Genomic DNA, 72,089 nt, shown 5'->3' with positions numbered 1-72,089 from the left:
ATTTGCAAATCATTATCATAATTTCTAAAATCCTTTCCTGAGCCTAATCAAACACATGCAAGGTATTTTACCCACAAGAATACCTAAGGATTGGGGTGACTACCTACCCATTCAAGTAGCACCCCTCTACTTTGATACTTTAGGCAACCAATGGTCACAACTGAAGCATATCAGAGCACTTACCTTACTCAGTAAGCCCTCAGGTGAAAAAGTAATCTCGTACTCACACAGTTCAAATAATGGTTTACCAGCAAAGGCTCCTGAGAATAAGGAAATTTACCTGCCCATACAAGTAATTTCCCTCTCCCCTAATACGTTATGCAGCCTACTACTACATCTAATACCTATTAGGGCACTCGTCTTTCTCAGCAAGCCCTCGGGCGAAGAGTTTGCCCCGCCCATATAAATACATATCATACTAGCGTGAATACTGATACTACGATAATACATTACTTTGTTTGTCATTTATTCTGTATTTCTCATCTATTCATGTTCTCAGCTTTGACATTTCATAGTATTTCACTTTATGTGGCTCTTTCCCATTTTACATTGTTCACATTTCACATTTCATTTCCATTTCATTTCCTGCATTCATATTACAGCTCCTTTCAGCTGTACATCAGTTAGTCCACATAGATATGAGCTATTCTGCTACTATAGCTCCTTTCAACTGTTCATCAGTTTGTCTCCAGCTCCTTTCAGTTGTTCATCTGTTTCCATGGTTACATTAACAATCATATGTAGCATAATCCATATAACATTTTCATTCTCAATGCATTTCCCATATAACCTGTATTTCATACATATAACATAGTTCAATATAGAATTTCCATTTTTCTCATGCCACACAATTTAGCAATATATTTCAAATATTTTCTATAAAATAAACCAACCCTCATTTAGCATTCCTATGCTGAAAATATACCTTTAATTTCTTACACAATTATCTTGAAAAATCTTTCACTTTCATCAGTCCATTTTCATATTTACATATCTAATAAAGTAGCCCTATGCTCAGAAATCATATTTTAAACGATTGGCATTTTAAACCCATACTAAAGCATATACATATATACATAACATAATCCATTTATCCATTTAATTCATAAAACCTGGTTTAATATATATTTCCCCTTACCTGTGTTCTTGAACTACGCCAACAGGAACCCCAAATGATGCCTGTAATGCTCACCCAAACCCTGAATCAAAAACCCCAGTTTAATAAGATAAACCCCAAATAACCTACTATTTCTGCATTTCCTCAACCTATAAACCTCAAATAAATATTTAAACCCCAAAACTAAGAATCTTAACCCTTACCTCAACTTTGGAGCGTTTCCTAATAAGCCCAGTTTAGAAATTTGCTCCGCTAGATGTGTAGAGAATCTTCCCTGGAACACTGTAGCGGTTTACGTTTATCAATTCAGGCTGAATCCAGGTCATATTTGAAGAGAGAAGGCAGAGAAAATCATTCTAGAGAGATAAAAACAAAGAAAAAGAGTTTTCTTCACAAAAAAGCTTCCTTAAATCCTTTTATACATGGTGTTGTCACGTGGCTTCATCGACGAGAAGACAGGATTCGTCGACGAGTCACAGAAAGAACTTTGACGACGAGAGGGTGCGTTCATCGAATAAACTTAAAATCTGAAATTCACTCACTCGGGATCTTTTCGTCGACGAGGAACTAAACTTCGTCGACGATCTCTAGAAGAACACTCGTTGACGAAGACAAGAAATTCGTCGAAGAGGTCTGCTGTTCTCCTTTCAAAATTTCCCCCTTTTCCCTTATTTTTATTTATCTATTCCATCTATTATCTTCCTAATTTACATTTATCTATTCCATTTATTTCAAACTTCCTAATTTGGGTCTTTATAGTAAAAGTTTTATGCAAAAATTTTTAAATTTACATTTATTTTAAAAGCAGTTTTGAAGTTATAGTATTAAATATTATTTTACGAAATTATAAAAGCCCATTTTGTCCACACACTAATAATAATCTTATTTACTTACTGAACGTCATCTCACCCCAATCATATTTTACATTTTAGATAACTCTGAAGGGCATATCAGAAATCAGGCATAGCAAGCATGCGGGTGGGAATAGGAAAAGAAAGTTTGATTTGAAATATTAGTATGATGCCAGATAATTATGTTTGTGTAATTTAAATTCTTTTGGAACAAATGATTGTAATACAGTTAATTAGCGCTCTGGTTTAATAATAATAGAGTTTATTTACTTCCACTGTAAATCATTGGTAAAAAGTAAACATCCCAGATCCTTCGGGGTTTGGGGTATTACAGGTAGTGAAATTACCCTTATGGGATCGGACAAATAGTGAATAATCTGTGTAGTAACCCAGAAAATAATAGAAATTAAATTATAAATAAGGGAAAGAGAAGAATTTTTCAAGAAGGCTTTGCAGGGGCCCATCGATGAACACAGAGAGTTCGTCGACAAACAGTCTTCTTGGGCTTGTCAACGTGGACACGTGACTCGTCAACGAAAATTTACTAAGGGACTGATTCTAGGGCTTGAAACTCGTTGATGATAGTTAGATGTTCATCGACGAACCGTATTCTTGGTCTCGTCGACGAGGTGACGTGGCTCGTCGATGAATCCACATGCCAAGACGTTTATAAATATGCAAAAATCGGGTTAGAAGCGAGAGAATTCAATTTATATGTTTTCTTTCTCTATCTAACTCGGTTTCTCTCACTTCTCTCTACAAATTTGACCTTGTTTCTCCTTGGTTCGACGATCAGAAGCTACCACGGTGATCCTGGGGAGATTTTTTACAACTTAGCCGAAGTAGAATGTTGATTTAAGAAGTTTGGGAACAATCCCAAAACTAGGGTAAGAAGATTATTTGGGTATTTCTAGTATTACCAGGTTTACTTAAGCTTAGATTTGGTGTTGTACAAGAATATACTGGTGTTTTGTGAAATAAAATTAGGATGTTATATTTTCAAGGTTAGCGTGTTTTTGGGACCCTGCAGGCATGGGTTGAGGACCCTAACAGATATTTTTTCACAAGGCCAGGTATATTAAAGTTTAAGAAATTGGAAATAGGCAAGTTCAGGAAATAAGTGTGTAGTGATTTTCTGCGGAATATATATATCTGTGTGTGTGTGTGTGTGTGTGTGTGTGTGTGTGCAATTATTGGATTTTGAGGTTGGTACGCCGAGGGTGTGAGAGTTGAATTGGAGGAATTTTAGAATATTTACTAATAAATTATATGTTTTTCCAAATTATTATTTAGTTCATAAATTATTTGTATATCAAGAAATACAGTTATCAGTATATGAGATATTTATTTATGTAGTTGTGTGGCATGAGATAGACTCACGCCACCCTTCCCCTGAGAAATTCTCTTGCAAGTCCAGCCTTCGTCTCCGTCCCACTCTTCTCAATTTCTCAGTGGATACTCGACCGATCGGGAAACAGAAGGTGTCATTGGATTCCTAACTGCGCCACTGACATTTCTAAAAGAGCAGATTTGTCGTCGGAACGGCTTAGGCACTACTCCTAGGGAAAGGTAACTTTTCCCCATTTTTCCAATTTCATTTTAAATATGCTGCTAAATGGACGATTGGGTACCACCATGTGGTCCTAGTCGCGATTGTCATTTTTTGACATAGGTAAATTTTCAATTAGGGTTTTCTAGGCCTCGCTCCAAAGCGAGAGTGGGATTTGAGAAATTTGGGAAATTGGTTATATTTGCGGGTATAACTATTAATTTGGAAATTATGGCCCTAGGAAATATTTAAATAGTATTTTATTTAAAAATAATTTAATGAAACTAGGGTTTTTGAATCAGGGTCCGGGTGAGCGCTGCAAGCATCTGTGTGGGAATCCTGTCGGTGTAGTTCGAGAATTCAGGTAAGGGGAAATTATATACTAAAGCAAATTTTATGAAATTAAAGGTATTAAATTATGTTATAATATATGTATGTTTTGGTGTGAATTATTAAAATGCCAACCATGTAAAACTATGATTTCTGAGCCTAGGACCACTTATTTAGTTAGCTATATGTGGAAATGAACTGATGAAAGTGAAAAGTAATTTCTAAAGAATTATGTAAGAGAAGAAATGTATTTTCAGCATATAAATGTTAATGTGGGTTGGCCTATTTTACAGGAATATGTATGAATTTTTACTGTTAAATTGTGTGGCATGAGATTCTGTGCAAATATATGTTAAATGTATGAGATGTAGGCTAAGTAAGTAAGATATTATGAATGAAATGCGATATGAACAATGTTGCCTGCGTATGTTAAATGCAACCATGTAAATGTAAGACAGCTGAAAGACAGTCATGTTAGCAAATCTAGCTCATTTCGATGTGGACTAACTAATGACAACTAAAAGGAGCTGTGTTAGCAAATTCTAGCACATTTTTATGTGGAATAATCGATAATGGCTAAAGACCAGTTGTAGCACGAAGGAATGAAATGAAAATGTTATGCAATGAAATAACAATGGAATGACAATGCAATGAAATGAAATGTGAAACGTGAATGATACAAATGGGAAAGAGTCATTTAAAGTGAAATGCAATGCAATGTTAAGCTATGAATATGAATAGACGTGTATGATTGAATAATGATAGAAAGAATGATGTATTATGATATTAGAAGTATGTATGTACGTAGAACATATTACGATTGGGCGAGGTGTACCTTTCGCCTGAGAGCTTGCTGAGTAAGGCGAGTGCACTAGTAGCTACAGAAGTGGCAGTAGCCGCATAGCATACTAGGGCAGAGGGAACCTACTTGTATGGGCAGGTAGTTTTCCCTATCCTTAGGGCCTTTTCTAGTAAACTATTATTGAATGCGTGAGTACGAGATCAAGTTAATACTTGAGGGCTTACTGAGTAAGGTGAGTGCCCTAGTATGCTTTAGTTGTGACCTTAGGGTTACCTAAGTATCAAAGCAAAGGGGTACTACTTGTATGGGCGGGTAATCACCCTTATCCTTAGGTAATCTCATGGGTTAAACCTTTGCATGTGGTTGTTTAAGTTCAGAAAATGATTTCAGTGTTACGTAAATGATTTGCAAATTTAATTAAAATGTTATGTAGTTACCTTATATTAGCCACACGTTGTTTTAGTATATATGTTTCTTCCCTTATTGAGATGTGTCTCACCCGAATATGAACTAATCTTTTTCAGGACCTCCACGAGATCGAGCTTAGAGAGCTCAAGTTGTGATAGCAATTTTGAGGATAAGGGTATAATTTTAATAATTTTTTGGGATGTAGATATTTTATGTTTTATGTCTTTATGTTTTAAGTCTGCTGAGAAAGGAATGATTGTGAATACTGAAATGTTTTGGAGATATGTGTATATGGGGAAATGCAGGTGATGGATGATTTATTATGGATTATAGTTAGAATTAGTAAACTCTGGTATTATGTCATATGGAGATTATGGTTATGTTTTCCATTGCGTATATCATGGATTATGGATTATCAGGGATTTTATCAGGTATAACGCACCGGACCCGGGTTTAAGGGTTTGGGGCGTTACATTATGGTATCAGAGCAATGAGTTTTGGATTTTGAGGATTTAGGGATGATTTATACCAAAGTGTAGAAATGAGTTAGGATGAAAAATAGGAGATGGGTAGGTTAGGCGTTGAGAAGTAGGTATGGTGTAAGGAAGTATAGGATTTTGTCTTATAGCTTGGAGGCAAAAATTCATTGGCGGACTTCTATGATTTTCTGATTCAGCCAACGATTTCAGAAAATCAAAATAGATCCATCGATGGTGATGTTTCTTAGCCGTGGAACTGGTCCTTATATGGAGAACTTGAATGTGTATTGGATTTAAAGTATATAATTGTGTTTTTTGGAATTATGGTGTGGGATATGGTAAATCGTAGAATTATGGAAATGAAATATCGGGTAACAAATTTCGAGGTCGAAATTTCTTGAGGGGAGAATGTAAAGACCCGGAAAATTAAAATGAGTGAAATAATAAAAAATAAAAAAGATAAAATAACAAATAAATAAATAATAGGAATGGCGTGGGAAAAAGAAAAAAAAGAAAAAAAATTAAATTAAATTAAGTTAAATTAAATAATTAAATAATTAGTTATTAAATTAAACAATATTACATTGGATTTTAAAAAAAAAACCTAATTGAAATAAGATATATATATATATATATATATATATGTATGTTTATACATGTAGGTTATTATATAATATAAATATATATATATGTTTTTTTTTAAAAAGGGATATAATATTATATACAATATCAATCTAGATGCTTATCATCCAGATTGAAATTAGGATTGCAGAATAGAACGGACTCACGCCACCCTTCCCTTGTGAAACCATCCCACGAGTACTTGCAAAATAGAACAAACTCACGCCACCCTTCCCCTGTGAAATTATCCTACGAGTCCATCCTCCGTCTCCGTCCCTCTCTTCTCAATTTCTCGACAGATACTTGACCGATCGGGAAATGGAAGGTGCCATTAGATTCCTAACTTCGCCACAAACATTTCTATTGGAACAGATTTGTCGTGGGAACGGCTTAGACACTAATCATGGGAAAAAGTTACTTTTCTCCATTTTTCCAATTTCTCTTTAAATATGCTATCAAATCGACGATCGGGTACCACCACGTGGTCCTAGTCGCGATTGTCGTCTTTTTGACATGGGAAAATTTTCAATTGAGGTTTTCTAGACCCCACTCCAAAGCGAGAGTGGGATTCGAGAAAATTGAAAATTTGGTTATATTTGCGGGTATAACTATTAATTTGGAAATTATGGCTCTTGGAAATATTTAAATAGTATTTTATTTAAGAATAATTTAATGGAACTAAGGTTTTTGAATCAGTGTCCAGGCGAGCGTCGTAGGCAACTGTGTGGGATTCCTGTCGGTGTAGTTTGAGAATTCAAGTAAGGGGAAATTATATATTAAAGTAGATTTTATGAAACTAAAGGTATTAAATTATGTTATAATATATGTATGTTTTGGTGTGAATTATTAAAATGCCAACCATGTAAAACTATGATTTCTGAGCCTAGGACCACTTATTTAGTTAGGTTTACATGGAAATGAACTGATGAAAGTGAAAAGTAATTTTTGAGGAAATATGTAAGAGAAGAAATGTATTTTCAGCATATAAATGTTAATTTGGGTTGGCCTATTTTATAGGAATATGTATAAATTTTTACTGTTAAATTGTGTGGCATGAGATTCTGTGCAAATATATGTTAAATGTATGAGATGCAGGCTAAGTAAGTAAGATATTATAAATAAAATGTGATATGGAAAATGTTGCCTGCGTATGTTAAATGCAACCAAGTAAATGTAAGACACCTGAAAGACAGACATGTTAGCAGATCTAGCTCATTTCTATGTGGACTAATTGATGATAGTTAAAAGGAGCTGTGTTAGCAGATTCTAGCGCATTTTTATGTGAACTAACTGATGATGGCTAAAGACCAGCTGTAGTACGAAGGAATGAAATGAAAACATTATGCAATGAAATAACAATGGAATGACAATGCAATGAAATGAAATGTGAAACGTGAATGATACAAATGGGAAAGAGTCATTTAAAGTGAAATGCAATGCAATGCTAAGCTGTGAATATGAATAGATGTGTATGATTGAATAATGATAGAAAGAATGATGTATTATGATATTAAAAGTATGTATGTACGTAGAACATATTACGATTGGGCGAGGCATACCTTTCTCCTGAGGGCTTGTTGAGTAAGGCGACTGCACTAGTAGCTACAGATGTGGCAATAGCCGCATAACGTACTAGGCAGAGGGAACCTACTTGTATGGGCGGGTAGATTTCCCTATCCTTAGGGCCTTTACTGGTAAACTATTATTGAATGCGTGAGTACGAGATCAAGTTAACACTTGAGGGCTTACTGAATAAGGTGAGTGCCCTGGTATGCTTTAGTTGTGACCTTAGGGTTACCTAAGTATCATAGCAGAGGGGTGCTACTTGTATAGGCTGGTAATCACCCCTATCCTTAGGTAATCTCGTGGGTTAAACCTTTGCATGTGATTGTTTAGGTTCAGAAAATGATTTCAGTGTTACGTAAATGATTTTCAAATGTAATTAAAATGATATCTATTTACCTCATGTTAGCCACACGCTGTTTTAGTATATATGTTTCTTCCCTTACTGAGATGTATCTCACCCGAATATGTACTAATCTTTTTCAGGACCTCCACGAGATCGAGCTTAGAGAGCTCGAGCCGTGATAGCAATTTTGAGGATAAGGGTATAATTTTGATAATATTTTGGGATGTAGATATTTTATGTTTTATGTCTTTATGTTTTAAGTCTGCTGAGAAAGGAATGATTGTGAATACTGAAATATTTTGGCGATATGTGTATGTATGGAAATGTAGGTGATTGATGATTTATTATGGATTATAGTTAGAATTAGTAAACTCTTGTATTATGTCATATGGAGATTATGGTTATGTTTTCCGCTGCGTATATCATGGATTATGAATTATTAGGGATTTATCAGGTATAATGCACCGGACCTGGGTTTAAGGGTTCAGGGCATTACAATACAATTTTTAGACTACTATGATTTATAGTACGCATGTAGAAATATGTTTTATCAAATTTTACATAATTATGAATTATAATGTATGCACGGACATATATTTTATAGCATGTACAGATTACCATGATTTCCAAAATGTTAAAGCCATAACACTATGATATACAATTTATGTAGTTCAGATATTACAGATCAATTATTACAGTTTAGAAAGTTTAGATATTATAGAACAATTAATATAGTATTTTCAAAATAGTTTTTGGTGTTATGGTTATCTTGGAATCATGATGAAACAATAAGATATATATAGAAACAGTATCAGACCCTAATGAATCAATTTATGTTCAGTCAGCAGAGTACATTACCATTGCTATTACAGATCAAAGTGCAACTACACATCTTAGATAGTGTGTGGAAGGTTCTTGTCCACCGTGCTTGGAGGGATTGCAGGCTCCCTACAAGTTTGGGTTGAGGTGGTCGGTTTGACAAGGTAGATACCAGTATCGTGCCTAGGAGAGGTTGCAGGTTGGCTGGGTTGAGGATTGGTAGAGTTACAGTTGACTTACCTTGTAGGCCAACCAGAGTTACGTCCTGCCTACGGGCCGCACGACCCTGTTATGAGAGGTTAAATCATGACGTACAGTTTTTCAGGGTACTTTCACAGTTATGTATATGTATACAAATTTACAAATTATCAGCAGACATATTACAATACTAGAAGTATGAATAAGTAGAAACTTAGATATTACTGATGTATTTTAAACCATAATAAATATGAAATGTACTGTATATTGTCTTATCAGCTTTCATTGTTTCAGTTACTTATCAGTATAGTATTCAGTTACACACTAGTAATAGCATATTTCCTTTTCCCGAGCATTGTCTCACTCCAGTAATTTAATATTTTTCAGGTGATCCAGTTAGGTGAGCGGATCAGCCTCGCAGATAGAGAGGGTGATTACACTACCCTGTTTGTAGGGTACGTGTATATAGGAGATTATATTTTTGAATAGATGATACTGGGGGGATGTGTGTGTGTGTGTCTATATATATATATATATATATATATGTATGTATGTATGTATGTATGGTTTGGGAAGAGTTACTGAATTCTGGTATTGTAAATGTGGATGTACAGTTTATGTGTTCCACTGCGTAGGTGTGTACATGATCAGAGATTCCTCAGTGCTCACTTGGGGCTTGAGATGTTATAGTAGATAATACAAGGGTATCAGAGTAAATTTAATTTTAATTATTATATATAAAAAAGGGTAATGAATTTTGATTCGTTACAGTTTGATATTAGAGCCTAGGTTGCTAGGTTCTGTTGATTCTCGAGTGCAGCAGAAAACAATACCAGAATATAGGAATGGATCTCAAGGGAGATAAAAATTTGTATAGAACAAAATTTTAGTGAGATAATGTTGGGGAACTAGGATGAGAATTTAGGGTTCTGTTCTACAGTATGGAAGTAGGAAATTCGGGGTGGTTTCTGTGATTTTCCTGGGGTAACGATTTCAGGAAAACCATAGTAAACTATTGGCAATTTCTATTTCCATATGGTAGGACTAGACCCTAAATTAGTGATAATAGGTATGGGGTATTTAGTTAAAGTAGCATTGTAAGGTGTGGAATCTCATAATAATGTGGTATTATTGCAGGATGGACCCAGGAGGTAGTAGCATCCACGCTAGCGGTGACGATGGAGTAGGGCCTTTTGGTGCAGGAGGCGGAAGCTCAGATGTTGTATTATGCAGCGTAGCTCAATAGGTCATGGCTGAGATTTCCCGGAACTCTAGGGAGCAGGGAGGTCCATCTATAGCTCAGGGATGCACAATAAAAAAATTTACAAAGATGAATCCTCCAGCATTTTCAGGAGGAGCTCATCCTGTAGCTACTGAGAATTGGATGCAGGAGATCGAGAAAATACTAATGGTGCTCTAGTGAACCAATGAGCAGCGAGTCCTTTATGCCTCATATAAGCTGACAGGTGAGTCTGAGAGAAGGTGGGTAGCTACGAAGTTGTTGGAGAAACAGAGGCCTACGCCCATGGATATGACTTGGAGCAGATTTAAGGAGATATTTTTAGATAAATATTTTCCCGCCACAGTCAGAGAGGCTAAAGTACAGGAATTTCTGAGCCTGTCCTAGGGATCGATGACAGTCTAGCAGTACGTAGTGGAATTTATCAGTTGTCATGTTTCTGCCCTTATATTGTTCTAGATGAAGCTAAAAAGGCTAGGATGTTCAAAAGAAATTTGAGACGAGATATATACAGGAAGGTGGTAGTATTAAAGATGTTGGATTTTTCTGAGCTAGTTGATAGAGCCATGATAGCAGAGGAGAGTGCACAGGCAGATGTAGGAGGATTGAGCCAGAGGAAGAGGCCCACACCTCCAAGTTTTCAGACAGGTTTTAGTCGGGGTCCATAGGGAGGAGGAAAATCTGGTAGGGGTTAGAGGCGGACGATTGGACACAGTGGATATCAAGGAGGGCAGACTTATCCCACCTCCCCGAGGTGTGATCGGAGACATCCAGGCAAGTGCTGGTTGGGTGAGAATGTCTGTTACCGATGTGGGAGACTTGGTCGTATGGCTCAATCATGTTGAGGACCACCAATCCATGCACCAGCTCCCATATCGTATTGGGGTGGATGATAGCAGGCACCTTGTGGAGGCTAGTAGAGGAACATTGCACCGACAAGAGTCTATGCATTGACGTCGGGACATACTGAGACTGCTGGAGACGTTGTCACAAGTATACTTACTATTTTACAATATAAAGTTGTTGTTTTGTTAGATGTTGAGTTTTTGGTATCCACATCAACTGGATCTATTGTAAGGTGTAGGAAGGTACTTAGAAATTTTCTAGTGACCATTTAAGGGAAAGTACTACCAATGGATCTTGTGATATTAGATATGCAGGGATTTGATGTAATATTAGGTATGAATTGGATGACATCCAATCACGCCAGCATAGATTGCCATCAGAGAGAAGTGATTTTCAGACCCCCATGTGAGCAAGAATACAGATTTATGGGTTCACGTGTGCATGCCTCTCCACAGCTAGTGTTAGCTATTCAGGCGAGGAGATTGATTCAGGATGGATTCCAGAGATATGTAGCTTACATAAAAAAGCCTCCAAAGGGAGAATTGAAATAGGCTGATATTCTAGTGGTTAGAGAATTTCCAGATATTTTTCCAGAGGAATTACCTAGTTTACCACCAGATCGAGAGATAAAATTCACTGTGGATCTGTTACTAGGGTCGGCACCAATATCTAAAGTGTCGTATAGAATGGCTCCAGCCAAACTGAAGGAATTAAAAGATATGTTGCAAGAATTACTAGATAAAGGGTTTATCAGACCTAGTGTGTCACCTTGGGGAGCTCCAGTTCTGTTTGTGAAAAATAAAGATGGGACCATGAGGATGTGCATAAATTATAGAGAGTTAAATAAACCGACAATCAAGAATAAATATCCACTTCCTAAAATTGATGATTTATTTGACCAACTCTAGGGGATCCAAGTCTACTCCAAAATTGACCTTCGGTCAGGCTATCACCAAGTGAAAGTCAAGGCAGATGACATATCTAAGATAACATTCCGAACTAGGTACGGGCACTACAAGTTTCTGGTAATGCTGTTCGGATTGACAAATGCACCAGCAGTGTTCATAGATTTAATGAATCGGGCATTCCATCAGTACTTAGGCCAGTTTGTTGTGGTGTTCATTGATGATATACTGGTATACTCGAAGAGTCCTGAAGAGCACGAGGGTCATTTGAGATTGGTTTTGCAGGTGCTAAGGGAAAAGAAATTGTATGCTAAATACAAGAAATGTGAATTCTGGTTTAGGCAGGTTGCTTTCCTTAGGCATGTGATCTCTGGGGACGGTATATCAGTTGATCCGAGTAAAATAGAGGCAGTAGTGAGTTGGGTAAGACCAGTGAACGTTCAAGAGGTCAGAAGTTTCCTAGGTCTAGTAGGGTACTGCCGGCTTTTCGTGGATGGCTTCTCCAGATTATTAGGTCCACTGACATGCCTCATAAGAAAAAATGTGAAATTTTATTAGACCGATGAAAGCAAGCAGAGCTTCCAGGAGTTGAAGCGGCGGCTAGTCACTGCACAGATATTGTCTATCCCATTAGGGGAAGATGGTTTTTTAATATACATTGAGGCGTCCCAGAAGGGACTCAGGTGCGTGTTGATGCAGCGTGAGAGAGTTATCGCCTACACATCTAGATAGCTTAAAGAGTATGAAAAGAACTAACCTGTGCATGATCTAGAGTTAGATGTAGTGGTGTATACTCTGAAAATCTGGAAGCATTATCTTTATGGTGGGAAATGTGAGATTTTCACTGATCAAAAAATCTTAAAGTATTTCTTCACCCTGAAAGATTTGAATATGTGGCAGAGAAGATGGTTGGAGCTCATTAAGGATCATGATTTCACCATTGGCTACCACCCAGGAAAAGCAAACGTGGTGACAGATGCACAGAGTATGAAAATAGCAGGAGTAGCGGTGTCAGCGGTGGAGATTTAGCACCCTATCCAGATGAATTTGGAGAGGTTAGGCATGGAGCTAATAAAGGGTGATCATCAAGCATTCATTGCCAACTCGGTGGTACAGCCTACCTTGCAAAAGAAAATTAAAGCTGCACAGAAGAATGACGTAGAGTTAGTAGAATTGATAAAAAAAAGTGTGGGATGGACAAGAAGAGGAGTTCAATATTTTTAAGGATGGAGCCCTGAGGTTCCGTGGCAGACTATGCGTTCCTACAGATGCTGAAATCAGGAGGACTATATTGAAGGAGGCTCACAGATCCTATACACAGTTCATCCTGGTAGCACTAAAATGTATCGTGATCTTCAAGAGACTTTCTGGTGGAGCAAAATGAAGAGGGAGATAGATGAATTTTTGCACTGTGTTTAACGTGCTAGCAGATAAAGGCTCAGCACTAGAGGCCAACAGGATAGTTGCAGCCACTCCACATCCTTGAGTGGAATTGGGATCACATATCCATGGATTTCGTCATTGGGTTACCGTCGGCATTGCATGGTCAGAATGTTATCTAGGTGATTTTAGACCGATTGAAAAAAATAGCCCACTTTCTACCTATTAAAGTTAGCTACCCTATGTACAGGCTGGCAGAGATCTACATTCAAAAGATAGTTCGACCCTATGGAGTGCTAGTATCCATTGTTCCATACCATGAGCCGAATTTTACATCATGTGTTTGGAGGAGCTTGCAAGAGGCTTTGGGGTCTCAGTTTTCATTTAGCACGGCATATCATCCTCAGACCGATGGGCAAACAGAGAGAACAATCTAGATACTTGAGGATATGCTGCGAACATGCGTGTTGGATTTTGGGGGTAGTTGGACCCATTATATGTTGTTGGTTGAGTTTGCATATAATAACGGCTATTAGGCCAGCATCGGCATGGCACCTTACGAGGTGTTGTATGGCAGGAAGTGTCATTCTCCATTGTACTAGGATGAAGTGGGGGAGAGGCGAGTTTTGCTACCAGAATTTGTGCAGCAGGCGTACGATAAAGTCCAACTAATTAAAGATAGAATTAGTGCAACTCAAAGTCGGCAGAAAAGTTACGCAGATACTCACCGCCAGGAATTAAAGTTTGATGTGGGAGATCGAGTATTTTTTAAGGTAGCTCCACTAAGAGGAGTTATGAGGTTTGGGAAGAAGGGTAAGCTAAGCCCTAGGTACATTGGCCCATTCGAGATACTTGAGAGAGTGGGGTCAGTTGCCTACAAGCTAGCTCTACCACTGGCTCTATCTAGAATACTGAACGTATTTCATGTTTCCATGCCAAGGAAATACATCCCAGACCCATCCCACGTGATCAGTTATGCAGGAATAGAGCTTAGGGATTCACTGGCATACGAGGAAGCACTAGTGCAGATCTTAGACAGGAAGGAACAGGAGTTATGCACCAAGAAAATTTAGTTAGTGAAAGTTTTATGGAGAAATCATGCTATAGAAGAAGCTTTGTGGGAGCTTGAGGAGGAGATCAGATAGAAATACCCACACCTATTTAATGGGGTATAGTATTAGTCAGTGTTATTTAGATAAAGGTAATTTTGTTTATTTAATATAGAGTGATAAATGTATAATTGTATTTTAGATTATAGGATAGGTGGTATTTTGGTTTTGGGAGAATTTTATTTTATGAGTATATTTGTAATCTCCTAGAACCTTGAATGTAACCACGGTATTCCTCTTCCATAAGTGAGGGTAAGTAATAGAATAAGTAGTCATTTTTCTTAAAAGATAGTGTTCAATACAGATAGCGAATTTAGAGAATGAAATTTTAAAGGGAGGGGAGAATGTAGTAACCCGAACAATAATAGAAATTAAATTATAAAGAAGGGAGAGAGAAAAGAATTTTTCAAGAAGGCTTTATAGGGCTCGTCGATGAACACAGAGAGTTCGTCAATGAACAATCTTCTTGGGCTTGTCGACGTGGACACGTGACTCATCAACGAGAATTTACCGAGGGGCTAATTCTAGGGCCTAAAACTCATCGACGAGAGTTAGATGTTCTTCGACAAACAGTATTCTTGGTCTCGTCGACGAGGTGTCGTGGCTTGTCGACAAATCCGTGTGTCAAGACATTTATAAATATGCAAAAATCGGGTTAGCAACGAGAGTTTTCTTTCTCTCTCTAACTCGGTTTCTCTCACTTCTCTCTACAAATCCAACCCTATTTCTCCCTGATTCTATGATCAGAAGTTACCACGGTGATCCTGGGGAGATTCTTTACAACCTAACTGGAGCAGAATGTTGATTTGAGAAGTTTAGGCACCATCCTAAAATCCGGGTAAGAAGATTATTTAGGTATTTTTAGTATTACCAAGTTTATTTAAGCTTAGATTTGGTGTTGTATGAGAATATACTGGTTTTTTGTGAAATAAAATTAGGGTATTATATTTTCAAGGTTATGGTGTTTTTGGGACCCTGCAAGCATGGGTTGAGGACCCTAGCTGATACTTTTCCAAGAGTTTAGGTATATTAAAGTTTAAGAAATTGTGAATAGATAGGTTCGGGAAATATGTGTGTGGTGATTTTCTAGGGAATTTATACATATATATATATATATATATATATATATATATATATATATATATATATACATGTGTGTGTGTGTGTGTGTGTGTGTAATTATAAGATTTTGAGGTTGTTACGCCAAGGGCGTGAGAGTTGAATTGGAGGCAAGCCTCCTAGTCAAATAGGTTAGGGAAATATGCAATGCTAGGAATTTTAGAGTATTTATTAATAAATTATATGTTTTTCCAAATTATTATTCAGTTTAGAAATTATTTGTATATCAGGAAATACAGTTATCAGTATATGAGATATTTATTTATGTAGTTGTGTGGCTTGAGACAATATTAGATCAGTATATGAATTATATAGTTTTCAAGCTACTATGATTTATAGTATGTGATTACACGTCAAAGATGCGTAATTAGGTGTTTAAATTCATGCATTAATGATTATAATTTAAATTAAATGCCTAATTATGTTTTATATTTTAATATGAGCTCAATTTGTAATAATTGGAATTTTATTTGATAATTTACGAATATATGTACTCTATTATTGCAAGATGAATTGCGGAATTTAAAGTCGAAAAATAATTTTCTCTGAGGTTGCATGATCGAACTTGGGTCCGAGTGGCCGTGTGCGTGTGTGAAGGAACCAAAAGTTTCATGCAAAGTTGACAAGACCACGTGCATGAAGGGCTATATGCACAAGAAGTCGCGTGCATGCATGCAATTACAAGAGAATATTGGGCTTCAAAATGTTAATCATATGAGTTTAGTGGGCTGGCCATGTGCATGAGGTTAAATTGAAACTGTATAAGTGGGCTAGCAGCGGTGCGTATGGGCTTCAACATGCATGTGGGTTGTGTTCTAAAATTAGAGGAGCAACCGGTTCAAGAGAAAGCAAAGAAAAGAAGGCATGGAAATGAAATTAAAGAGAGAAAAGGGTATGGGTCGAGTCCTTGATGTTTCCTTGATGTGACCCGACCATGCAAACAAAAGGGAAGACGTGTTGTGTGTGAGAAAGTGAAGTGCTGGGAGAGCCTTGGAGAGTGGCACGCTGGGGCTACTGGGAGAGTATGCAAGGAGAGGCAGTAAAGCGAGCCCAAATGAAAGCCAAACAAAAAAAAAAAAAAGGGAAGTGGGTCGGGTCCTTGATGTGACCTGACCATGCAAACTAAAAACAATAGGGCTTGTGTGTGTGTGTTGGTGTGAGGCTTATAGGCACTAGCAGTTGGGGGCAAAAGATGATGAAAAAAGGGAGAAAAGTGAGACTTATGCGTTGGCACATGAAAGGAGAAAAGGGGGAGTTTTGCTTTTTGAAAAAAAAAAAAAAAAGTAGGGTTTAGTAGAGTAGGGTTTGGCGTATGGGAAAACCAGCAAGATTTTTGGGGAAGTTTGAGGGTCCTCTCCTTGGTCTCTACATCGAAACAAAGAGGAGAACACAGTAGCGATAGCTATTGTGTGGAGCTCAACCCGGTACCCCTCTATTGCTCTCTCTCTCTCTCTCTCTCTTCCCCTCTCTCTCTTCTTCTCTTTAGTTAAATGTTTTTTTAAATTGTTATTTATTGTTCTTTGATTTTTCAATAGATATTTTTTTGTGTTGGTTGAGTTATTTACTATATTGAACACTTTATTTAAAGTTGAAAGGGTAAATAAGGGGGTGCTCTTCGATGAGCGGGATTTTCTCATCAACGAGAGATCTTGTGAGCCTTGTCACCAAGCATGCATGTCTCGTCAAGGATTAACCAAGAGGGTTTGAGATGTTCTAGAACTCATTAATGAGCTCATGGCCTTGTCGATGAGTGTTCTTTAGTGGTTCGTCTACGAGTTCTGTCTTCTCGTCGACAAGTCCACGTGGCAACAACGAGTATATAAGGATCTAAGGTAGCTTCTCTGCGAAGGAAATTATTTTTCCTTTGCTTTTCTCTCTCTAAACTCATCTCTCTCCCTTCTCTCTAAGAATCCGACTCGAATTCAGCCCGAATCAACGATCGGAGTTCGCTACGGTGTTCTAGGGAAGATTCTCTACACATCTAGTGGATTAGTTTTCTAAACTGGGCCTTTTGGGAAACGCTCCTAAGTTGAGGTAAGGGTTAGGATTTTTAGTTTTGGGTTTTGTAAAGTTTATTTAAGGTTTATAAGTTGAGAAAATGCAGAAATAGTGGTTTATTTGGGGTTTATTTAATTAAACTAGGGTTTTTGAACCAGGGTCTTGACGAGCATCACAGGCATTTTTTGGGGATCCCTGTTGACGTAGTTCAAGGATTTAGGTAAAGGAAAATTATATATTAAATCAAGTTTTTATGAATTAAATGAAAATGGACTATGTTATATATATGTATATATCTTTTCATATGAGTATAAAATGTCATCCATGTAAATTATGTTTTCTAAGCTTGAAGCTGCTTATTTAGCTATGTATATGTGAAAATGAACTGATGAAAGTGGGAAATATTTTCAGAATAATTATGTAAGAAATGAAGCTATATTTTCAGTATATAAACGATAAATGTCGATTGGCTTATTTTACAAGCAACGTATGAGTTTTACTACTAAATTGTGTGGCATGAGTAGATGGTAAAGCAGTGTAAACATATGTTATATGTATGAGACACATGCTAAGTAAGAAATGCATTCATAATGAAATGTTATAAGGACTATGTTGCTTGTGTTTGTTAATACAACCATGTATACAATGACAGCTAAAAGGAGCTGTAAACTAATTGATGATAGCTAAAAGGAGTTGTGGTAGCAGATTCTAGCGCATATCTATGGGGACTACCTGATTTACAGCTAAAAGTAGTTGTAGTATGAATGAATGAAATGAAATGGAAATGTGAATGAAATGGATATGAAATGTGAAATGTGAACGATGTAAAATATGAAAGGTTACGTAAAGGGAAATGTTATAAAATGCTAAAGTTATGAAGATGAATAGTTATGGATGGTTGAATAACGACAGAAAGAATAATGTATTATGGTATTATCAGTATTATGGTAGTAGAACATGTTACATTGAGGCGGGGCAAACTCTTTGCTTGAGGGCTTGCCGAGAAAGGTGAGTGCACTAGTAGTATCAGATGTAGCAATAGGCTGCATAATGCACTAGGGCTGAGGGAAACTATTTGTATGGGTGGGTAGATTTCCCTATTCTCGGGGGCCTTCACTGGTAAACCCTTGTATGAACTATGTGAGTACAAGATTAATCTATCACTTGAGGGCTTACTGAGTAAGGTGAGTGCCCTGGTATACTTCAGTTGTGACCTTTGGGTTGCCTAATGTATCCGAGCAGAGAGGTGCGACTTGTATGGGCAGGTAATCATCTCTATACTTGGGTAGTCTCGTGGGTAAATACTTTGCATGTGTATGATTAGGTTTAGAAAATGATTTCAGAATTTATGTTAATGGTTTGCAATGATATTTAAATTTATGTTAATGGTTTGACCACACGCTATTTTAATATATATTGTTTCTTCCCTTATTGAGATGTGTCTCATCTAAATATGAATTTATCTTTTCAGGACCTCCATGAGATCGTGCTTTAAGAGCTCGAGTTGGATATAGGATTTTTGGGGTTAGAGAAAGAGAGAAGGTATAAACATTTTGATGATATTTTGGGATGTATATAAGTTATGTTTTATGTTTTTATGTTTTAAATCTTCTGTGACATGGATGGTTGTGGAACATACTGGTGGTTGTGAATACTGAATGTTTTTGGAGATATGTATATATGAAAATACAAGTAATGAATGGTTATTATGGATTATGGATAGAAATAGTAAACTCTGGTATTTATTTTTTTAATTGAGGATCATAGTTATGTTTTTCACTGCATACATGGTATTTATTTATTAGGATTTTCAGGAATAACGCACCGGACCAGATTTAAGGGTTCGGGCATTACAATTTGGTATCAAAGCAAAGTTAGATTTTGGGTTCTAGAAACTTAGGGATGATTTATACCAGAGTATAGGAAACAGTTAGGATAAGGGTACTGGATAAATAGGTTAGGTGCTGCGAAGTAAGTTTGGTGTGGGGAAGTATAGGATTTTGTTTTGTAGTTTAGAGGTGAAAGTAAGTCGACGATTTCCTATGATTTTTCTGAAGCAGTCGACGGCCTCAGAAAAGCCATAGTAAACCTTAGATGATTTCATTTCTGAGCTTTAAGACTGGTCCTTATATACTTGGATGTATATTGGATTTAAATTATATAATTGTGTGTTGAAGTTATGATATGGAATTCTTATCTCTTTTCTATCCTATTTTCAGGATGGACTCTAGAGATGAGAATATAGAGGCTAAAGGAAGGGAAGGCTCAGATACTTCTAGTGAAAAGGACATTGATACCTCTAAGGTACTACAAGGTATAGCCTGCCAAGTTAAGGCATAGATGAAGAAGGAACCTAAAAAACAAAATTGTCCACCTGCGGGTCAGGGCTGCAGCATTAAGGAGTTTATGAGGATGAACCCTCTGGCCTTTGTAGGAGGACCTGATCCAGTGGCTGTAGAGAATTGGGTACAAGAAATAGAGAAGATCATGATTGTACTCGATTGGACGGATGAGCAGAAGGTCCGTTATGCTACATTCAAGATGACTAGAGGGGTGAAACGCTAGTGGCTTTCTGTGAAGTTTCTAGAGGACCAGAGGCTGGAAAAGATAGCTTTTACTTGTGAGAGATTCAAGGAGCTCTTCTTTGACAAGTATTTTCCTTCATCTGTCAGAGAGGAAAAGATTAAAGAGTTCACTAATCTGACCCAAGGGGATATGACTGTGTCGGAGTATGCAACAAAATTTGTGGAGCTTTCTCGCTTCACACCACTTATGATCCCAAATGAGGCAAGGAAGACCAAGAAATTTGAAAAAGGCCTAAGACACAGAATATACGAGCTAGTGGTGGGGTTTCAGGTGCATACTTTCTTAGATTTAGTTGATAAGGTGTCGGTATTGGAGAAGAGTATTCAGAGCAGCATAGAGCCTTCAGAGGAGAAGAAGAGGCCTGCACCATCTAGCTTTTAGTATGAGGTCAGTCAGCGATCAAGGAAGAAAGGAAAAGAGGTAGTGAACTTTGTATGCCAGAAATGTAATAAAAACCATTGGGGCGAATGCTGGTTTGGCACTCCTAATTGTGTCAGGTGCGGTAAGCTGGGGCATATCAAGAAAAATTGTCGAGAACCATTACCTATGGTATTTGTTCAGAGCCAGGATCGGGGAAAACAGTAGGTACCACTTGGAAAAGGTGCTCCAGTCCAAGTGTATACACTTCAGGGTGAGGGGGATGCCATTAGAGAAGCAAATATGGATTTGTGATTTAAAAGTAATGATTTAGTTAAATTATGGATAGCTGGCAAAGTTATATGATGATGTTATGTTATGAATAGTATGAATATACGAAATAGAATGAGTTTATGGATGTTTGAAATAGGGAAAAATGAATTAGTAGGAAAAATTTCAAGGAAGAAATTTCTTTAAGGAGGGGAGAATGTAACAACCCGAAGAATTTTAACTATTTAAAATAACAAGAAATATATTAAAAGGAAACAAGGGAAATAGAAGAAAGGAAAAAGAAATTGTGAAAGGGTAAATAAGCGGGTGCTCGTCGACGAGCGGGATGTTCTCGTTGACGAGAGATCATGTGAGCCTTGTCACCAAGCCTGCATGTCTCGTCGATGAGGATTAACCGAGAGGGTTTGAGATGTTCTGAAACTCATCAACGAGCTCACGGCCTTGTCGACGAGTGTGGCATGAGTAGATGGAAAAGCAGTGTAAACATATGTTATATATATGAGACACAGGTTAGGTAAGAAATGCATTAATAATGAAATGTTATAAGGACTATGTTGCTTGTGTTTGATAATGCAACCATGTATACAATGACAGCTAAAAGGAGTTGTAAACTAATTGATGATAGCTAAAAGGACCTGTGTTAGCAGATTCTAGTGCATATATGTGTGGACTAACTAATTTACAGCTAAAAGGAGTTGTAGTACGAATGAATGAAATGAAATGGAAATGTGAATGAAATAGATATGAAATGTGAAATGTGAACGATGTAAAATGTGAAAGGTTACGTAAAGTGAAATGTTGTGAAATGCTAAAGTTATGAACATGAACAGTTATGGATGGTTGAAAAACGACAGACGGAATAATGTATTATGGTATTGTCAGTATTATGCTAGTAGAACATGTTACGTTGAGACAAGGCAAACTCTTTGCTCTAGGGCTTGCTGAGAAAGGTGAGTGAACTTGTAGTATCAGATGTAGCAGTAGGCTGCAAAATGCATTACGGCAGAGAGAAACTATTTGTATAGGTGAGTAGATTTTCCTATTCCCGGGGGCCTTCGCTGGTAAACCTTTGTATGAACTGTGTGAGTACGAGATTAATCTATCACTTGAGAGCTTACTGAGTAAGGTGAGTGCCCTAGTATGCTTCAGTTGTGACCTTTGGGTTGCCTAATGTATCAGAGCAGAGAGGTGCTACTTGTATGGGCGGGTAATCACCTCTATCCTTGGGTAGTCTCATGGGTAAATACTTTGCATGTGTATAATTAGGTTCTAAAAATGATTTTAGAATTTATGTTAATGGATTGCAATTGATATTAAAATGTTGATTATAATATCATGTTGACCACCCGCTATTTAAATATATATTGTTTATTCCCTTACTGAGATGTGTCTCACCCGAATATGAATTTATCTTTTTAGGACCTCCACGAGATCATGCTTTGAGAGCTCGAGTTGGTTATAGCATTTTTGGGGTTATAGAAAGAGAAAGGGTATAAACATTTTGATGATATTTTGGGATGTATATAAGTTATGTTTTATGTTTTTATGTTTTAAATCTTTTGTGATATGGATGGTAGTGGAACATACTGGTGGTTGTGAATACTGAATGTTTTGGGCGATATGTATATATGAAAATACAGGTGATGAATGGTAATTATGGATTATGGAAATAAATAGTAAACTCTGGTATTTATTTTTATGATTGAGGATCTTAGTTATCTTTTTCGCTGCGTACATGGTATTTATTTATCAGAATTTTCAGGAATAACGCACTAGACCAGATTTAAGGGTTCAGGATGGGGGTCGGCACTCTGTGGGTATTCTACTACACTGATCTGATTAGCTTGCTACAGTACCGTGCTCTTAATATACGTAACCATCTGGGTTCTGTTACTAGATAATACATTTCACATAATATATCCCTGTTCGTAAATAACATTTTCATATTTCTGCAATAAGATCTGGTTTTTACATATTTTATGAATAAAAACTATCATTTCATAATTTCTGAATAGATCATCATAATAGAACTAATCATGGCATGTACGCCAACTATCATATCTCGGCATCTGTGCCGGCTATCATATCTCAACATCTGTGCCAACTATCATATCATTATATACTAGAAATATCGTTAACATCTATAATGTTCATGATCTTCTAAAAATTACTAAAAACTATACGAATTCTTTGAAATAATAACATTTCTAATATATTGATATTACAATAAATTTAAACTCATGCCACATGAGTAAGTTCTACTCATTATAATACTATAACATGCTATAAAATCCATTTACTCTGTTCAACATCAATATTCCCAAAAAATACATTGAACATCAGTATTCCGAAAAATACATTAATTCATAAATAAATTTTTGAAAATACCTGACTTAATTTATTCCCTTACCTGATTCCTACGAAACCTATTAAAAGCCCTTAATCATGCCTATGGCGTTCCAAACTCCAAACCCTTAAATCACATTCACCCCAGTTCACTCAACTCAAACCCCAATATATTAACATCTAACACATTTGCTAGGTTCTGAAATTCCAAATAAGCAAATAAACCCTAAAATTACTTACTTACCCTAATTTTATGATTGTGTCTGAACTTCTTAAACCAAAATTCTTCTTTGGTTAAGTTGTAGAGAATCTCCCTGGGATCATCATGGTAACTTCTGATCATCGAAATGGGGAAAATCGGGGCCAAAATTGTAGAGAGAAGGTGGAGAAACCGAAATGTAGAAAGAGAAAGTGAAAAGGAATGAAATTTCTCACTAAAAGCGTTACTTTTGCGTATTTTATAGACGGATGACCACGTGGCTTTTTCGACGAGACACATGGACTCATCAACAAACCAAAGAAGGGAGTTCGTCGACAAACCCATGAACCTCATCTTTGAACCTGAAAGTTCTAAAACCCTACTTTATGTATCTCTTCGTCGATGAGACACGTGTCCTCGTCGATGGGTCAAAGAAGGCAGTTCGTCGACGAGCTTAGGGCACTTGTCGACGAAGCCCTGTAATATCCCCTTTAAAGTATCTTTTTCCTTATTTTCTCCTTTCTTTTCTTTCCTTTACTCTTTTCCTTCATTAATTTCATAATTTAAATTTTCCGAGTCTCTACATTCTCCCCTTCTTATAAAAATTTCGTCCTCAAAATTTTCTATGAGGAAAAATTTGCTATTTATTTTATTAATCACCCTCACTTATGGTGGAGGAATACCATTGTTACATGTACAATTTTGAGGGATTACAATAACCAACCAAAATTCTACAAAAACCCACTATATCCAATAAACCAAAACACAATTTATACATTTATTACCCTACACTACATAAAATAAAATCAACACATTGCTTACTTTACCTGAGCCATTTCCCTTCCTTTCTCTGACAAACGCTGATCCCCACCAAAGAGATGTGGGTACCACTATCATATTTCCTTATCTAACTCCCATGAGGCCTCCTCCACAATACTTTTACTAGGAGAATTTTCTTGGTGCGCAACTCTTATTCCTTTCTATCTAGTATATGCACTGGTATTTTTCATATGTTAAAGTATCTCTAAGCTCTATCTCCTCGTAGCCGATCACGTGAGAGGGATTTGGGACGTATTTCCTTAACATGAAAACATGGATTACATCATGAATCCTTAATAGAGCTGGTGGTAAAGTTTGCTTGTAGGCAACTGAACCCAGTCTCTCAAGTATCTTGAATGGGCCAATAAACCTAGGACTCAGCTTACCCTTCTTCCCAAACCTCATAGCTCCCCTCAGCAATGCTACTCTCAAAAATACCTAATCTCCCACATAAAACTTCAACTTTTGACGGCGACTATCTGCGTAGCTTTTTTGCCGAATTGAGCTGCACCGATTCGGTCTTTAATAAGTCAGACTTTACTATACGCCTGCTGCACCAACTCTGGCCCCAAAACTCGCCTTTCACCCACTTCTTCCCAGTATCGTGGAGAACGGCACCTCTTACCATATAATGTCTTATAAGGTGCCATCCTGATGCTGGCCTAGTAACTATTATTATACGCAAATTCAACCAGTGGCATATACTAGGTCCAACTACCCCTAAAATCCAACACATATGCTCGTAGCATATCCTTAAGTATCTAGATCATCTTCTCTATCTGTCCATCCATTTGAGGATGAAATGTTGTCTTGAATGATAATTGAGACCCTAAAGCCTCCTACAAACTTTTTCAAAATCTTGACGTGAATCATGGGTCTTGATTTAATACTATAGATACTGGTACACCATGAGGTTGAACTATTTCTTAAATATATAATTGAGCCAACCTGCTCATGGAATAGTTGACTTTAATAGGAAGAAAATAAGCAGTTTTCGTCAGCCGGTCTACGATCACCCAAATGGCATTATGCCCATGCAACTTCGACGGTAACCTTGTAACGAAATCCATGGATATATGATCTCATTTCTACTCAGGAATGTGGAGTGGCTGCAACTGTCCCGTTGGTCTCTGGTGCTCAGCCTTTACCTACTGGCAAGTCGAACACTGTATCACAAACTCAACTATCTCCATCTTCATATCGATCCACCAGAAAGACTCCCACAGGTCCCGATACATCTTAGTGCGCTTGGGATGTACTATGTAGAAAGATCTGTGCCCCTTATCTAGAATAGTCCTCTTAATTCAAACATCTGCAGGTATGCACAGCCTGGTATGGAACCTCAGAGCTCGATCATCTCAAATATTAAACTCCTCCCCCTATCCATCCTGCACTTTATCCATCAGTTCTTCCAATTCTGGATCATTCCTTTGAGCAGCTTTAATCCTCTCCTGTAGGATAGGCTATAGTACTAAATTAGCAATAAATGTCTCATGCTCACCCTCTGCTAGCTCCATACTGAGCCTCCTCAAATCCATCTAAATCGGATGCTGAATTTCCATTGCTGATAGTGCTGCTCCCCCTGATTTCCGGCTTAAAGTATCAGCCACCACATTTGCCTTCCCCAAGTGGTAACTGATGGTGCAATCGTAATCTTTTATAAGTTCTAGCCATCTCCTTTGCATCATATTTAATTCTTTTTGCATGAAGAAACACTTCAGGCTCTATGGTCAATAAAAATTTCACATCTACCCCCATAGAGATAATGTCTCCAAATTTTTAGCACGTTAACCACCACAGCTAACTCCAAATCATGGGTAGGGTAGTTCTTTTCATACTCCTTCTGTTTTCAAGAAGCGTATGCAATAACCCTCCCGTGCTGCATCAACACACATCCGAGTCCCTTCTAGTATGTGTCACTATATATAACAAATCCATCCTCTCCTGATGGAATAGATAATACTGGTGCAGTGACCAGTCGCTACTTCAACTCTTAGAAACTCTGTTCACACTTGTCCGTCCATTCAAACTTCACAATTTTGCTGGTGAGCCGTGTTAATGGACCTAATATTCTAGAAAAACTATCCAAAAAATGTCGATAGTACCCAACCATACCAAGGAAACTCCTGACCTCTTGAACATTTCTCGGTCTCACCCAATTCACCACTACTTCTATTTTGTTTGGATCTACTGATATTTCATTCCCGGAGATCACATGCCCAAGGAAAGTGACCTGCCCCTACCAGAATTCTCATTTTTTGAATTTAGCGTATAGCTTCTTTTCTCTTAGTACCTGTAGTACTAATCTCAGATGATCTTCGTGCTCTTCAGAATTCTTCAAGTAGACCAGTATATCATCAATAAATACCACAAAAAGCATATCTAGGTACTAATGAAATACCTGATTCATCAAATCCATAAATGTTGTGGGTGCATTAGTCAAACCAAATTGCATAACTAGAAATTCATAGTGGCTATATCTAGTCCTGAATGTCGTCTTTGGAATATCCTCTGCTTTAACTTTCACCTGATGATATCCCAACCAAAGGTCAATCTTGGAGTAGACCTGGGTCCCTTGGAGCTAATCAAATAAATCATCAATTCTAGGAAGAAAATATTTATTCTTGATCGTTACTTTATTTATCTCTGTGTAATCAATGCACATTCTCATAGTCTTGTCTTTCTTCTTCACTAACAGGACTGGTGCTCCCCAAGTCGACACGCTAGACCTAATAAATCTTTTATCCAACAACTCCTGCAACTGGTCTTTCAATTCTTTCAATTCAGCTGGAGTCATTCGGTAGGGTGCTTTAGATATCGGTGCTGTCCTTGGGAGTAAATCCACAGCAAACTCAATCTCCCGATTTGGTGGTAAACTAGGTAACTCTTCCAGAAATACATCTGAAAATTCCTTGACTACTAGAATATCATCAAGTTTCAATTCTTCCTCTGGAATCTCTTTTATATAAGCTACATACCCCTGGCAACCATTGTGGAGTAGCCTCCAAGCCTGAATGGTGGACACAAACTGTGGCGAGGCGCGCACATACGATCCCACAAACCTGAATTCCTATTCTCTTGAGGGTCTAAAGATCACCTTTTTTTATGGCAATCAATGCTAGCATAGTTAGCTGTCAGCTAGTCCATACCCAATATTATATCAAAACCTTGCATGTCCAACACTACAAGATCGGCTAGTAAGATTTTCTCCTAAATGGCCACTGGATAGTTTCTAAGCACCCTTCCACATCTCACTACGGATCCAGTTGGCGTGGCTACTGACATATCCCAACGATACGAATGAATGGGTAGCACCTAAATCAAATAAAACAATAGCATTATATGATAAAGCAATAATTATACCTGTAACGACCCAAAATAATAATAATAATAATAATAATAATAATAATAATAATAATAATAATAATAATAATAAATTATTAATTCAAAAAATTATTATTAATTAATTAATTTATTATTATTAAGAAAATTAATTAAATTAAGAATATGAGGATTGTGGATATATATATATATATATATATGCATATTTAATTTTATATATATATATATATAAGTATATATGTAAGTAATATGTATAAGTATATATAAGTGTATATATATAAGTATATGATAAGGTTAAAGAAAGGATAAAGGAAAGAAAAAAAAAAAGAAAAAGAAAACTTAGTGTTTAAGTTTTTTGCTGGAACAAAACAGAAGGAAAGAAGAGGAAAAAAAATTCACGCGCACATAACAGAACAAGAAGGAAAGAAAGAGAGAGAAAGAGAAAGAAAAATTACATATATTCTCTCACTCTCCACTCCTCTTCTTTCTAAGATTTCGCAGTCAATTCTCGTCCAATTGAAAATCCGTAGATACCACCGAACTCCATTCTTCCCCACCGACATATCTGCCGAAGTGGATTTATCGTAGGAGTAATGTGGGCATATCTCGTGGGGTAAGCCAAATTCTCATTCTTATCTTAATTTTTCCTAAATTTTAAGCCAAATGAGCCATCAGACACCACCAGAGAATCTAGGGATGATTCTCTACAAGTCTAGCGGAGCGAATTTCTCATGGGGTCGTTATGGAAATACCTCCAAAATTAGGATAAATGAGTTATTTAGAAACTAATTATTATTTAATTATTGTAAATTAGGAAAGGTTAAAATAATATTTTATTGGGGTTGATTTGATTGAATCGGGTTCAGGTGAGCGTCGCGGGTATAAGTTTGGGAGCCCTGCAGTCGTGAATCAGGGAATCAGGTAAGGGGGAATTAAATTATATTAGTATTTTATTAAGGTGAACCGGTTATTTACGAGCGTATGAAATTTATTATTTATCTATATGATTTTCAGAATAGCCTGATTATTGGGAAAATGATGATTTTGGTTTAAGGTTATATTTGGGATAATTGTGTATAATATTAAATTCTTGTGACATGAGAGTAATTTTTCCTAATAAATTGAATATGAATTATTGTGATATTTGGGTTTGCATGTGGGAGTGTTTGAAATGATTATGGCATGATGAATGAGTTGTTATATTTGACTCCTGTGTGGAAATGTATTAATCTGTAGGGATACTGTGTGGAAATGTATTGATCTGTTGGATTACTGTGTGAGAATGTAATAATCTGTTGGATTCCTGTGTGGAAATGATTTAATGCGTCTGTGTGAACTAACTGTGTGATTATTCGTATGCATCTCAATATAATGTTGGCATGAGGAGGTTGTTATATTGCCTAGATGTAAATCATGATATGACGTTGGCTAGTCAAGGAGCTTGTCGTATTGTTATTTATATGGGCTAGGACATTGGCAGGTCAAGGAGCTTGTTCTACTGATGTATGACGGGTAGGTCATGGAGATTGGATACTGGTGAATAATGGAGCCTGTGTGGGCCATGTTATATACCCTGTATGGGTAGTGGTGCATGTGTGGGCCATGTTATATCCTGTGTGGATAATGGCGTCTGTGTGAGCCATGTTATATACCCTATGTGGGTAGTGGTGCCTGTGTGGGCCATGTTATATCCTGTGTGGATAGTGGCGCCTGTGTGGGCCATGTTATGTACCCTGTGTGGTTAGTGGTACCTGTGTGGGCCACGTGTAGATAAGAAGTACGTAGGTGCCTGCGTGGGCCACGTACTGATATGTACACAGTTGCTCTGTGTGGGCCATGTACTGAGGATATTGGGAGATGAAGTATGAGATGCATGATTCCTGTGTGGATGTGTTGTGCGCCTGTGAATTTAATTATAGCATAAAAATAATGGTATGGCATATTGTGAATGCATATGTGTGCATGCGGCGAGGTAAACATACCATCGAGGGCTTGCTGAGAAAGGCGAGTGCTTTGCTAGGTAATTTCTTGGTATCAGTGCAAAGGGATGTTACTTGTATGGGCGGGTAGACATCCCGATCCTCGGAAACCTTCGCCTTTAAAATAATAAAGATGTGTGTACTGGCGGTGAGGTAATACTTCACCTAAGGGCTTACTAAGTAAGGTGAGTGCTCTGGTAGGTAGTTTTTAGTACTAGAGCAGAGAGAAGCTACTTGTATGGGTGGGTAATCTTCCCTATCCTTTGGGACTTTCGCCTGCATAAAAATTATGTACTTGTGCATATTGGATGTGTGTGATATTAGATGTTGGAAATGTTATTAATGGTACATTTTCTCAGTTGTTATTGATATTATATAAGAAGCAGTTTATTTTGATATGTAAATATTAAAACTCATTTGTCACACACTGTTATAATTTATTCCACCCTTACTAAGAAATGTCTCACCCTAGTGGATTAACAATTTTTCAGGTTCTTCTGGAGACCAGGTTTGAAGGCCTAGGCTGGGACTGTTTGTGGTAGTTTCTTTTTGGAATTACGTTTTAAATGCTGGTTGTGGATACAGATATTTGGATGTTGTAGTATTCATTTGTGGGTTGTTATATAGAACTCTGGTATTTATTTAAGGTTATTTATTTAAGTTTCGCTGCGTGCATGATAATTATGGTATCAGATGTAGGTGATTGGAACACGTGGCACCCGGGCCCCACTTGGCGGGTCAAGGCGTCAACGTATAAACTCTCGCCGGAGTTGTATTCCTCTGCTAGCCTTCACTCCTAGGTGCCTGGATATTCCCTCCAAATGGTATGGGAGCAAGATCAGTACTATACTGTATATGACAGTCCCGTGCCACATAACCTGGTCCACCACATTGGTAGTAGACGCTCCTCCCTACTCGACATTCTCCCCGGTGTCTCTTCCCACATATAGGACAAGCTGGATACACATATTTGGCCTGAATCTCCCATCTCCCAATCTCCTGCCTCTAAGGTCTGCCATATCTATCTCCCCTACAAAGGCCTCGGCTAGACCCTGCCTAGAATCCCAAAGGCGTGGGTCTCTTTCTCTGACTCGACATCCCTACATCCATCTGACTGCTTTCCTCTGCCACTATGGGCCTATCCACTAATTCGGAGAATTCCTGCACCTTTAGTACTACCACTTTTCTATGAATTTCATGCCTCAAACCCCTCTCAAACATTCTTGCCTTCTTAACTTCATCTGGAATGATGTAGGGAGCAAAGTGTGATAGCTCAATAAACTTTGCTGCATATTGCTGCACTGTCAGTTGACCCTATCTCAGATTCAAAAATTCTGCTATCTTAGCTTCTCTAACAGTAGAAGGAAAATATCGATCAAAGAACATTTCCTTGAATCGGTTCCATATCATAGCCACTAGTACGTGTCTCTATTCCTCCAGCAACTTTACGGTTGTCCACCATCTCTCAGTCACACCTATTAACTTATATATAGCATATAAGACCCTCTAGTCACTAGTGCAATTAAGCACCGCCAGTACTTTCTCAATTTCCAACATCCAGTTTTTTGCAATTGCATGATCAGCTCCTCCTGAAAACGCCGGAGGATTCATTTTTGCAAACTTCTCTATAGTGTAGCCCTAGTCTGTTGCTGGTCTTCCCTACTCCCTACAGTTACACTACATAGAACTGCGTCTGAATCACCACCACCCGCACTAGAAAGGCCTGCACCATCATCACCACTAGCGTGGGCACTGCTACCCCTAGGGTCCATCTTGAAAAGAAGATAAACATAGTCTGAGGTCCCTGTCTACATAACATAACTAACATATTTATCTAAAGAAAATCTTATATCATCAATTTAATCCAACGTCGTTATTCTTAATTTAAGATTCAATCCAGTTATTGAGAAACACAACTCATCAATAGTTACTATGCCTTTCCTGAAATCGTCACCCCAAGAAAGACACAAAAACCACTACGAAAATACACCGTCAAAGTCGACCCGAACCCATAAGTATCGGGGATTTACCTGTTGATACATACATATTACCTAAGCAATGGAACCAAAATACACTTTACATATATACAATACCAGAGCTTCACTATTTCTACATATACACATATATACCCCAAAAATCCATCATAAATCTAACCCGACTACTTACCCAGCAACAGGGTAGTTCCTACGAACTCCTCTATCACAGAGCTCGCTCCACTCGTCTGTCGGGATTCCCCAAAATATTTGTAATGCTAAGGTGAGACACCTCTCAGCTGGGAAATAGACTAATATCAGTGTATGGCAATGTGAGTATTATCATACTATAAAAATAAACTGTAAATAATGTAATAGTAATATATACATATCTTAAGTTGTAACTGACATCATATGAAAATCTCTACTTTTAAACATATTATATCATAATGAATTTTCATATCTTAAAAATCATCTGTTAAATATGTGTTTACTGAATTTATACCCTAGATGTAAATCTGTGTATCATGACTCCACCCCTCATGATCCAAGTTGTGCGGCCTATAGGCTGGACTTATCGCTGGCGCGCCTACCAAGTTAAGTCAAACATAACTTAACTATGCACGATTGCCCACCCAACCTGGCCTGCCCAGCCTACTACATCGACAACCTCTAGGGGTCAGCAACACAGTGGGTATCCTACTACACTGCCTATACTTTCAGGCTAATTGGTGACCGACCCACACTTCCTGAATAATGTGGTTGCACTTTCGGCTATACCCAATCTGGACCACCCAACCTACTACACTGACAACCTCTGGGGGTTGACACTCAGTGGGTATCCTACTACACCAATCTGATTAGCTAGCTACGATACCGTACTCTTAATATACGTAACCATCCAGGTTCTGTTACTAGATAATACATGTCACATAATATATCCCTATTCGTAAATAACATTTTCATATTTCTCCAATAAAATCTGGCTTTTACATATTTTCTAAATAAAAACTATCATTTCATAATTTCTGAATAAATCATCATAATAGAACTGATCACGGCATCTGCGCCGGCTATCATATCTTGTCATCTGTGCCGAGTACCATATCATTATATACTGGAAATATCGTTAACATATGTGTTGTTCATTATCTTCTAAAAATTACTCAAAACCATACGTATTCTTTGAAATAATATCATTTCTAACATACTGATATTACATTAAATTTATACTCATGGCACACGAGTGAGGTCTACTTTGTATAATGCTATAACATGCTATAAAATCCATTTACTCTATTCAACATCAATATTCCCAAAAAATACATTAAACATCAGTTTTCCCAAAAATACATTATTTCATAAACAAATTTCTGAAAATACCTGACTTAATCTATTCCCTTACCTGATTCCTGCGAAGCCTGTTAAAATTCCTAAATCACGCCTATGGCGTTCCGAACTCCAAACCCTGAAATCATATTCACCCCTGTTCACTCAACTTAAACCCCAGTATATTAACATCTAACACATTTTTTGGGTTCCGAAATTCCATATAAGCACATAAACCCTAAATTTACTTACTTACCCTGATTTTGGGATTGTTCCTGAAATCAAAATTCTGCTCTGGCTAAGGTTAGAGAATCTCCCCGGGATCATCGTAGTAACTTATTATCATTGAAATGGGGAAAATCGGGGCGGAAATCGTAGATAGGAGGTGGAGAAACCAAAATGTAGAGAGAGAAAGTGAAAAGGAATGAAATTTCTCACTGAAAATGTGTTTTTTACGTATTTATAGACGGATGGCCACGTGGTTGTAGAATAACAACACCAAGATATGTTTTGAAGAAATGATTGAAGAGATAACACAAAGTTTAATTACAACAATCTGTCCAACCATGCACTAACTAAATGAGCTTCAATGGCGAAAGGACAACAAATAGAAAAACAAAAGAGGACACAATCTTGCAGTCGATATGTGTGTGGTGCTCTGGTGGGGGGGTCTTATTTATAGCCTCTTGTCCATGGAAGAAGCACATGGGTGGCTCACCTACCATGGTAGGTAGTGGTAGCTCACCTACCATGGCTGAGTTTGACATTAGTGGCTGACTTTGACATTAGTGGCTATCTTTGACATTAGTGGCCGACTTTCACATTAGTTATCATCTTTAACATTAGTGGTCATTTTGACATTAGTGGTCGTCTTTGATATTAGTGGTCGTATTTGACATACCGTGCCTATCGTTCACACTAGATAGGCCATACCATCTCAAGGGGGCATTGCCCCCCATACCCCCGACAGAGGGCGTTGCCCCCGAACCCCCATGTCTTAGAGGGGAACGTCTTCTATCTTCGTAGTACCATTGTGGTCTACCATTTCAACCTCATCTGAACCATACGTCAGGTAAGTGTACCAATTAACTCGTGGGAGGTGGGCATTGCACACATATACACCAACACCCCCCCCCCCTCTTTCAATGTCCACCTACGCTCTTGGATCAATACCAAAAGCATCGCGATGCTTCTGGAAGTCGGAACTACCCAATGCTTTGGTGAAGATATCTGCATGATTATCTTCTATTGGGCAATACTCCATATCAACAACCTCATCCTCAATGAGTTCTTGTATGTAGTGATACTAAATCTCAATGTGCTTGGTTCTTGCATGGAACATTGGGTTCTTATTGATAGCTATGCAACTTTGATTGTCACAGTGAATCAAAGTTGTAGCATTTATCGTTATCCCAATATCAGTAAGAAGTTTTCTTATCCAGACAGCTTCACATGAGGTGAGACAAGCTGACTTGTACTCAGCTTCTATGGATGATAGCGAGACTATTGGCTGCTTCTTGCTTGTCCATGAGATAATTCCATTCCCAAAGAGAAAACAATATCCAGAAACTGACTTTCTGGAATCAATATCTCCTGCCCAATTAGAGTCACAATATCAAATTAGGGAGTTCCCTTATGTATAAGAGATGCCAAAATGAGGAGTCCCTTTTATATACTTGAGGACCCTCATTCCAGCCTTCCAGTGAATTTCTCATGGCTTATTTTCAAATCTACTCATAATACCAACTGCAAAACTGATATCGGGCCTTGTGTTGTAGGTACACCAAACTCCCAATTAGGCTTCTGTACCTCTTTGTATCAACAAGTGGAGAGGGATCTTCAATGGAGAGCTTAATGTTTACTTCCATTGGAGTAACCACTGGAGTGCATTCTACCATCCTAAATGCCTTCAATAACTCTTGAGCATATCGTTGCTAAGAAATAAAGATTTCTACTAGATGCTGCCACACTTCAATGTCTAAGAAGAAGTGGGGTAGCCCCAAGTCTGTCATCTCAATTCTGAGCATAGGTCTTCACGGATGTTATTGATCTTCTCCTCATGGTCACCTGTAAGCATAAAATCATCTACCTATAGTACAATTATTACATACATCTCATTCTCCTTCAGTACATACAAATTTGAATTAGAGGTACTTCTACAAAATCCATAATTGGTGAAGAAAGAATCAATCCTCTGGTACCAAGCTCTAGGGGCTTGTTTCAGCCCATACAAGGCTTTTTTCAACCTACACACTTTGTTTTCTGAATTTGGAAATTCAAATCCTGGTGGTTGCATCACACAAACCTCCTCTTTAAGATGACCATTGAGAAATGCAGACTTCACGTCCATTTGAAATAGCACCCAGCTTCTGTGTGTAGTAGTAGCCAAAACAGATGGATTGTTTCCATGTGGGCTATTGGTGCAAAGGTTTCAGTAACATCAAAACCTTCCACCTAAGAAAATCCTTGTGCTACAAAGCGAGCTTTGTACTTCTCTAAAGTACCATTAGCTTTATATTTTACCTTCCATATCCACTTCGTGCCGATTACCTTCCTATAAGGGGGACGATCCACAATCTCCCAAGTATCATTTTTCATGATACTTTCATATTCAGGTTCCATAGTCGTTCTCCACTTCGCTTCAGTTAGCACTTCATCTAGGCTACTTGGTTCCTTAACTGTACCAATTATATCAGCCATTAAAGCAATATTTACCAAGTGTTCTGCTGATTGATGTTGTTCCTCTATTCTCTTCGACCTTCGAGGTCCATCAGGTTGTGAACTTTGATTCACAGGTTCTAGATTGCCTTCATCAAAGATCTATTGTACCCACCTGGGGTGTGGCTTCTAAACAGGTGCTACTGGTACAACAGGCTAGTTTGGAATTTCTTCATCATTCACCTTAATCTACTGCTCTAAGTGAGGCACATGGTGGGTTACTTTATCGGTTGATGATAAAGTGGGCCGATCTCTATCTCCCATTGAGTGCCATCCTTCATCAAATACCATATCTCGGCTTGTGACGATCTTCTTTGCCTTTACATCATACAGACGATATGCCTTCGATTCTGTGTTGTATCCCAAGAAGATGCACTTGCGACTCTTGTCATCTAACTTCTTTTGACTATCATCTGGAACATGCACAAAACATCTACAACCAAATATTCTAAGATGAGAAATGGAGGGTTTCTTACCAGAGTAAGCCTTATGATGTGTTTTGTTCCCCAAAGCTTTAGTGAAGCACCGGTTGAGGATATACACGGTTATATTAACACCTTCTACCCAAAACGATTTTGGAAGGTCTTGTGCCTTCATCATTACTCTAGCCATCTCCATCACAGTGCAATTTCGCCATTCCACGATGCCATTCTATCATGGAGTTTTTGGTGTTGACAATTCGCACTTGATGCCAAATGCACTGCAATAATTGTTGAACTCCCCTAATGTGAACTCGCCTCCTCGTTCTATTTGAAGTTTCTTTAACTACGAATCTATCTCATTTTCAACAATTTTATGCCACACTTTAAATTTTACAAAAGCCTCAGTCTTATCACAAAGAAAGTACACCCACATATTTCTACTATAATCATTGACTAACAGCATAAAATAGAAAGATCCTCCTAGTGCAGGAGTAGTCATTTTACCACAGAGATCTGCATGTATCAGCTCTAGAGGAAATTTTGATTTGTTGTTGCTCTCCTGTGGAAATTACATACGATGTTGCTTGCCTAGCGTGCAAGCTTCACAAGGCTCTGCAATATCAACTACTACAGGCAGATCAACCATCATTTCCTTTCTTCGCATCTCCTTCAAAACTGCATAGGAGATGTGTCCAAACCTTTCATGTCAAAGTCTTCTTATTGTATCTCTAGTTGTTGTGGCAAGCGCCACAAACTCATTCAGCCTATTCTTTCGAATACCTTCACCCACAATGCTACCTTTGTTATCAATGATCTCAGCTTTTGTTTTCATAAATCATACTTCATAGTCACGATCAATGATAGTAGTAACAAATAAAAGATTCCTCTTAATTTGAGGAACATAAAGGACATCTAAAAGAGTTTTACCTTGGCCATTTGTGGTTTTTAATGAAATGGATCCAGTTCCCTCTACTGGACACTTTGCATTATTTCTGATAATCACATTCATAGGTTCATGTAGAGGCTTAAGGGAACCATACCACTCTTTTTTGTTGGTCATGTGTCGAGAAGCTCCACTATCAAGTACCCATGAGCAATCTCCTAATACTGTTTGAGTAGTTGAGCACATTTCTTCTGTAACCATGAAAAGATCTAATTCTAGTTCAGCACAATTTGCTACCTATCTGACATTCCACGTAGGCTTCAACGTGTCGTTCTTTTCATCGTGGATACATTTTCTACAATCCTTGGCTGCATGCCCCTTTTTGTTGCAATAGTAGCACATACTAGAAAATCTCTTCTTGTTCTTTCCCTTCTTTTTTTCAATATTATTGTCCTTGCCTTTGATCTGCATGGTGAAAGTACTATTGCTTTCATTTTCTTTGGTTCTTAGCCTTATCTCCTCCTCTAGAAGTAAAGCACAAAATTCCTCAAATGTTAGTGCAGGAGTTCTAATCTGCGTGTTAAAAGCAATTACCAAACTATCATATCTTGATGGCAGCACTCGAATACATCTTCGAGCTAACTCCTCACTAGTCTTTGCTATTCCCACTACCACTATTTGATCATATAGATTTTTGGTTTTGGTGATGGATACTTCTGCCAATTCTCCGTCATGTAGCTTTTTTGCAGCAAGTTGGTTCTCTAAGTTTTGAATGTGTGTCTGGTTCCTTGTTTCATATTGATTCTTCAAACCATTCCAAGCATCTGCAGCCTTGGATGTATGCTAAATCAACGTAAGTATAGAATCGAATACACTTGTGACAATAGCACAAAGTGCATCTGCATTCTGCCTTTTCCATGCTTTGATGAGGGCAGCATCTGGAGGGATGATAACCTTAGGATTGGTGGGATCAGGCGTGCCAATTTGTTCTAGATCCATACCTTGATATGTATTAACTAGTTTATATGAATCCAAAATAGCACTCATCTTGAACTTCCACAAAGTGTAGTTCGTGCCATCAAGCTTTCCTTCTGTGATGCTGGTGGACATATCCGAAGTGCTGGTGGAGATGCAGTAGTGGAAGATGAAGTTCTGCCATTACAACGTCTCAACAATTATAGTTGTTTCTTCTTAGTAGCCTTCAGCTCTAATACCATGTAGAATAACAACACCAAGATCTGTTTTGAAAAAATGATTGAAGAGATAACACAAAGTTTTATTACAACAATCTATCCAACCAAGCACTCACTAAATGAGCTTCAATGACGAAAGGACAACAAATAGAAAAACAAAAAAGGACACAATCTTGCAGTCGATATGTGTTTGGTGCTCCGGTGGGGGGGTCTTATTTATAGCCTCTGGTCCGTGGAAGAAGCACATGGGTGTCTCACCTACCATGGTAGGTGGTGGTAGCTCACCTACCATGGCCGACTATGACATTACTGGCCGACTTTGAAATTAGTGGCCTTCTTTGACATTAGTGACCAACTTTGACATTAGTGGCCGTCTTTGACATTAATGGTCGTCTTTGACATTACTGGTCGTCTTTGACATTAGTGGTCGTCTTTGAAATTAGTGGCCGTATTTGACATACCGTGCACACTGTTCACACTGGATAGGCCATACTGTCTCCGGGGGGCCCACCCCGTGTCTCGGAGGTGAACGTCTTTTGTCTTCGCAGTACCGTTGCAGTCTACCACTTCAACCTCCCTTATCTGAATCATACGTCAGGTAAGTGTACCAATTAACTCGTGGGAGGTGGGCATTTCACACATATACACCAATAGTGGCCTCGTCAACGAGACACATGGACTCGTTGACAAATCGAAGAAAGGAGTTCATTGACGAACCCATGAACCTTGTCGCCAAACCAAAAAGTTCTGAAACCCTGCTCTCTGTATCTCTTCTTCGGCGAGACATGTGTCCTCGTCGACGGGTCAAAGAAGGTAGTTCGTCGACAAGCTCAAGGCACTCGTCGACGAAGCCTATAATTTCCCATTTAAAGTTTTCTTTTCCTTATTTTCTCCTTTCTTTTCTTTCCTTTACTCTTTTCCTTCATAAATTTCATAATTTAAAATTTTCGGGTCTCTACATTCTCCCCTTCTTATAAAAATTTCGTCCCCAAAATTTTCTATCTATGCTATACACCATCCTATGAGGAAAAATTTACTACCTATTTTATTAATCACCCTCACTTATGGCGGAGGAATACCGTGGTTACATGTACGGTTCTGAGAGATTACAATAACCAACCAAAATTTTCCCAAAACCCACTATATCCTATAAACCAAAACACAATTTATACATTTATTGCCCTGCACTATATAAAATAAAATCAACAGATTACTTACTTTAGCTGAGCCATTTCTCTTCCTTTCTCTGACTAACGCTGTCCCCACCGAACAGATGTGGGTACCACTGTCATATTTCCTTCTCTAACTCCCACGAGGCCTCCTCCACTGCACGGTTCCTCCACAATACTTTTACTAGAGGAATTTTCTTGGTGCGCAACTCTTGTTCCTTTCTACCCAGTATCTGCACTGGTATTTCTTCATATACTAAAGTATCTCTAAGCTCTATCTCCTCGTAACTGATCACGTGAGAGGGATCTAGGACGTATTTCCTCAATATGGAAACATGGAATACATCATGAATCCCGAATAGAGCTGGTGGTAAAGCTAGCTTGTGGGTGACTAAACCCACTCTCTCAAGTATCTCGAATGGCCAAATAAACCTAGGGCTCAGCTTACCCTTCTTCCCAAACCTCATAGCTCCTCTCAACAGTGCTACTCTCAAAAATACTTGATCTCCCATATCAAATTCCAACTTCCGACGGCGAGTATCTGCGTAGATTTTTTTCTGACTCAGAGTTGCACTGTTCCGATGGTCTCTGGTGCTCATCCTTTACCTGTTGGCACGTCAAACATTGTACCACAAACTCAGCTATCTCTCTCTTCATACCGCTCCACCAGAAAGACTCCTTGAGGTCTCGATACATCTTAGTGCTCTTGGGATGTACTATGTAGAGAGATATGTGCGCCTCCTTTAGAATAGTCCTCTTAATTCCAATATCTAAAGGTACGCATAGCTTGGTAAAGAACCTCAGAGCTCCATCATATGAAATATTAAACTCCTCCCCCTGTTCGTCTGGCACTTTATCCATCAGTTCTTCCAATTCAGGATCATTCCTTTGAGCAGCTTGAATCATCTCCTATAGGGTAGGTTGTAGTACTAAATTAGCAATAAATGCCTTATGCTGACCCTCTACTAACTCCACACTGAGTCTCTCCAAATCCATATGAATCGGATGCTGAATTTCCATTGCTAATAGTGCTACTCCCCCTGATTTTCGGCTTAAAGCATCAGCCACCACGTTTTCTTTCCTCGAGTAGTAACTGATGGTGTAATCTTAATCTTTTATAAGTTCTAGCCATCTTCTTTGCCTTATATTTAATTTTTTTTTTTGCCTGAAGAAATGTTTCATGCTCTTATGGTCAGTAAAAATTTCACATCTACCCCCATAGAGATAATGTCTCCAAATTTTCAGCACGTAAACCACCGCAGTTAAGTCCAGATCATAGGTAGGGTAGTTCTTTTCATACTCCTTCAGTTGCTGAGAAGCATATGCAATAACCCTCCCAAGTTACATCAACACACATCAGAGTCCCTTCTGGGATGCATCATTGTATATAAAAAATTCATCCTCTCATGATGGAATAGATAATACTAGTGTAGTGACTAGTAGCTACTTCAACTCTTAGAAACTCTGTTCACACTCGTTGGTCCATTCAAACTTCAATTTTTTCCTGGTGAACCGTGTTAATTGACCCGATATTCTTGAAAAACTATCCACAAAATTCTGGTAGTACCCAGCCAGACCAAGGAAACTCCTGACCTCCTGAACATTTCCCGGTCTCACCCAATTCACCACTACTTCTATTTTGCTTGGATCTACTGATAGGCCATCCTCGGAGATCACATGCCCAAGGAAAGTTACCTGCCTCAGCCAAAATTCACATTTCTTGAATTTAGCGTATAGCTTCTTTTCTCTCAATACCTGCAGTACTAATCTCGGATGATTTTCGTACTCTTCAGAATTCTCCTTAGGAACTTGTTTTCCATCAACTAGTTTAAGGGGAATTAGGTCACCATCCATGAAAACCTCCCAAGCTTTCCAATTCATAGTTTGAAGATATATTCTCATACGCTGTTTCCAAAAAGTATAGTTCAAACACAAAATATGGGTGGTCGGGTTGAGGATTGACCCTCTTCGAAGGGAGCTACTCCTATGCGTGTTATTAGATCTTTCTATAACTACTTGTTAAGATTTGTTATAACTCCACTTTGATACCAATTGAAAACTAAGATGTAGTCCCAAAAGGGGGGTGAATTGGATTTAAAAAATTTTCTCTTAATTTTTTTTAAGACTTCTTAACCTCTTTTATTTCTTTTAACCAATTCTTGACTTGTTTGTTTAATTTTTCAATCACACAAGAACTTAGTTCCTTTTATACAATCAACAACATAACTATTTAAACAATCAAGTAACCAATCAATCAACCAAACCAGCTATCCAATCAAACACAACATCCAAACCAAGATATAAGGTACAAGATTTCAACTCTTGTTTGTTTGCAACCTTGTAAATATGAAAGTTTGATTCAAGCCCTGTGGTTAATTACAATATTTTTGATAATGAATTAACTTTCTCAAAGTAATTTTCAACAAAACATTCGCACTCTTCCCAAAATTCAGAATTCAAATAAACTCTTAGTTAATTTATCTTTGGGTGTTAACCAAGTAACATACTCCCGTATGGTTTTCGCAAAGTATGGTTTAACCAACGTACTCCCTTTCGGTTTTCGCAATCCAAATCAAAATTAGACTTTAATTTTACTTGATTTTCAAATATATGTAGTCTATATGGTTAAAAATTAAATCATCCACGCAATTTATATGTGCTGAAAATAAAGAGTAAAGGAGAGAAAGAGTGAGACAGGGATTTTTACGAGGTTCGGCTTATACCCAGCCTACATCCTCGCCTTTTACAAACCACCAAAATATTCACTAAAATCAATTCCTTTGTCATGCAGAACAACACCGTTTACACACTCCTTCAGTAGGTTAGAGCCCGCCTTTCCAAACGATATACCCTCGTTCGGTCACTCCTTCAATTAGGTTAGAGCAGCACCTCTCTAAGTGATATCCCCTCGCTTAGTCAACGATCTGAACACCTCGAATCGTCCAAGAACTACAAGAGATACAACTAATAGATGTGTACAAAGAGTGCTCTCAAATAAAGCTGATTAGTACAATTTAAAAACTAATATATTTCAAAGTAAATAACAAAATGGAATTTAACTTGAAGCTCAAGGGAGTATATCACCAATTTATTCTTTCAATGATTGAAAGATTTAGAATTTGTAGCACAAGATTGGTGATTGAATGTTAGCAATACTCAGTTGAATTCGTGCACAAGATATGAGCAAGAGAGCCTTTCAATGATGAGAGCAGTTGAGAAAGTTTGATAGCTGAATTTGATTATTGGTAAGTAATTCAATGATCTTGATACTTATTTATAGACTTGAAAAAGTATGTAACTTGATCCCCGAGTGACTTGAAGTATCCCCCAAGTTTTTATAACATTTAGATTTAAAAAACTAATTTTTAGAATTTTCTCGTTAAATGTCAAAATTTAAATTTTCATAGGGTCAGTTGGCTGACCAGGCAACTAGGTGGGTGTTTATACAAGGTCAGCTGGCTGGACAGGTGATTGAGTGCTTTATGTTTCCCAAAAATCAATTCTTTTAACTGGTCAGCCGGCTGACTGAACACAGTTCATTCTAGTCAGTCAACCTGATAATTTTTTGATGTGTTGACAGCTTTGACCCCCCTTCAGTATTTTGGTCATAACTATTTTTATACAGCTCCAAATTAGTTTATCTTGGTATCAAAAGAAAGCTAAGAGAAAAAATACAACTTTCATTTTGAACACTTATTAAAATAATGAGGTTTTTATAGATAAAAATGCACCTCAATGTGGATGTATAAAAATTAACATCATTTGGAAAATCCTCTTTTTGGTGCTTTTCATTACAAAAATGATTCTAACCTTTTTGAAATAATTTTTGACCTTATAAAAATATTTTTCAAATATTTTAAAAAGTATCTAGGTCCAATTAATTAACTTAAGAGTTTCATGCATCCATATTGAAATTATTTGAAGTACTTACATGAAATTTCCTTAAAATTCTAAATCCTTCATCTCTTGAAGTCTTTATGTATGTCCATGCTTTGAGTCCATCATTTCGTCAAGCTTTCATATCAAGTTCATCCTCTCGTAGTCGTCAAGCTTTAATATATCATCCATGCCTTAAAGTATTCTTTAAGCTTCATATAATCATGTTCCTTTGGAATATAAGTTTCAATTGATGCTTGTGAGTACTTAACCTTGCTTTCACATATGTGAGATTTGAAATATCATCACTCATCCAAATATGTTAAGTTCCACTTGTTTGTTAGCATTAAAATAGGATGTTAAGCTTTGTAAGGCCAACACTACACCTTACCAGGATGGTACACCTAACTTTCCTAATCAGGTTTAAGTCAATCCGGGACTATTCCACAGGGCTAGTCTCCCTCTTCAGGCCTACATTTGGAATACAAAATATATGAAAATTTATGTACACAGAAATACTTCTTACATAAGAAGATATGTACTACTAAGCACAATATAATCAATGCACACCAATAATGTAGGAACTATAAGCTCAGTGATGTATATGTGTGCAATCAACACTCAATATAATTTTTATGCTCAATCATGCACAAGAGTGTATCAACAAGCTTTTCTTTGAAACTTTGTACAAACAATATGTTTCAATATCAACTTAGGGTTTCAAAGATGTTAGCAAGAGTAATCAAACAATCTCAAAAATATTTTATCAAAATACTTAGCACAAGAGATGTTTGAAAAAGCTTGTAAAAAATATTTTTGCACCACAAAATAAAAGCCTTAGGTGTCTTGCAATATGAATGCAAAACTCCACAAGCCTCAAAGTTTTCTCCACACAAGATTTATTAGATTAAATCAATGGGAAAACTTATGCTTAACTCTCAATATCAAAATCAATCAACAAACAATACAAATGAGAGTATTAAGCAAAATGAAATGGAGTATAAACAGTCAAGGCACTCTCACAAGGCTTGGATGATCAAAGAAATAGGTGTATGAGAGTGTATGGGAGTAGTATGAACAAAATAGGATTTGAAAATTTGAGAGAGTTTTGGCTTAATCATATTTGCTAATCCCCACTAATTTGTGCAAATGAAGGCATATATACAAAGAAGGGGCAAATTATGACCGTTGGGGACTCAAGGGTAATTTTAAATTTTGTTTTAATTATGTTTAAGAAAATTAACCCCATTTAACCCCAAATTACCTCGGTTAAAAATTTTCTAACCCGAGAGTTTCAGGTGGCTGAACCACGATTTAGTCGCCCAAACAAACTCAACAGAAAAAGGTGATTTTTGAAGTTCGGGTGCCCGAGTCAAGGTTCGGTTGGCTAAACCAGGCGATTTTCCAATCGTTCAAGGTTTGGTCTCCTGTACATAATTTCGGTAGCCTGAACAACAACCTTCAGTCGCCCAAGGGTGTTTTACACATGAAGGTTAGGGCGCCCGAATAGTTGGAGAAAAGTCATAAACGAGTTCAGTCAACCAAGGAAGATACGCTCATTCCAGTTCGGTCACCCAAAGTCAGGTCAACGATGCTGACTTTCCACGGTTCGGTCGACCAAGGCAAATAAACTTTGCCAAGTTCAGTCGCCCAAAACATCATGGTTTTTGGGTTAAGGTCCTGATTTCATGTGCTATTAAAGTGTAGGGACCTAGGGTCTTTCTAAGGTCTTTGAGGACACCGAAAAAATCCGACGTCAGTTGACCCCTAAGGTCACTCTATGGTCTTGAGCTTATCAGTTCCTATCATGCATGATATGCTGATTATTACAAATCATTTCCTATATTACTATTACAGACCCGAATTAAGCATAATATAAATTACAATGAATAACTATTCTAGGTCTTTGTTTTCTTCAAGTCTTCATGTGCCATCAACTGATTTCACCAATATGAAACTGCACACAAACTTGGCAAACATTAAACACCAAAGTATTTGTCCTAATCAAAACGGGATATGACCCATAAGGTCAACAATATATATAAGATTAAATATGTGCTCAAGCCCTCTTTGAATAATACAAAAAATAATTTCTCCAAAATGATTTTCAAAATAAAGGAGTAGGAGAAATTTGAGCTTTGATTTTCAAACCAATGAGGAGGCTTTCAAGCTTTATATTATGAACATAAATATAAGCTCAAGCCATCCAAAATAAAAACCCAAAAAGATATTTCCCAAAAATTATTTTCAAGAAGAGTATGGGAAATGTGAACTTTGAATTTCAAAACAATAAGGAGGCTTTCAAACTATATATTGTGAAAGTAAATATAGGCTTAAGCCCTCAAATAAACCCTTGAAGATATTTTCTCCTAAAAGAAATTTCAGAATGAAGGAGTAGGAGAAATATAAATATGATCTTCAAAAATGGAGTATAAAAATGAGAAAGAATTAAAGAACAAGCAAGAATACTCCCAAGGGATTTTTCTAACGTTCTCAAAGTGTTTCTGGCATGTATTTATGGGTCAAACCCAAAATTAGCCATTATATGGCCGTTGGGGAAAGAAAAGAGTATTTTATTTTGAATCTTCTGGCCATTGGGATACTTTCCTGAGAGGTCCGATTAGATGCGGTGAAGGTCCATTCGACTGGAGCTTCAAATCCTCGAGTTCCGGTCAACTGGAGTGAAGCCCGGTCGGCTGGACTCTGGGTTTTCCCTGCTGATACCCTTCAACTTTTTTAACATAACTTTCTTTATAAAATTCCAAATTAAACGTTCTTTATATCAACAGAAAGTTAAGATAAATACCAGAACTTTCATGTTGAACACTTTTTAAAATAAGGAGCGATTAATTGCGAAAATTGCTCATCAATGAGACGGAAGAAACATGAAGGGAATTTTCTGCTACGAACACCTTTCAGTATTTTGAGCATTACTTTTTCTAAAAAACTCCAAATTGGACTTTCTTGATATTAAAAGAAAGTTAAGATAAAATATCACAACTTCCATGGTAAACATTTTTTAAGATAAAAATGGATTGATCGAGAAAAATGTTTATCAATTCGATGGAAGAAACATGATAGTGATTTTGAAAAACTTATTTTGGAGTTTTTCATTCTAAAAATGATTTTTGCCCTTGTTTTCATTTCAAAACCAATTTAAACCTTTTGGTATAAGTTTAACTTTTTGAATAAAAGGTTTTCGTGAAAAACTTGGGATCCTAAGGTCAATCTAAGGTCTTGGTCATTTTGAGAGATTGAGAAAGAGCTTCAAATTGAATCAGATAACCATGCATGCATAATATAAACCTAATTAATATTACAACTGAAGAACAATCAAAAAACTTCTAGCTTTTGCTCTCCTAATGTCCATGAAATAAGCAGGGTCGGCTCTTCACAATATGAGGCCCTAGGCAAATTATTTAATTAGGAGCCCTTAATATTTTGTTTAATTTTTATTTAAAAATTAAGTTTTTTAGTTTTTTGAGATGCAAAATCACTAATTAAAATTTTTTATTCAAGATTACATTGAGACTTGAAAAAAAAAAATTAAATTACATTTACTTTACTTTTCAAAATATAATTTCATTTACTTTTGAAATAGTGGAAAAGTCAATGTATGGGAAGAGATGACATCATAAATAATGTTAACATTATAAAAAAAAAAAATTGGGGGCCTCAACTTTTGAGATAGTGGGAAAATTAATGTATGGAAAGAGATGGCATCATAAATAATGTTAATATTAAAAAAAAATTGGGGCCCTAAACTGCTTAATGGCCTTATGGTCAGGCCGGCCCTGGGAATAAGCTAAGAAGACATGATCATGTACGTGCTACATGGCTTCCATTTTGCATCTGTCACTTGTGCTATCATAGAGATAAGCTTGTACACACACTTAGCGCACAAGTGAGATACTGTGCTTTGTCATAATCAAAATGAGATTGGACTAAAAAAACCAACAGATTAATCAGTGTGTGGCTAAAACAAATTTTACGGTATCATAATAAATAACATTTAATGTTGTTGGTCATGTCTAAAAATCTATCTTTCTGTGGCAACATTTGGTACATATCAAAACACTCACTGAAGTGGTTGTGCATGACTCATTTGCCAAGCCAGCAATCCCCCGGACTAAAGTCCCGAGGATTGGGGCCATCCACGACTCATTTGCCCCTTTGCTCTAATACCAACAAATTTACCAAAACAAACATATCCTTGTATATATATTTTATGCAATTAAAATAACATCATAAAATTTTACCATATCTAATTATAACACAAAACATGCAACATAATTAAATAAAAATAAGCTCATGTCACACGATTTTCATATTAAAAGTATTTAATTTTTAATACAATATAATAATGCTGTAAATTATTCCAAGATAAATATTTCTTTAAAAATTTATTTGGGAACATTTTAATAAAAAAAACTAACATAATCAAGCTTACTTACCTTAATTAATCATGTGAAATGATCATACGAATTTTTGGAAATTCTCTTAAAATATGAAAATGAGATTGGAAAGAGTAGCGGAGTAAGAATTTAAAGCATAACAAAAATTCTCATTCTACCCCCAAAATCTTTTTCTCATTTTTTTTTTTCTTCTCTCATTCTTGAAAATTTTGTAAGTAAAGGTTTTAAAGGGTGGTCTCCTATTTATAGGAGACTATGAGGTGGCTGCATGAATGGGGTGGGTTTGGAGTATGGGAATTATATATATCTTATTACTATGGGTATTTGTTTATATATTTATATAATCAAGACTACATCTTATGAAGTATGGGCAATTTTTATTATTATTATTATTATTATTATTATTATTATTATTATTATTATTATTATTATATGAATATATAAATCATCCTCTTTCTTTCTTCTTCTCCATGCTTCCAATATCCTTGTGGCTTGCATAAGAATAAAAGTGCTCAAGCACAAGATTATTATATTACATTATGTTTTCAATCAAATATATTATGTTTATAATACAAGCTATAGTTTCTTTTTTTCTTTTTTCTTTTTTTTACACTTATCATAAGATTCATAAAATTATTCACATAATATATATTTTATTTTACCCTACTCTACTCATTTATATATATTTTTGGGGTCATCACAGGAACACTGCTTGAATTTCCTGTCATTCGAAACTATACTCTCAAAATGGAAAAAAACCTACGAGAAACACATAACCCTAACTTTTAGAAGTTGTAAAATGTAATGATTATTTTATCTAAATATTTATAAGTTTCAACACTTGATAATCAATTCTCTTACATATTAAGATAATCATATTTACTCTATATACATACATAATATTCTAATTTATCCCTCAAGAGCTCATGAATTCCACCTTTAGAACTGTTTTTATCCCTTATATTGTGCAACTATCCTTAACTACAATGTTCATGGCATGATATTTTTTCCCCTATAAAAATTAGAACTTCTAATTCTTTACCTCGAACCGTTGCTATCATCAACTGCTTTGGTAGTGTAACTTAAGTCCATACAAAGTTTAACACCTCCAACTTAACTATTAAGTTCATAGTTATCATCAAATACAACTAAAAATAAACCAACTTCATCGCTTAAATTCTCCATTACTATATAACTTACAAAGTGTCGGTGTCCATATAGTCAACTAAAATGTGGTACTATAGTCAAATTAAACTCCCAATTATTATATATGTTAGTGTTGAAGCCTAAAATTGAAACTCCTAAATACAAGGTTAGAGTTTGAAACTTAGATTTACGTTTGCGCGGATTAAAAATGCAATTGAAAGGGTTGAGGTTTAGATTTAGTGGGTGGATGGATGGGTGGATTTTACCTTCCATTAAGTATGATAGGAGTTAATGCTTCCCTAATCTTTAATATTATAAACAAGACTCCCTTTAAATGAAGGGAGTTAATGCTTCCTGTTGGAGAGGTTTTAAGTGCAAATGTGGAGAGGGATAGAGAAGAATATGTAATTGCATCTAATTGACCAAAAAAATAGAAAAGTTTCCTACTACTATAAGATCAATAGAAGCAGCAACTCAAATTGGAGATTAAAAGAAAGTCATTCTTACCATTGCTCTTGTGCACAAATGACAGCAATCAGGAGGTCAATTTTGTTTCACAGCATTTGTATAAAAGTCATTTTAATATATACATATATATATATATATATATATATATATCTTTTAATCATAATAAAATTCATTTATGATTCATGAAAAATATTTTTTTAATCATTTTTAAATTTTCATACTATTTTTAATTTTTAAAATTCTTAAAAGTGAGTTTTTAAAATATAATAATTAAGTCAAATAATTAAAATAACTTTAATTTTTATTATAATATTTTAAATTTTTATCCTTTTTAATTTTATTTGACTCGAGGACAAATAATAGCATTTATTTAATAACAAATAATTTGTCTCTAATTTGTAATTCTCATTCTTATTTTTTTCATAAATCTTTTTATATATATATAATGATACCAAAACGACTCTAAAAGAGATAGTAGAATAGAATAATAAATTCTTAGCAGTAACTTATCAAATAGGAAAAACAATATTTTTGGGATAACAATTTAGATAGATAAAGAAATTCAATAAGAAAAAGGAATGTGTATGCAGAGTACCATGTGCGCGCGCGCATGTGTATAGAGATATATATATATATATATATATATATATATATTGTGTATATTATTTATTTTTCCAGGCTAAAGGATAATTGATTTGACTGCTCATATTAGAAATTTTTTTCTATAATTTTTAATACAGAGATTTTATGATATCGTATAAAATAATTAAGTCATCAAGTTAAAGAGTAAAATGTGAGAAAAATATAGAACGCAGGATGTTATAAATGAAAGAACAACTCTTCCTGTGTAGCCTAAGCCCCAGTGGCTATTCTACCTAAAAGGATTTACAGGTATTATGTGATTAGATGAAAAGAAAAACCAGATGACTGTCCAACCCAGAACCCAAAAAATTATTAGCTGTTCAATGAATAAAGCTTGGCATTCTATGCTGGAGGCATCAAGACCAAGGTTGAATGGTAGGGGGTGAAATGGGAGAATAGGATAGGTGATGAACCACCTTGGGTTATGCAGCCCGAGCACGGTGTTGGCCTCGTATCTAACTCCGACATTGAAAACCAAATTTCATTTCCTCAGAAAACACAACCAAACAAATATATTTCCAGAAGGATTTTGGCGTGTTGCATAAAATTTCCAGTACATCACCCTAATTGTGGACTCCGGTGCAATGAAAAATAAGAACAAAAGACTCATCCATGAGTTATCATTTCATGATCGACATGTCATTAAAGCACGAGTCTTAACAATGACCTAGTTTGTATGACCATCATCAGAGCAAAGACCCAGCAATAATTGGTGGTGTGATTGTGATTGTGATGGTGATGGTAGTGGGTTAAGTGCAGTAAATAATTTGAAGGTAGTGATAAGTGAGAATGTACTAGGGCCAAAAAATCCTTCAAACTGTTTGAACAAAGAATCAAAAGCACTATAATTCTGCATATGTTTGCAGTAAGTCAATGCACAACTCTTTACCATAGCACATAACAAACTTTCTTTGTTAATTTATTCTCCATAAATATTTTGTACTAAGACCCATAATACTCTATGTGCTTTTTAAATATTGTGATTATTTCATTAAGAGGGAATAAAGTACAAAAGAAGTTAAGAAATCCTCAAATAACAAAAGAGGGTATGCTGTAAATTACACAACATGATATGAAGACTACAGGATGACATCCGTGCATTTCTTTAATCAAATTGTCCAACAGCAGGGGATTTTCAACTTTCAGTAGAATGCCATTTTATTACAGTAGTATACAAGGGATTATTTGGTAAACCGTTAATCGACATCATCAACAAAATAAAAGTTGAATTACAAATGAACAACAATGACAACTTACCCAGTAATAAAGCCCAACAAGTATCACATTGATCACTTGCGCTGTTGCACAACTTGCCACGCCACTTTACCATCAGTTTTAAATGCCTTTTAAGGTGCTCTTGGGTCCGTTCCATGCTGCCAAACACAAACAAGCTCATCCCATCCAGTGCTTGCAATAAGCCCCTCGACAAGCACGCTCATGTCTACCCCAACAGCAAACTCTGTGTGGTGATCATACTTCCCCACAAGAGCATCCTCCACCATGTAATCCCACAAACAAACAGTCATATCATATGAGCTTGAAATAATCAAATTCTGCCGGTGTGGAGAGAACTTCACCTTCCTGACAGCATACCCATGCCCATGAAGCACCGTCACAGGAACCCTAAAGCTCCTCACATCCCACACCTTTATCGACTTATCAACTGAAGCGGTGGCTAGAACACATTCATCATACTTATTCCAATCACAAGAGAGAATCTCAAACTCATGTGCTGGGAGAATCATTGTAGACCCAGGCTCTCGCACATCCCAGACACGCACAGTACAGTCACCGGAGGCAGAGGCAAAGACATCACCATGGCGGGGGTTCCACACTGATGAGTAGACACAGTAAGCATGCTCTTTGAAGGTACGAACACTGGCAGGACGGTCAAGGGTCCAGAGCTTGACAGTGTCATCCCAGGAGGAGCTGAGAAAGGAATCACGGCGAACAGGGTTGTAGTCGACAGAGTGAACCTCACGGGAGTGCTCTTGGAAGGAGCGTATGGGGTTGGCGGTGGGAGGGAGGGAGAGGTCAAAGAGCTTGACCGAGCCATCGGCAGCAGCAGCAACAAGGAGAGAATCATGGGACTCAGACCAGGCAACATCATAGACACCATCAGCAGTGTCAAAGACAGCTAGCTCAGAGATGGAAGGGGTGAGATTGAGGACATGGACACGGCCATTGCCAAGGATGCCAAAGTTCTGGGCAGTAGCAACGGCAAGGCGGGATTCATAGAATGGGCTGAACTTGACGGCATAGCCGTTAAATGGGATTTTAAAGACTGGCATTTGTTGATGGATTTAGGGTTTTGATATTTGTTGTGCGTGGACCCACCTAAAAATATTAAAAAAAATAACAAATCATATTTAACAATGTCAGTTAACAGAATGTTATTTTCTAAGTAAAATAAATTTACATATTTTTATGTTTATTCATAAAAGCATCCAAAGAGACAAACAGACAACAAAGCTGCAAAAAAAAAAACAGTAAAGCAGGGGGGCAAAAAAAAGAGGCCAGAAGACAGCAAATCAGAACAGGCAAAAACGGCCAAAAGAAATAAAAACCATAGCAAAACAGCACCAAAATTCATGAGAAAAGAACATAAAGACAGAAGAAAACACAGCATAAAATAGTAACACAGCAGCAACAAAAGTAATTTCTAGTATGGAATATATGTGCTCTTAAAACTCTACTAATGACATGTTTAAAGTCTTAAAATGATTTACAAAATTCACTCCTAGCCCAAGGGAAGGAGGATCATAAAAAATTTTGAGAAAAAACAACACTAAAATGGAAGAAAGTAAATATAATCTTTCATTACAAAAGTGCTAAAATTTTTTCTTCTGTAGTTTGATGGCTCACCCAGACAGCTCCCAGGTTCCTCACAAGCTCCAACAATACCACTCTTCCTGTCTTCACACTGTCAGTTGGTTAGCTTTTAGCTGCTTCATTTGTTCCCCATCCCCATGTACAGAGGACTACACAGACTTGAGCATGACAAACTGTCACTTTATCCCAGTATATACACAAGGATTTCAACTCACGTAATCAAATTGACTGGCAAAAAGATAAACTTCTACAAGGTTTTAAATTACTTTTTTTAGAAAACCAAAAATTCTAAGGTGCCTTTCAAAACTTGACAACCCTATCAAACACTATGAACTAAGCAAACCATTCAGTTTGACAACCTCCTCAAAGAACATTGTAGCTACATGTGATCCATTGAAGGTTTTACCACACAGGAAACCAAGACAAAATGTGTCAATTTGGAGAACCAGTCAACTATATAAAAATGGAATCGTGTCCTTCGCCTGTTTTAAGGGGGCCAAGAACAAAATTCATACTCAAGTCTCACCAAGGGATGTGTGACAAAGGAATAGGGGTAATAACAACTAGTGCTTTGTTTCCTAGATTTAGCCAGCTAACAAGTATGACCCTTGGAGACTTTCGTAGTCAAATCTGTCCTCAAAGAAGGCCAATGGAATTTATCCTCAACTAAGGCAATATCTCTACCCAAATGATCAATTAACCCACCATCATGCAATTCCAGGATCAAAAAAAATCCCTAAAAGAAGTGTGAGGGATCCACAACCAAGTACCCTTGGCAAAGGAAGTGGGGTATAAAAACAAGTGTTTTGTTTTAGCTGGCTAACAAGTAAGATCCTTGGGGAGACTATCATAGTCACATCCGTCTCAAAGAAGGCAAACATAACTTATCCTCAACTAAGGCAATTTCTCTACCCAAATGACCAATTAACCCACCATCGTGCGAGGGATCCATAACCTATTGCCTCTAAACATACAACTCTCATGCAACCAACCCCCTACGATTACCCTCACTCCCCTCTTAGAAAATGAACCCAAAATCACTTATCCTTCAAGCAATCAAATCCAATAATCTTGGCACTCATGACATGTAAAATTACAATGAAGTGACTGAGGTCATCAACTACCTTATTCGCAATAAAAGAACAATGTTTGAGAACAAAGGTGTACTCATGAAGGAATCCTACCCATCTGGCATGCTTAGCACAACTTTTTTGTGAACACTTTTTCACTTTAAAAAAAAAAAAAAAAATGCAATAAGATGTTCTCTAGCAGGTAAAGGGATCTAATGAAACTTCCCTTTCTTAAGAATAGTTCTAGGCTCAAGCCATTCCCTGATGGTTCTAATCTTATTATAGGATTGTGTTATACCTTGCACAAAAACCACAAAACTACACAAAGCTGCACTTAGGTCAGCATACAATTTAACTTTTCCCCACAATGACAACACTTGAAGAAGATTAACCAAGTGCTCCACCATAGTTTGACCACTGAGAAGTATCTTATCAAACAAAGCACTAGGAATTCCCCAACAAATGGGTACAAGACATGAGTTATAACCCTCATAAAGGAGTTAGGAGCAACAAAGTCAAATAAACCATCTTGGGTCTTGACTTTAGTTTTCCACTCATTTCCTCACCTACTTCTAATCTAGTGGTATCCACTGCAAAGATAATTATTGAGTACCAACTAGAACCACGCATGTCCTCAACCCAAGTATGGAAATCCATACTTGATGGTAATCTTATTTATGGCACATCCTCCAAGATCCATCTTTTCCCATGGATCAAAAGGATTGGCACAACACAACGAGTAAGACTATGCATCACAAAACCCCTTTAAAAGTTCTTTTACCCACCTATTTGATTACTTCTGCCTTAGAATCTGTTGTGTTAAATATTGATTAATTAGAACGGGAACCAAATATGTGGCATGTTAAATAACTCTCATAGACGGAAACTCATGAAGGAGCTACTGAGACAACATCCCCTATAGCATGAGACAACACAAGTAGAATCACTGACCTCAAAGGAATCTCCTTGACAACGGCAGCCACAAGTACTCATTCTTTAAACTCACTTTTCAAACCACTGCAGCTGGGGCTGACCTCTTGCTCATAGTCATTGAGTGCGGACTTAGCAGGGTTAAGAATTATGTAATTTTGCTGCACCTAAATACATCAGAGTTATCTCTACCATGGTTAGTTGCATTCAAATCATACAACTAAGGACACCCTAAATGAATACGGGTCACATCCATAGGTAACACATTGTAATAGACCTTACCCCAATAGTCTCCTAATGGGATAAGCATTAAGCAGCTCTCTATGTTTGGTGAAAATGATGTGCAGCTCAACTTTAGGATTAACCTAATCAAAGCAACCTATGACACAACATTCAAACTACTAACCCCATGGATGAAGAACTTACAAGACTTATCACCACATTTAATAAAAGAGTGCAAAATAGAGATCCTCTTTCAAACATATCATTATCCAATCTTGAACAAAACACACCTCACAACGCCAACATGGGTGTCGTCAAGCTCAAAGTTATCAACTGTCTCACCCTCATCACCATGGTACTAAAGGGCATCTACAAATCTTATCCTCACTCTTCCTACAAGATAACTAACTCACTCTAAAGTAAACGCTCACAAGGGACATTAAGTAGCTAGGAGGACAGCGACAAAACTAGACTGAACGCTCAGAACACCAACATGGGTGTTGTCAAGCTTAAGTTACCAACTCTCTCACCATCATCGCTAGAGTATTCAATGGCATCTACAATATCATCCTCGCTATCCTGAAGGTCAACTAACTCACACTTTAAAGTAAAGGCTCACAACGGACATCAAGTAGCTATATAACGTCTGGGAGGACAACAATGACAGTGGACCAAAGAAGAACAATAATCCTAGTGGTACTTTCCTTAGAAGAAGACTAGGAGATGATCCTAAACTGTGAAACAAGTCAAGATCGTATTAAAGATAAATTCCTAGCTTGCCTTGGCCTAATCATGTGAATGAATGTCCTGCAAGAAGTAACTTTTAAGTACTCCTTGTCAAAAGCATTTTGGTAGGAATTCTCAGCAATCTCAATAGAATACAACTCAACTTCACAACTTCTCTACTAATCTCCTCTTTTAAGACCACTAACAAACCTAATGACTATATGACATGCATCCTCAACAATACCATTGTGAAGCATAAGCTCCTCAACACACTCCACAAAACTAGATACTATTTACAAATGAGGTGCATTTATGGTTCAAGAGTTGCCTTATAGTTGATTCCTATGCAAGAATGGAACGTACCTTTTTAATCTCTATCTCCTTACCTCACATTAAGTGATAGGGAGCTCTCTTAAGCATCAAATGTTCATATGCACACATTGCCTATATTTTTTTTCTAGCCCAACCAACTTCAATTTGGCAAAATCCCCTTTCTCCTCGCCCTTAGTGCAATACCACTCAAAACAGTCCCCCATCTCTTTTGTCAGACCAAAGAAAGTACTAGGATCTAATTTTCCATCACAGTATGAATATCATCCTGGACCTTTTAAGCAGTATGTCCTAAATCCTCCTAGTCATGCTTCGGTGGGTATGGGAAATACCAAGGAGTATAATAGCACTTCATATGATCAATCTCATCAAAACTCACCCTATGCCATTTGAACCAAAACTCTAGATGGCTTAAAGCTAGACGGGCTGAACTTCTCTACTGGGTGGTCTAAAGGGTTGACTCGCCTAGTTTGTCAATAGAAGGCCATAAATTATGCCTTGATAATAGCTATAAAATCTAGGTTGTATATATTTTCATAAATAGGAGAGGAGATTTAGCTTACCATGTATAGTTTCCTAAAATCACTCCATGTAAATTAGCTAGCTTACCATATATAGCTTCCTAAGATCACTCTATGTAATTAGTTTGTATAGATTAAAGTTTCCTTGTATAATTGGCAGTCTTACTTATATAATGAAAGACCTTCACAAAAGAGAGAACAATTTGAACCATTATGTTATGGTATCAAAGTCATTCTCTAAGAAATCTCAGTCCTAGTTTTCTCAATCCTAGTTTTCTCAAACAGGCCCCTTGTGCATGGTATGAGAAATTTACTTCTACCCCACTCAAGTTTGCTTTTCTCAAAAGCAAGTATGATGCATCTTTGTTTCTTCGCAAAATTAATATTGTTGTTGTCATTCTCTTAGTGTATGTTGACAACAAAATCATCAAGACACAAGTATGCCCAGGATTTGGTGGTTGCTGCTGGTCTCCAGGACTCTACCCCCCTTGATACTGCCATGGAACTTAATCTCAAGTTGCGCAAAGAAGAGGGTGACTTGTTATCAGACCCTGTAGCCTATCGTACACTGGTTGGCAGCTTGGTCTAGCTTACAATTACTAGACCTGATATTTCTTGTGCAGTCCAACAGCAATCTTCAAGTGGCAAATATTTTCACCAAGGCTCTCACACGGCAACAGCATAATTTTCTTACGAACAAATTGATGCTTATGAATAACCCACATCAATTTGAGGGGGGGTGTCAATTGAAGGCCATAAATTATGCCTTGTTAATAGCTATTAATCTAGGTTGTATATATTTTCATAAATAGGAGAGGAGATTTAACTTACCATGTATAGCTTCCTATAATCACTCTATGTAAATTAGCTGGCTTACCATATATAACTTCCTAAAATCACTCTATGTAAATTAGCTGGCTTACCATATATAACTTCCTAAGATCGCTCTGTGTAATTAATATGTACATATTTAAGTTTTCTTGTATAACTGGCAGTCTTGCCTATATAATGAAAGACCTTCTCAAAAGAGAGGACAATTCGAACCATTTTGTTATGGTATCAGAGCCATTCTCTAAGAAATCTTAGTCCTAGTTTTCTCAAACAAGCCCCTCATGCATGGTATGAAAAATTTACTTCTGCCCTACTCAAGTTTGCCTTTCTCAAAAGCAAGTATAATGCATCTTTGTTTATTTGCAAAACTAAGATTGGTGAAGTCATTTTCTTGGACTCTACCTCTCTTGATACTCCCATGGAACTTAATCTCAAGCTACGCAAAGAAGAGGATGACTTGTTATCAGACCCTGTAGCCTATCGTACGCTGCTTGGAAGCTTGGTCTATCTTACAATTACTAGACCTAATATTTCTTATGCAGTCCAACAGCAATCTATAAGTGGCAAATATTTTCACCAAGGCTCTCACACGGCAACGGCATAATTTTCTTACAAAAAAAATGATGCTTATGGATGACCCACATCAATTTGAGGGTGATGTCAATAGAAGGCCATAAATTATGCCTTGTTAATAGCTATTAATCTAAGCTGTATATATTTTCATAAATAGGAAAGGAGATTTAGCTTACCATGTATAGCTTCCTAAAATCACTCTATGTAAATTAGCTGGCTTACCATATATAGCTTCCTAAGATCACTCTGTGTAATTAGTATGTACAAATTTACGTTTCCTTGTATAACTGGCAGTCTTGCCTATATAATGAAAGACCTCCTCAAAAGAGAGGACAATTCGAACCATTCTGTTATGGAAGTAATAGGAAATCCAGAAGTGGAAAGAATACCCTACTATAACCCTACAATACGGAGACCCGCTAGATTGCCTTGACTAAACAATCTAGGTCTTGCACGATAAGCTACTTACCCTAACCATATGACTTGTGCAAATTGTTCATTGAGTGGCTCAAGCTTTTGATCTATAAAGACTGGAGAATGCCAGATAAACAAAGTTTAGGGTTGATCTACACAAGCTCAATGGGAGTGGGTTCATTGTTCTCGCGGCCATGAAAAAGTGCATTAAATGCAGTTGAAAAAATTATGCTGAGGAAGATTAAACAATACTACAAGTAATATGAATCCTAAAATTACTACAATGCACGCATACTAAAGCTAGGTCAAAGTGATAGAAACATGATCAGTTAAAACTGCAAATGGCAGCTCAGGGATCCACTTTTCATAACAAAGGTAAGGAGATACTACTGTCAAATGGATTCAAAAAATTATCCACCGACTCAAATGAAGAGAAGGCCGATTTGTTATCCTCATATGACTTAGGGGGGAGGATTTATTGATCAATCAGCAGCCAATGAAAGGGAAAGTAGCCAATCACGGTGGAGGGTCATATTCAGATGAGGAGAAATCTGATTTGGGGGAGGCAGTTGAAATTGATGACGAGGAAGCAAGGCAGAACTCAGATTTCGTTACCAAATGAGCATCACATTATCCATGACAAAAGAGGCAATATGGCAAGAAAAGCTCAGATCCAAGGACTTAGCCAATATCAGTCAATTTCCTTTTCTTCAGTCCTAAATTCTTTGGATAATCCTCATGCTCCTAAGTCTCCTTCAAATTCTCTGGCTGGGAGCCTTGGAAATTATCTCACAGAGGCTCAACAGAAAATCAGTGCTTCTTCGTCATTTAAACTTTCACCAAAGCTAAATCCTACAAACTTCAAATTACCAGTCTACCATGGGTAATACGTCCAGAAGGGTAAGAGATTTTAGGCTCATTAGCTTGATCACGAGTCTCTATAAGATTTTAACAAAGGTTTTGTCAAAAAGACTAATGAGAGGCTTTGGAGAATACCATAACTATGGTTGAGTCTGCTTTTTCTAAGGATAGACAGATTTTAGATACAGTTTGAAAGCCAATGAAGTGGTATATGATGTGAAAGGAAAGGGGGCAGGGTGTGATTCTAAAACTTGATTTGGAGAAGCTTATGATATGGTGGGTTGGGGTTGTTTGGATGAGGTCATGGGTAAGAATGGCTTGGGATAATTTGGAGGAAATACATAGGATGTTTGTCCTCGACCAATTTAACTAATATGGCCATTATTGTGTATGGACAGCCTAGGATTGGGTTAGAGCTTGCAATGGGTTGAGGCAAGGGACCCCCTTCTCTCTTGCTCATCCAGGTGGTCAACAGGTTAAGTAGAATGATACTCTAGCTCAAGATTTGGGTGGGATAAGAGGTCTTAAGGTGGGAAGCAAAAGCATAGAGGCATCTCACCTTTAGTTCGCAAATGATACCATATTATTCCAAAATATACTTAGGTTTTTTAGAATTTTCGAAAAGATTTTGAGATTAAAGATCAACATGGAAAAAGAGTGGGGTGTCTGGGATTAATAAGAATCATGGTGTTTTCAATGGATTCAAGGCTCCAGTTGGTTGTGAGGCCTTGACTTGATCTTTGTCTTACTTAGGTCTTCCTTTAGAGGGTAATCATGCACTAGTTGCCTTTTGAGATCCAATGGGTGGAAGAGTGAGTAGGAAATGGGAGAGCAGGAAGACAGCCCATTTGTCCATAGGGGGTCATATTATTCCCATTTGTGCTTCCCTTTGTAATATTCCTTTTCATTTTTTTTATCTCTGTTCCTATGAGAGTAACTAGTATTTTGGGAAAGTCCAATGAGAGATTTCTTTTGGTTTGATACCAGAGATAATAACAGGGTCACCTTCTTATTTGGGATGTGATTAAGAGATCTAAGTTTGAAGGGCATTTGCTGTTTGGGACTTGGTAATGTGATATCTAAGAACATTTTCTTGGTTGGGAAATAGTTATGGAAATTCCCCTTAGAGACAGAGTTCATTTGGCAAAGTTGCAAAAGCCATTAGAAGCACAATGTTCATAAGAATGGTCGGGATACAAGAGGAAGTTGTAGTGCTTCTCATGCAGGTCCCTGGAAATTCATCTCGCAAGTTACCTAGTTGTTCTTTCCTCTCAATCACTTCAAAATGGGCAATATGATAATTTGATTTGGTTTTGGGAAGATCTTTGGGTGGGGGAAGTTGCATTGGAGGTCTTGGTGCCCCATCTTTTCATATTATCTTCCTTTTACAATGCTTCAATTTCTTCTTTTTATCACTGGGTACTCTTACTTGGATTTCCACTTTCTAAGGACTCTTGAGAAAGAGAAACTAATAAGCACATCATTTCAATGAGTGTTTTGGAATCCCTTGCTCCTCATTCGCAAATTGATTCTAGGGTTTGGTTAGGAGATTCCTCAGGTTCTTTCTCATCCAAATAATTTTTCCTTCACTTGTTGAAGCCTTCAACCGCCTCTTCTTTTCCTTGGAATAATGTTGTTTGGAAGGCTAAGGTCCATTTTAAGTTTTGAGGTTAGGGCTTCCATTTGGACTTCGATTCTTAACAAGATTAATACAAATGACTTGTTGCATGTAAGGAGGTTCTTTAAGGCTATCAGATCATCAATCCAAATAGCTGTGTGACGTGCTTCGAGTCTAATAAAGCCTTGTGCATCTCTTTATATATTGTCTAGTGGCACGATAGCAATGGCCTACTATTTTATCTATTTTTGGTGAGATGTGGGTAGTTTCACCAAATAAGGCGGAATTCTTGCCGGTGTACTATTGGGGTTTTAGAAAAAGCAAAAAAGGGGTGGCGTCATGGAAATATGTTGTTTATGATATTCTTTGGACTCAATGGACCAAGAGAAATGTGGAGGATTTTGTTATCTAACCTCCAACGGTTTGGAGGACAGCACTTTTATTACTGCTTTTAGCCAAATAGTGGAGGGTAACTTGTCCTCTAGTGTTTGTATTATTGTTTGTTTTTAATGAATTGAGTTATTCTTATCAAAAAAAACATGTGCATGATTTAGCAGAGTCCAAATTGTCAGCAGCCAATTGGCTAATGACATGAACAAGAATGCAAGCAAATCTGTACTCAAAAGTACTCATACAAAACAAGAAGGCAGCAATTTTTCTATGAATTTTTAATGGAAATAAGAAACTTGGACCTATGCAATTTCACTAAATTTTCCTAATCATCTAAACATTAATAAAATTTAATGGAAGATTTTCTTAACCTCCTAAGTACCCTAACGCAATCTTGCATTCAGTCTCAGATTATCCTACAATTTCCCAGACTTCTTCCAATCTCCTGTAGAAATGTTGAATATCCCATAAATAATCTTCAATTTCTTGCAATAGGCATGAATACCTCCAAGAATCCAATAAATTCTCACAGGCAACCACAAAATACAACAATGAAATCTCATTTATGCCAGCCAGTGCCATTTGGTTCTCCAGAATGTGGACTCAAAAAGGACCAGTCAAATTTCTCATTAATAGCTTCAAAATATTCCAAAGAAAGTCAAAATATCATGGTTGGGGCAATTTTTTTTATTCAATTCTGGAAGTAGCAGAGGGACAATGTGAGTCCCACACGCATTGCTAGTGCATGAGCTGCTGGAAAGGACCTCTAGCAATGGTCTTCAGTGGAATATCAGATGGTGCAAGCTCGTTGGTCGTGATAGTGTGTCAAGAAAAATCCAGCTATAGGTGGATTTCAAAGGGGTAGCAGCCAAAAATATTTTGGCCACTGTATCACACCATGAGTGTCGTCAGATGGCAACGAAATTTCAAGAAAGGCCTTTCTAGGGGTTTCGTTGACAATGGTGGGGGAGGTGTCACAAAATATCTCCAGTGAAATCAAGTTCGACAACAAGGGGCACAATTGTAATTTTCAGCCTAATCTAGTGATGAAAATTGCAGCAACCACTGTGGATGCGGTTCAAATTTGGCTCTGATACCAAATTGATGCCAAACAGCAATGAGAAAAAAAAGGACGAGATAGATAGAAGAAATAGAAAAACAAGAGGAATAGAGAAGCAAGAAGAAGAAATATGAAGAAAAGAGAAATATGAAGAAAAGAAGAGCAAAAGAAGCTCCATGTTTTGGAGAGAGAACAGGAACATAGGGGAAATTCTGATTTCCAAGTGATAATTGACATACAACCGCCAAATGCATATATACCCCACAGTTAACTGCACGCATAACTACAAAATAAACCCAAATAATAAAGAAACACAAAATAAACAAAGTTTACTACAGGAATTTTAGTGTCCTAAACTATGTCTAAAGTAAGCATGGTAAATAGGTGGCCCAAATGGCAATGATGGTCTGCCATCAATATGACTACAGATCAGCAAAAACATTGTAATACATGTAAAAATAAAATAAAAAATAAAAAAATGAAATGTACTAAATCCATAAACATTGTGCAAACTGGAGATCAGAAAAAGTTTGAGCAAGAAGGTGAGTAAAAATAAATACTCTTCCATTTTTTGTTTCTCTTTGGGCACACTCCTGGGAATTTTTGGGGGGATTTCATTGTCTGGCCTCCAACAGGACTGAGCGGCACTTTTGTAAAATTTCTTTTAGCTGCATATGGAGGATGTCATATCGTCCAACATTTGTACTATTTTTTCTTTTTTATGAATGAATTTTATCTCATCAAAAAATTGAATAAACTCAGATATTTTCCATTATCATTTTTAAGCATAAATATAAACAACCCTACGTCAATATCATTTTACTGCCACAATTCTCACTCTTCAAGTCAACAAGATATGAGTTTTTTTGGTTTGATAAACTCAACAGGATAGTTCACGATATTTTCTTGTACTCTTTTAAGGTTTTAATCTCCTCTTTTCATAATACGATTTCTTCTATTATCAAAGAAAAATTATAATATGTGGATTATGCTCGGTAGTATGTGGGCAAGTGTATATGTGTTTAATTAAATTTTATAAAACTACTCATACCACGAGCAATGTCTTTTTAAGGAAAAAAAGTATTTGTTTCAGATATTAGTGATAGTTATTTTATAACAGTATCATGATAGTTACCAGTGATATTTTAAAGTACTGGCCGAAATTCATCCTAAATTGAACATATTGATAGATTTGCGATTCTGCTTATATTTGGATCACTGTATAAATCCAGATTTCTGCCCATTGGTTTTGAGATATATGGAACTACATATCTAGGAAGCACCATTATCAATATGAGCCATTGATGTGACAAGATATTAACACTGCAATATTGCAGTTTTGAAAAAATAAGGATATGACGCAGCAAGGATACGTCAATTAATTCATATAAATGATAAATATAGAGGTAACACTCAATCTACGATTATACATTCATCAGCTACATTCATATTGGAGAATGTTAGAATAATCAAAATTAAAAAACAGAATATATAAATTCATAAACATGGCTGATGGGTGATGGCTCATTGACTCATCAGGAAATTAAGACACACACACACACACACACAGACGCAGAGAGTGGACGATGACTGGTCGGAGAGAGCGTGAGAGAGAGGGAAGGCGAGGGGAGGAAAGGAGAGGACAAACCACGGTAGCAGATAAGGAAGAAGTCGAGCCGAACAACTGAAGAAGCAAAAATTTCCCTCCTGCGACTCACTCCATCTGGCTTGTCGCTGCTCCGGGGACTCTTCTGGTCGTCGCTGGTACGGCGGAGCAAGAGAAGCCTGGGAGGATCTGAGGTGAAGGGTGCAAGAGGGCAGTCGCAGCCTTGCGGGATGCGAGGGCTCCGGCGACTCTCGACTCTCGTCTCGATTTTACTCTCTTTTTTTCGGGGTTGCGTCTCCAAGTGACGGAATCAAAAGGACAAAACGTAGCGTTTTGGTCAATTTAACCAAACCAAAAAACACAGTTTTTCAGAATTTAAATTTATTTTAATCAAAATTATTTGAAATAATTTAGGTGAAACTTTATCTCCAAAATTGATGCTTCAAATAAAAGATATCGGGTTTTTTTCTTTTTTTAGTTTTTCTATATGAAAATATTTAATAAAGGTATGGGAAACTTTAATTTCCACTTTGATGCTTCCTATAACTTGCTAGATGGTCCAGTGTTTTTTAAGTAAAAGATACTAGACCAACCAGCGTCTTTTGCCTAGGAGAGCCAGGTGTCGTTTGACGCGTGGCAGCAAATAACGTTGGATCATCTAGTGTCTTTTGCTCTGGTTTTTCAACGTTTTCCTCCACCATTTTTCACACGATTTGCAGAGCAGAGTAGCCAAGGGAGAACTGAAGCTGACAAAAGGAGGACTGACGGTCGGACAAGCTACAAGTGACCATTGCATGGATTGAAGAGGCAACCATTGTGAGACAAGAGAGAACCCGAACATTGGTGAAGGTATTATATAAAGGGGAGATGAGATAGGTTTCCACCATTTAAACTTTGATCTTGTTTTTTTACAATTCGTAATTGTAAGTCCAAATTTGTGTTAATTTGTAGTATGTTGACCTTATAAGTCATACCCGGTTTTGATAATGACAAATATTCTTGGTATTTGATGATTTTCAAGTTTATGTGCAGGATCATACTAAACTCGATCATATTGATGGCATGCGGCAACTTAAACAAAAATGAAGACCCTGACATGTTTATCAATTGTAATTTATATTTATATTCTTTCGAGTCTGTAATATATATTTAAGCCAAGGTCTGTAATAATTTATGCATATCATGCATATAGGAACCATAAGCTCAAATGACTTTAGATAAGACTTCGGTCGACCGACGTTAGGTTTTTTAGACTAACTCAAAGACCTTAGAAAGACCCTAGGTCCCTACACTTTAATAGCACATGAAATTAGGACCTTAGCCCAAAAATCATGAAGTTTCGAGTGACCGAACTTAGCAAAGCTTATTTGCCTCGGTCGACCAAACCGTGGAAAGTCAGCATCGTTGACCTGACTTCGGGCGACCGAACTAGAATGAGTGTATCTTCCTCGGTCAACCGAAATCATTTCTAACTTTTCCCCAATTGTTCGGGCGCTCTAACATTCACGTGTAAAATACCCTCGGGTGACCGAAAGTTGTTGTTCAAGCTACCGAAATTATGTACAGGCAATCGAACCTCGAACGATTGAAAAATCGCTTGGTTTAGCCAACTGAACCTTAACTCGGGCACCCAAACTTTGAAAATCACATTTTTTCCGTTGAGTTTGTTCAGGTGACCGAACCGTGGTTCAGCCACCCAAAACTCTCGGGTTAGCAAATTTTTAACCGATGTAATTTGAGGTTAAATGGGGTTAATTTTCTTTAAAATAATTTTAAAAAATTTTAAAATTACCCTTGAGTCCCCAACGGTCATAATTTGCCCCTTTTCTATATATATGCTTTCATTTGTCAAAATTAGTGGGGATTAGCATTGTGATTAGGGCAAAAATGCTCTAAATTTTTTCAATCCAATTTTACTCATAATACTCCCAAATACTCTCCTACTTCATATTCCTTGATTATTCAAGCCTAGAGAAAGTGCTTAAATTATTTGTGCTCCATTATAAATAGCCCTAAACTCTCATTGTATTATTTGTTGGTTGATTTTGATATTGAGAGTTAGGCATAAATTTTCCCACTGATTTAATCTAATAAATTTTATGTGGGGAAAACTTAGTGGCTTGTGGGTCTTCGCATTGACATTGTAAGACACCTTAGCCCATATTTTTGTGTGCAAATATTTTTTACCAGCTTGATTTCAAACAACTCTTCTATTTGCTACATTAAGAAAATATTTTTTGAGTTTGTTTGAATATTATTGCTAGCATCTTTGAAACCCTAGGTTGATATTGAGATATTCTATATTGTGTTTCAAAGAAAAATTAGGTTACACACTCTAGTGCTTGCTTGAGAATAATTGTTAGACTGAGTGTTGATTGCACACATTTACATCACTGAGCTTATAAGTTTCTATATCATTGATGTGCATTGATTGATTGATATTATGTGTAGTGGTACATATCTGTTTAGTGTAAGAAGCATTTTATGTACGCAAATTATAGTGTGAATTTGTTGTATTCTAGGCGTGGGTCTGAAGAGAGAGATTAGCCTTTTGAATAGCCCCAGATTGGCTTAAACCTGGTTAGGAAAGCTAGGTGCACTATTCTGGTAAGGTGCGGTTGTAGGTTGAAGTCAGCCCCGTTAATTGACCTGGGTGTAAACGGTGTTGCTCCACCCATTAAGTGAGCATTAGTTGAATCCTTGAACTTGTGAGCTAGAGGCAAGGACGCAAGCACAGTTGGCTGAACCTCAATAACATATCGTGTGTGCATCTTATTTTTTTCGTATTTTATTTTCTGCAGATGTATGTTATATTGTGAATGTTGCACATAATTTAATTTCTGCACATTTTATTTATCTGCGCATTTGGAACTGTATAGAAAGACCCTAGGTTGTGGATATACTGTTGGATTAGCTAAACCTAGAAATAAATTTTAAATACTCAATTCACTCCTCCTCTTGTGAATACACCAAGGCTAACATAGTATAAATTAGTATTTGATACATTCAATTTGATTGTATTTGTCGCCTCTAGTGTGCATCTAGAGGGAGATGAATAGATGTTTTTCGTAGACAATAAAGATTGCTACAAAATAAAAATTTGGCAAGAAGCAAGTGAAAAAAATCACAATAAATGACAAAGCAAATAATCACAACAAATAACAAGATGAGTGAGAGAGAAGCCAAACATAGCGATTTAACGTGGTTCAACTCCAAGCTTACGTCCACGCCTTAGTACCAAGCCAAGGATTCCCAAATCTACTAAAGAAACTCTTTTCAAGCCAAAGAAGCATTTACAACAAGGGTACACAACCCAACTGCTCACCAAGAGCTACACCAAGGTGTTCACCAAGAAACACCTTTCAATGGCTCACAAAGAACCTCCAAATACAATGAATTAAAGGCAAGTGGTTACAATATGAGACGCTCCTTCTTGAGCTGATATTACAAGTAGAAATCTCACACTACTCTGTTTTGCAAGTGATGTGTAAATAAGAATAGAGTGTAAGAGAACTTGAGCAATGTGAAAACCTAGAATGAATGCTTCACTAATTTTCTCAACAACCAAATGCTCAATCAATGTTGTAAAATGAATGCTAATGGGGTATATTTAAGGCCAAAGAGACAAGCATGGCGCTGGGTAGCCATTGGGCATTAATGAAGATAAGATGAGGCGAAAACTAGTGGTTATTGTGCATTAATTACAGTCTGCTCGAGCTCTCTAGTCGACCATACACTGTCTCTGGTCGACCATACATCCTTTTTGGTCAACCAATCCTCTATACTGGTCGACCAGTCACCTGGTCATTTCAAAAAATGAAGCTATTGGAATTTTTGGTCTTCCACTCCCCTGTAATGGTCGACCAGTAGCCTGGTCTTTTCTCAAAATAAAGCTACTAGATTTTATGGTCGACCACTCCCCTACAATGGTCGATCAGTCCTCTAGTCTTTTCACAGAAAAGCCTCTAAATGAGCTATCTTATGCAATGGACAAGAACCGATGAGATACAAATGATCAATGATGCTTATTGCTTGTCCAAATTAAGTTTGAAGGTGTCTTGTTTAGAAAACCAAGTTTAAAAGCTCATTTGACATTTCAAACACTAAGAATGATATGATATGCAAGGTAGACTTAGTTTATATGTGATATACTATATGAACTCCATGCATATGCATTTGCTCAACTCTTGTAAAGTATTCTTATACACTTCATACGCACAAGAGTTACAGCATAATTCCTACCTCACACACAACCCAACAAACATGTAGAGGATATAAGCTTTCATATATGCTCCGGTTAGTTGTGCTATGGGTGTCCTACGTATGATCCTTTGCCCATTGCTTCTTTGATATACAACTGACCCTTATGCTTGCATTGGTATTATCCTATTTATCTAAACTGAACTTGAGGAAAAATATCAGTTAACCTAAGAACCACTAAATGGGTTATTATTATTAAAACAAGGTAGAATAAAAAACCTTAGCCACTAGGGCTAACGATATTTAACCAAATTTTGTGAGTGGAAGCATCATTTGAAAACCCCCAATTTGAGGTTAGGGTTTATTCATGGCTTAATTTGTTCCTATTTAATTTATTTGAATTTGTTCTTGTTTTCATGTGCAATTTGTTGTAGTTTGTGTTTTGGTATGAATTAATGTAAACATGTTTTGTTTTTAAAATTTAAAAAATCTTTGTCTTATTTCAATCATATTTACTTTTTCATCAGCATGTCGTGGAATGTGTTTTTTTTTTTAAAGTGAATTATATTTTAGGCAAATAATCAATTACCTTTTCCATTAAAATCTAAGATAGCTCCAATTATAATTATTACTTACCTAGATTTATATTAGTCATAAGAGTACAATTTCATATTTTGGAGGGCTCCCATAAAAAAAATTTATGAAAGCATTAGGTATCCTAGCATAACCCCGAGATACAAAGTCCCAAAAAATATAATATTTTTTAAAAAATTCATATTACTATATTAGAGTGCTTGATCATATTACAAAGTCACCGAGATGTATTAATGGATTTTTTAATTCATTTGATAATTCATTTGAAAATATAAGTTTTTGTTTCAAATTCCTTTCATCTTATGAGTAGTAGATCCTATTTAGTAATATTTGAATTTCCCATTTGTGGGTATTTGATCCAATGCCCATGGATGATGGAATAATACTTTTTTTTTTAATATAAACATGACAATCAAGCTTATTTGCTTAATGGATTTGGATATCTTAGTGGGTATGAGTCTTCTTCAAAAGCTTCCAATCAACTTCTCCTACCACTTTTTTTCTTTTGTTTTTTGTTGGTAGTGGTTAGGGTTCCTAATTTTAAATATTTGAGCATTTAAAAGAGACATAATAGTTATATTAATCATATATCATAAGACCACATCTTAGTGCGACAAGGAACACATGTCCAAAAAATATTATGCTGCCACCAATCTTCCTCTTCATCCTTTATTGTTGTTGCCATCATCCTTCATACCACCAATTACTCCCTTAAACTGGATAAACATCAACTTCCTCATTGTCTTCATTGCTATCATCACAACCAAGATGACAAGATCTAACGTCTCTACAACATCCTCTTCAAGCTTAGCTAGGTTCCCTTTTCATCCATAATCCAATCTTCACTTTTCATCCATTAAGGCATATTGACAAGCGAAGAGGTAGGATTTAGGGAAGGGGTATGATATAGGGAAGAAATCATTTGGTTCGAAGGGATAGTATTTAAAGCACAGTCCATCCATTGCGTACTATAGGGATATGTAGTCATATCATATTAACTGTGCAAACTGGTTTGTTATTTTCTTTATAGATTTCAAAGTAATACAAAAAAAATTCCAATTAATCAAAGTCTAAAATATATGCTTTTATGTTTTTCATAGGTCTTCACTATTTCTCGAGGAGCGATCTAAATGGCAAGAAGCTCAAGCACTGTTCCGGTGACTGTGTTATTGTACATGGGGAGAATTATAGCATGTGTAAAAGGTGTTAGTTATAGTACTAAGCATGTTCGAGTAATTCAAATAGGCAATAAGGTAAAATTAAACAAATTGTAAGCGAATAAATACAAATATTTGCATATTGATCCAAATCAATATGCATTACGGGTGACCGCAGGATACCCTATGCGAGGGTTAAATGACACAGTACAATATGAGGTTGTTCCTACAATAAATAACCACGATCTATGCATTTTGTTGGATGCACACTGCTCTAGCTCCCATTTTTTTACTATGCAATTATATATGGAGACCATTCCTCAAATTGGTGTCGCTAAGGATAGGCAAATGGAGACGCTTGCTGAACATGTGGTTAAAGTGGAAGAAGACACGCAACCAACACGTCATCATGAAATGGCTACTCCTCCCTGTATGGATAAGTCATACTGGAGTGCGAAGTTTGGTGGGGATGATTTCACTACTGTGGATTTGAATGAAGGTTCAGGATCATCATTCGAGCCACCAACATATCAAATGTCTGTTTATCACACGGATGAACAATTCGGGCGCGTTGAATTCCCCGCCGATTTGTTCTCCATTGCGAACATTGCGTTAGACGAAAGGATGAACATTACGAATGATGTTAATTTAGAAGACAAGGAAACCTACGAGCAGGAAACTGCTGAAGGGTTAAATGAGCTCACCGATTATGTGAATCCACACCCCCCCCCCCCCATGAAACGAATGATGCCATCTACAACGCATAGTTTATGGATGAACCTCTAATGTACGCTCAAATTGATGTAGATGCCACAGATGTGTCATGCCAAGAGGAGCTTCCTATACAAGTGACTTGTTGGGATGAGTCATTCGAGCTATGTAAGGGAATGCTCTTCGGGTCCAAAGATCAGTTGATAGCTATGTGTGGATTTATCACACTCGAACTCACCATGATTTCTACGTGGTGTAGTCTAACCCAATGTTATGGGTTGCTAAGTGTAAGGAAGAGTTTGAATTCAGATAGAGATTGCATGCAATGTTTCGGAAGAAACACAATTTATTCGAAATCACTCAATATGGTGGTCTATACACATGTTTGAATGAACTGCCATCACAAAACCATAACCAAATCACATCGTCGCTAATTGTTAAGGAGATAGTGAATATGATTAGGGGAGATGTGTCTACATTAATCACCACATTGAAAGAATTCATATATCATCGCTTCAGCTATTCAATCTCATACAAGAAGGTGTGGTTGGGCAAATAGAAGAACATTGCTAAAGTCTTCAGCGATTAGGAGATGTCATATCAAATATTGCAGAAGTGGATGGAAGCGATGTGCGGGTACAATCTTGATACTATAGTCAAGTGGAGGTGGACTTCTATTCCAAATATGAAAAATCTGCAACATTGGTATCTGTATTTTGGTCATTTGTAGCGTCCATTAAGGGTTTTCGTCATTACCCTCCCGTTATGTGTAGACGAAACACACTTGTATGGTAAGTATAAGGTAAGCTCCTTATTGTTGCGTCCCCGGATGCAAATAGGCAAATTTATCCCCTTGCATTTGCCATTGTACAAAAGGAAAGCTTCAACACATTGAATTAGTTTATATGTTGTCTTTGTTATGTTATTGATAAGGATAACATTTTCCTGATATCAAATAAGCATCCAGGCATCCTAGCTGCTGTGCAACAAAATTGTGATTGGCAACCACCACATGCCCACCACCAATTCTGCCTTTGGCACGTGGTAAGCAACTTTAATACTAAAGTAGAAAATGTCATTCTAAAGCGTATGGCAAAGTGAGCAGGAAGGGAGCATCATGTATGAAAAGTTGACAAGTGGATGGAAAGGATAATTGCTAAAGGTAGAGAACCAGCAAAGTAATTTTTTAACCAGATCCCTCCTCATATATAGACTTAGTGCCACGATAGTGGACAAAAGTATAAGAACATGACCACTAACCTTATGGAGTGTTTCAACGGAGCTTGTAGCCTCCTAATAATGGCCCTAGTGCAACTAACATTTTATTGCATTGCACCTCATGTCAATAGTCAACAGGATGCTACTCGTAAGGAAGTTGCTGGATGAAATGCATTTAATCTATATATACTGTTAGACAGGGAAAGAGGGAAGCTTAAGGCGACTAGACATCGAGTCACGACATTCAACAGGTCCACTGGTACATTTAGCATAACAATGACACAACAAAGGCCACATAAAAGAAACAATGTTCAAACTTTGAGCATTAATGGACGTCAATGCTCATATAGGAAGTGGCAAGATTTATAATTTCCCTGCTCCCACCTATTAGT

The 72,089-nt window shown here is 37.0% G+C and overlaps 1 protein-coding gene across 1 annotated transcript; it reads right to left on the bottom strand.

Moving 5' to 3' along the window:
- Positions 1-50,906: 50,906 nt before the first annotated feature.
- Positions 50,907-64,144, bottom strand: LOC131152957 (peroxisome biogenesis protein 7). The gene is made up of 2 exons (XM_058104927.1): positions 63,860-64,144; positions 50,907-52,170 (listed from the first exon to the last, which is right to left on the bottom strand). Exon 2 carries the CDS (start codon positions 52,122-52,124, stop codon positions 51,180-51,182), a length of 945 nt encoding a protein of 314 aa, XP_057960910.1. The 5' UTR covers positions 52,125-52,170; positions 63,860-64,144; the 3' UTR covers positions 50,907-51,179.
- Positions 64,145-72,089: the final 7,945 nt, after the last annotated feature.

Source organism: Malania oleifera, chromosome 4, assembly GCF_029873635.1.
Source record: "Malania oleifera isolate guangnan ecotype guangnan chromosome 4, ASM2987363v1, whole genome shotgun sequence".
In the NCBI taxonomy this organism is placed as follows: Eukaryota; Viridiplantae; Streptophyta; class Magnoliopsida; order Santalales; family Ximeniaceae; genus Malania; species Malania oleifera.
The sequence above is the reverse complement of the archived record's forward strand: the minus strand, read 5'-3'. Positions and strand labels throughout refer to the sequence as shown.

Coding starts and splice junctions, on each gene's coding strand:
- LOC131152957 (XM_058104927.1), bottom strand. CDS start 52,124: ATGCCAGTCTTTAAAATCCCATTTAACGGCTATGCCGTCAAGTTCAGC.